This window comes from Bufo gargarizans, chromosome 6 (assembly GCF_014858855.1).
Source record: "Bufo gargarizans isolate SCDJY-AF-19 chromosome 6, ASM1485885v1, whole genome shotgun sequence".
NCBI classification, from domain to species: Eukaryota; Metazoa; Chordata; class Amphibia; order Anura; family Bufonidae; genus Bufo; species Bufo gargarizans.
In genome coordinates, this window is record NC_058085.1 from 111,316,682 (window position 1) to 111,388,770 (window position 72,089).

A 72,089-nucleotide genomic window follows, 5' to 3' on the forward strand; every position below is an offset into this window, starting at 1 on the left:
CATAAATGACCCCATTGTAGAAACTACACCGCTCAGGTTACTCAAAGCTGATTTTACAAACTTTGTTAAACCTGTGGTGCTCCACAAGAATTAAAGTAAAATGGAGATGAAATGTCTAAATTTCACTTTTTGGGCAGATTTTCCATTTTAATAATTTTTTTTCTTTAACACATTGAGGGTTAACAGCCAAACAAAACTCAATATTTATTACCCTGATTCTACGGTTTACAGAAACACCCCTCATAGGGCTGTAAACTGATGTAAGGGCACAAGGCAGGGCGCAGAAGAAAAGGAAGGCAGGTTTTGCTGGACTGGTTTTTAGATGCCATGTCCCATTTTAAGCCCCCCTGATGCACCCTTACAGTAGAAACTCCCCAAAAGTGACCCAATTTTGGAAACTAGGGGATAAGGTGCCAGTTTTATTGGTACTATTTTGGGGTACATATGATTTTTAATTGCTCTATATTACGTTTTTTGTGACGCAAGGTAACCCAAAAAATGGCTGTTTTGGCACAGTTTTTATTTTTTACAAGATTCATCTGACAGGGTAGATCATATGTAGAGATGTCCTGAACTATTCGCCGGCGAACAGTTCCTGGCGAACATAGCTTGTTCGCGTTCGCCGCGGCGGGCAAACATATGCGATGTTCGGTCTGCCCCCTATACATTATCATTGAATAAACTTTGACCCTGTACCTCACAGTCAGCAGACACATTCCAGCCAATCAGCAGCAGACCCTCCCTCCGAGACCCTCCCACCTCCTGGACAGCATCCATTTTAGATTCATTCGGAAGCTGCATTCTTAGTGAGAGGAGGGACAGTGTAGCTGCTGCTGATTTAATAGGGAAATCGATAGCTAGGCAAGTGTATTCAGTGTCCACTACAGTCCTGAAAGACTCATCTGATCTCTGCTGTAAGGACAGCGCCCCAAGAAGCCCTTTTTAGGACCAGAACATCAGTCTGCTTTTTTTTTTTTTTTCTGTGTAATCTAATTGCAGTTGCCTGCCAGCGTACGTGTTTTTCAGGCTCTGCAAGTGCATAGTGTCACCAGCGCAACTCATATCTGGTGTCATCACAGTATATTACATAAAAAAAACAAAAAACTATTTTGACTGTAATAGATTGAATAGCAGTTATTTGTCTGCAAGCATTTGTGTCAGGCCTACAGCGTCTATTCTGCCAACTTCTGCCAGTGCACAGTGCCACTCATATCTGGTGTCACAGTAGCTTGCACACATAGTACAACTAAACTAATCTAAAAAATATGACAGGCAGAGGCAGGCCACCCCACAGGAGCAGTCATGGTCGTGGTGCTGTGATTCCCTTTGGCCCTATAATAATGCCCAGTGTTCAGAGGCCACGTACCCTGAACTCGAAAAGTTCTGAGGACATAGTTGACTGGCTAACACAGGACACCCAATCTTCTTTCTACAGCTTCCGCTCGGAACCTTGACGCACCATCCTCCTCCAGCTCAGCTTCGGGCACCTCTCAAGTTACCACTCGCCCGCCTGCCGCCACCACCAACACTAGCACCACAGCTGCTTCACTTGATCTGTCAGAGGAGTTATTTACACATCAGTTGGAAGAAATGAGTGATGCACAACCATTATTGCCAGAGGATGTAGATAACAGGGATATGTCTCAGTCAGGCAGCATTACACACATGGACGTACGGTGTGATGATAATGAAGTTGTACCCGCTGCTGCTTCCTTTTCTGAGTTGTCAGATTCAAGTCGCAAGGAGCTAGTGGCAAAGTCAGACAGCATGTATTGGCACCCGGGGTCAGCCAGATGGCACGCCAATCAACGCATGCTGTTGCCACCACCAGAATGCCGTCATTGCAAAGCTCAGCAGTGTGGCATTTTTTGTGTGTGTCTGCCTCTGATAACAGCGATGCCATTTGCAACCTGTGCCAAAAGAAATTGAGTCATGGGAAGTCCAACACCCACCTAGGTACAACTGCTTTGCGAAGGCACATGATCTCACATCACAAACGCCTATGGTATCAACACATGATGACAAGTACAAGCAGCACACAAACTCAAAGCCACCATCCTCCTCCTGGTCCAGCATCTTCAGCCACGTCAACCACTGCTGTCCTCCTTGCCCCCTCTTAACCACCCGCCACTACGCCTCTCGCCTTGAGCAGTTCCTGCTCAACTGCCCACAGTCAGGTGTCTGTCAAGGACATGTTTGAGCGTAAGAAGCCAATGTCACGGAGTCACCCCCTTGCCCGGCGTACAGCTTCTTTGTCGGAACTCTTAGCCCGCCAGCTTTTACCATACAAGCTGGTGGAGTCTGAGGCCTTCAATAAATTTGTAGCTATTGGGACACCGCAGTGGAAGGTACCCGGACGAAATTTATTTTCACAAAAGGCAATCCCCAACCTGTACTCTATTGTGCAAAATGAAGTCATGGCATGTCTGGCACACAGTGTTGGGGCAAGGGTCTATCTGAACACTGATACCTGGTCTGCAAAGCACGGTCAGGGCAGGTATATCACGTACACTGCGCATTGGGTAAACCTGCTGACGGCTGCCATGCATGGAATGCGTGGCTCTGCAGAGGAGTTGGTGACACCGCCACGACTTGCAGGCAGGCCTGCTGCCACCTCCTCTACTCCTCCTACTCCATCTTCTTTGATAACCTCATCGGCTGAGTCCTCTTCTGCTGCTGCGTATTGCTCCACATCAACTGCACCCCCCAGCTCCCCAGGGGCTATTCCACATCCAGGATACGACAGTGTCACGCCGTCTTGGGGTTGACTTGCCTGAAAGCAGAGAGTCACACCGGACCAGTACTCCTGTCCGCCCTGAACGCACAGGTGGATCAGTGGCTGACTCCGCACCAACTGGAGATCGGCAAAGTGGTGTGTGACAACGGAAGCAATTTGTTGGCGGCATTGAATTTGGGCAAGTTGACACATGTGCTGTGCATGGCACATGTGTGTAATCTGATCGTACAATGCTTTGTGCATAAGTACCCAGGCTTACAGGACGTCCTCAAGCAGGCCAGGAAGGTGTGTGGCCATTTCAGGCGTTAATACACGGCGATGGCGCACTTTTCAGACATTCAGTGGCGAAACAACATGCCAGTGAGGCGCTTGATTTGCGACAGCCCGACGCGTTGGAATTCAACACTCCTAATATTCGACCGCCTGCTCCAACAACAAAAAGCCGTCAACGAGTATTTGTATGACCGGGGTGCTAGGACAGCCTCTGCAGAGCTGGGTATTTTTTTGCCACGTTACTGGACGCTCATGCGCAATGCCTGTAGGCTCTTGCGTCCTTTTGAGGAGGTGACAAACCTAGTCAGTCGCACCGAAGGAACCATCAGCGACATCATCCCATTTGTTTTCTTCCTGGAGCGTGCCCTGCGAAGAGTGCTGGATCAGGCTGTAGATGAGCGTAAAGAGGAAGAGGAAGAGCTTTGGTCACCATCACCACCAGAAACAGCCTTGTCATCATCGCTGGCAGGACCTGCGGCAACGCTGCAAGAGGAGTATGAAGACATGGATCCAGAGATCTTCCCATTCTCTGCTTTTATTGTTCCTCATTCTTTTCAGCCTGGCAGCTCAATGGGGCATGTCCTTTCTGCTGCAGCTCTCTCCCTGTAACTGCCACAGCTTCTAACTGAACTTATGGCAGGTTGCAGTTGGAGATTTAAACTGAGCATGTGCGACCAGCTCAGTGAGACGGACAAAAAAAATAAGGAAAAGAACAAACAGCAGGTGGCGCTATACAGATACATTTTATTGAATAACTCACTGGCTATATTACATTTTTAATTACATGCAACTACAAAACTATTCAGATCCAGGTGCTGGTTTAAAAAATGTAGAATATGTTTTGTGACACAACCCCTTTAAATAGTATAGGACTCAAAGTTCAAAGCGATTGCGCTGTGTTCATGTTTCATCTCCTTATTGTGTAAAGCTTTTATACTAATCTATTTTTTTATTAAAAGATTTTTATTTTTTTGCAAAAAATTATAAATTGTCATTCTTTAAAGTGAAGGTTATCTGATCTTATACGATATATCAGTATAAATAAGCAGTCTGTCAGGCCTTTAGTGTGATTGCACTGTAGATATGGAGAACTTACAGTGTATTCATTCCAGACAGGAAGCATTCATGATATGTAGGTTCCCCCTGTAACAGGGAGAAGTCTGTCAATCAGGAATACATTCCTGTTGCTGGCATTGGCCTGAAACAAGTAAACTGTATGTTTTCATATATGCAAATGAGCCCCTAGGAGCAACAGGGGCGTTTCTGTTACACCTAGAGCCTCAGTTCTCTCTGCAACTGCCGCGCCCTCTGCACTTTGATTGACAGGAGAAGGCAGAAGGGTCGTTGATCCAAGGAGTTATTGTGATTGCCTGGAGCCGGGAAGGAATTTTTACCCCTAAAAGCAGGAAAATTGGTTTCTACTTCATGGAATTTTTTTGCCTTCCTTTGGATCAACTTAGAGGATAACAGGCTGAGCTGGATGGACGGATGTGTTTTTTTCAGCCTTATTAATGTATGGGGGTAATACTGATCTTCCTACAGTGGTCTGTTAGTAACAGTACGGTGGTAATATTCAGTCACTATTTAGCTGCATTACTAGTAGTCATGGTGCGGCATTATCTGGATTGGGGGCCACTCAGGTGACGGGTGCTGACCCCCTATCTACTATGCCCCGCAGTCATGCCACTGATTATGACACTCAGACTCTCTAGCTGATTACATCACAGATAGTGTTTCTAAGGAAACAAGAAGCATTATCGTGCCAGGATTCTAATGGTGACATCACAAAATGTGTTACCATGCTAGGATTATAATGATGACATCACAAAGGGAGGCTTAGCATCAGAGCGGCCATCTTGAATGTACTTTATTAACCTACCCTTAATGGAGATATCACTAGTGGATGGAGTATTACCTGGGGGATCATTTATTTGAGACTTGTGCTAGTTTTCCGGCTTTATTACGTTTTTAAATATTGGTAACGCGCCCCTTCAGGATCCAGCTCTGAGCTTATTTACTATACCCTTAGGATACCCATAGAAAATAGCGGCTGAGTACGATTTGTGCAATTTGATAATTAAGAGAAATAAAACACAATTTTTAAAAACAAAAAACACAATGTTTATTTATAAAAGGTTTTGAATGAATTTTCTGCAGCTTTGGCTCCGTCTTCAGGATTGGCTGGATTCAGGTCCGCTAACTTGTAGAGAGGAGGTCGGGGGTCGCACCTCTGGCAGATTTTCAGGGACAGAATTTTGTCACCAGAGGTTCCTGATGTTATTTTGTAGTCGGATCCTAGAAGAGAAAATACCTAAATAAAAAAACTGTTTACAAAAACACAAGGAGAAGACGGAGGGAAGCGGCCAAACTTACCGGACTTGGTGGTGCTCTGCTCGTCTTCACTGGAATTTCAGATGGTTTGGATGGTAAAACCATCTATAGATGGTAAGTGGGCCCCAAGGGGTAGATGGTAAGTGGGCCCCAAGGGGTAGATGGTAAGTGGGCCCCAAGGGGTAGATGGTAAGTGGGCCCAAAGAGGTAGATGGTAAATTGCCCCAAGCTGCAGATGGTAAATGGCCCCAAGCCGCAGATGGTAAATGGCCCCAGGCGGCAGATGGTAAGTGGGGCCAAGCAGCAGATGTTATATGGTGGCCAAGGGGCAGATGGTATAGTAAGGGCCTATCGGCAGATGTTACAGCCGGCGGCAGATGATACAGCTTGGCCGCTTTCTCTTCCGGGTACTTAAGGCCCTGATGTTAGTGGTGTTCCCCGGAAGGTCCTCCATCTCCACATCCTCCGGATACTGGCGAGGGCCAACATCCATTTTGTCATCATCACCGTGATCAGACCTCATGTCAACATCATCGGGATACTGTCGAGGGCCGACATCCATTTTCTCTACAGCATTCACCTTAGGAATCGTCTTTGGCACCAACCTCCTCTTCTTCCAGGACTTCCCCATGGTGAGAGCCAGCTAGAGATACTGACACTGCTGTCAGGGCGTGACCCCAATTTATCGGATTAGACCACACCCCCTGATTATTATGTCATAAGTAAATGAGTCATGCCCCATTATGACATCACAAGTAAAAAGGTCATGCCAGAGGAGGGGGGGCCAGGGGGACAAGCATCTATTGATGACATCACAAGAAGTGCCTTAGCATGAGAGCGGCCATATTGGATGTTTTGGACTCACGTTTTTAATACCACATCATGTACATACATGTTCTTGCCTGAAATTTTCTTCATGTTTGTTCATTCTCTTCACATAGATTTTGGGATGAGGGGTGGGATATATGACCCCAGAGGACTTTGGTTCCTATAGAAGCCAATCACATCGCAGCTTTCAGTTCGTATTTGGCTCTTTGAAAATAAAAGCTGCGCTGTGATTGGTCGCTATGGGCAACAAAGACAGTTTTACTGTTAATCTGACCCAATGTGTTAGATGATGGGAGTGATATAATGTGTAAGAGATGGTGGGAGTGATAAGTTATGTATAAGATGATGGGAGATATGCATTGTGTGTGACATGATAGGAATAAAACATTGGTTGTATGATGGTGGGGGTGATAAACTGTGTATGAGAGGATGGGAGTGATACATTGTGTGTGAAATGATTAGAGTGCTTACAGATATTTATCTATAATGTAACATTCTCACAATAAAAAAATATTTTAAAGATATTTCTAATACTTTACAGTGGATTATTGTGTAATATACAGGACTATACATGGGGGCAGTATAATATACAGGACTATACATGGGGTACAGTATAATATACAGGACTATACATGGGGGGCAGTATAATATACAGGACTATACATGGGGGGCAGTATAATATACAGGACTATACATGGGGTGTAGTGTAATATACAGGATTATACATGGGGCAGTACAATATACAGGACTATACATGGGGGCAGTATAATACACAGGACTATACATGTGGTGCAGTATAATATACAGGACTATACATGGGGTGCAGTATAATATACAGGACTATACATTGGGTGCAGTATAATATACAGGACTATACATGGGATGCAGTATAATATACAGGACTGTACATGGGGCGCAGTGTAATATACAGGACTATACATGGGATGCAGTATAATATACAGGACTATACATGGGGTGCAGTGTAATATACAGGACTATACATGAGGGGCAGTGTAATATACAGGACTGTACATGGGGTGCAGTATAATATACAGGACTATACATGGGGTGCAGTGTAATATACAGGACTATACATGAGGGGCAGTGTAATATACAGGACTGTACATGGGGTGCAGTATAATATACAGGACTAAACATGGGGTGCAGTGTAATATACAGGACTATACAAGGGGTGCAGTGTAATATACAGGACTGTACATGGGGTGCAGTATAATATACAGGACTATACATGGGGTGCAGTGTAATATACAGGACTATACATGGGGTGCAGTGTAATATACAGGACTATACATGGGGTGCAGTGTAATATACAGGACTATACATGGGGTGCAGTGTGATATATAGGACTATACATGGGGGCAGTATAATATACAGGACTATACATGAGGTGCAGTGTAATATACAGGACTATACATGGGGTGCAGTGTAATATACAGGACTATACATGGGGTGCAGTGTAATATACAGGACTATACATGGGGCGCAGTGTGATATACAGGACTATACATGGGGCGCAGTGTAATATACAGGACTATACATGGGGTGCAGTGTGATATACAGGACTATACATGGGGGCAGTATAATATACAGGACTATACATGGGGTGCAGTGTAATATACAGGACTATACATGGGGTGCAGTGTAATATACAGGACTATACATGGGGTGCAGTGTAATATACAGGACTATACATGGGGGGCAGTATAATATACAGGACTATACATGAGGTGCAGTATAATATACAGGACTATACATGGGGTGCATATAATATACAGGACTATACATGGGGAGCAGTGTAATATAAACGACTATACATGGGGTGCAGTGTAATATACAGGACTATACATGGGGGTGCAGTACAATATACAGGACTATACATGGGGTGCAGTGTAATATACAGGACTATACATGGGGTGCAGTGTAATATACAGGACTATACATGGGGCGCAGTGTGATATACAGGACTATACATGGGGCGCAGTGTAATATACATGACTATACATGGGGTGCAGTGTGATATACAGGACTATACATGGGGGCAGTATAATATACAGGACTATACATGAGGTGCAGTATAATATACAGGACTATACATGGGGTGCAGTATAATATACAGGAGTATACATGGGGGGCAGTATAATATACAGGACTATACATGGGGTGCAGTGTAATATACAGGACTATACATGGAGTGCAGTGTAATATACAGGACTATACATGGGGAGCAGTGTAATATACAGGACTATACGTGGGGCGCAGTGTAATATACAGGACTATACATGGGGTGCAGTGTGATATACAGGACTATACATGGGGGCAGTATAATATACAGGACTATACGTGAGGTGCAGTATAATATACAGGACTATACATGGGGTGCAGTATAATATACAGGACTATACATGGGGTGCAGTGTAATATACAGGACTATACATGGGGGGCAGTATAATATACAGGACTATACATGAGGTGCAGTATAATATACAGGACTATACATGGGGTGCATATAATATACAGGACTATACATGGGGAGCAGTGTAATATAAACGACTATACATGGGGTGCAGTGTAATATACAGGACTATACATGGGGGTGCAGTACAATATACAGGACTATACATGGGGTGCAGTGTAATATACAGGACTATACATGGGGCAGTATAATATATAGGACTATACATGGGGTGCAGTACAATATACAGGACTATACATGGGGGCAGTATAATATACAGGACTATACATGGGGTGCAGTGTAATATACAGGACTATACATGGGGTGCAGTGTAATATACAGGACTATACATGGGGTGCAGTGTAATATACAGGACTATACATGGGGTGCAGTATAATATACAGGACTATACATGGGGGTGCAGTACAATATACAGGACTATACATGGGGGCAGTATAATATAAAGGACTATACATGGGGTGCAGTGTAATATACAGGACTATACATGGGGAGCAGTGTAATTAATATACAGGACTATACATGGGGTGCAGTACAATATACAGGACTATACATGGGGGCAGTATAATATACAGGACTATACATGGGGAGCAGTGTAATATACAGGACTATACATGGGGGTGCAGTACAATATACAGGACTATACATGGGGGCAGTATAATATACAGGACTATACATGGGGAGCAGTGTAATATACAGGACTATACATGGGGTGCAGTATAATATACAGGACTGTACATGAGGTGCAGTGTAATATACAGGACTATACATGGGGTTCAGTGTAATATACAGGACTATACATGGGGTGCAGTATAATATACAGGACTATACATGAGGTGCAGTATAATATACAGGACTATACATGAGGTGCAGTGTAATATACAGGACTATACATGGGGTGCAGTACAATATACAGGACTATACATGGAGTGCAGTATAATATACAGGACTATACATGGGGTGCAGTATAATATACAGGACTATACATGAGGTGCAGTATAATATACAGGACTATACATGGGGTGCAGTATATTATACAGGACTATACATGGGGTGCAGTGTAATATACAGGACTATACCTGGGGGGCAGTATAATATACAGGACTATACATGGGGTGCAGTATAATATACAGGACTATACATGGGGTGCAGTATAATATACAGGACTATACATGAGGTGCAGTGCAATATACAGGACTATACATGGGGTGCAGTGTAATATACAGGACTATACATGGGGTGCAGTATAATATACAGGACTATACATGAGGTGCAGTGCAATATACAGGACTATACATGGGGTGCAGTATAATATACAGGACTATACATGAGTTGAAGTGTAATATACAGGACTATACATTAGTGATGTCCCGAACTATTCGCCGGCGAATAGTTCCCGTCGAACATAGCTTGTTCGTGTTCCCCGAGGTGGGTGAACATATGCGATGTTCGGTCTGCCCCCTATACATCATCATTGAGTAAACTTTGACCCTGTACCTCACAGTGAGCAGACACATTCCAGCCAATCAGCAGCAGACCCTCCCTCCCAGACCCTCCCACCTCATGGACAGCATCCATTTTAGATTCATTCAGAAGCTGCATTCACAGTGAGAGGAGGGAGAGTGTAGCTGCTGCTGATTCAATAGGGAAAGCGTTAGCTAGGCCAGTGTTCTGTGTCCACAGACTCATCGGCTGTAAGGACAGCGTCCAGACAGCACCCCAAAAAGCCCTTTTCAGGGCTGGTTCATCAGTGTGCTTTTTTTTTATTTATTTCATATATATATATATATATGTATATTGCAGTTGCCTGGCTGCCCGTGTGTGAGAGGCTGCAGGCTCAGTCACAGACAGTACTGTGTGCACAGTGCACACCATTCATACAGGGTGTGAAAAAAAATACCTTGCAGATAAAAAAAAGATTCTATTTCATATTTTTCTGTGATATAATCACATTTGGAAGCCCGTGTGTGTCAGGCGCCCACACATACTGTATTGTGGCCACTGGCTAGTGGCTAGGCCTCCTCTCATAACCGTTACAGGGTGTCACTCACTCAAATATCCCGTTACAGGGTGTCATTCACTCAAATACCTTGCAGATAAAAAAAATTCTATTTAATATTTTTCTGTGATATAATCCCAGTTGCAAGCCTGTGTGTGTCAGCCAGGCCCACACAGACTGTACTGTGCCCACTGCCCACCACTTATATAGGGTGGCACAGTACCTTGCACGCATAGTACCACTTATCTAAAAAAAAAATGACAGGCAGAGGCAGGCCACCCCGCAGGGGCCGTCGTGGTCATGGTGCTGTGATTTCCACTGGCCCTGGAATAATGCCCAGTGTTCAGAGGCCACGTACCCTGAACCCAAAAAATTCGGAGAAAATAGTTGACTGGCTTACACAGGACACCCAATCTTCAACAGCTTCCGCTAAGAACCTTAACGCACCATCCTCCTCCAGCTCAGCTTTGGTCACCTGCTCTCAAGTTACCACTCCCCCGCCCGCCACCACTACCACCACAGCCGCTTCACTTGATCCCTCAGAGGAGTTATTTACGCATCAGTTGGAAGAAATGAGTGATGCACAACATTATTGCCAGGGGATGTAGATAACAGGGATATGTCTCAGTCAGGCAGCATTACACACATGGACGTACAGTGTGATGATGATGTTGTACCCGCTGCTGCTTCCTTTGCTGAGGTGTCAGATACAAGTGAAGTGGTTGATGATGACGATGTGTCCGTGGATGCCACGTGGGTGCCTGCTCGAAGAGAAGAAGAAGAGGGGGAAAGTTCAGAAGGGGAGACAGAGAGAAGGAGGAGACGAGTTGGAAGCAGCCAGACAGCACGCCAATCAACGCATGCTGTTGCCACCACCAGAATGCCGTCATTGCAAAGCTCAGCAGTGTGGCATTTTTTGTGTGTGTCTGCCTCTGATAACAGCGATGCCATTTGCAACCTGTGCCAAAAGAAACTGAGTCGTGGGAAATCCAATACCCACCTAGGTACAACTGCTTTGCGAAGGCACATGATCGCACATCACAAACGCCTATGGGATCAATACATGATGACGAGTAGAAGCAGCACACAAGCTCAAAGCCACCATCCTCCTCCTGGTCCAGCATCTTCAGCCACGTCAACCACTGCTGTCCTCCTTGCCCCCTCTCAACCACCCGCCACTCCGCCTCTCACCTTCAGCAGTTCCATCTCATCTGCCCACAGTCAGGTGTCTGTAAAGGAAATGTTTTAGCGTAAGAAGCCAATGTCACAGAGTCACCCCCTTGCCCGGCGTCTGACAGCTGGCTTGACGGAACTCTTAGCCCGCCAGCTTTTACTATACCAGCTGGTGGAGTTGGAGGCCTTCAAAAAATTTGTAGCTATCGGGACACCACAGTGGAAGGTACCTGGACGAATTTTTTTTTTTTCAAAAAAGGCAATCCCCAACCTCTACTCAGTGATTGAAAAGGAAGTCATGGCATCTCTGGCATACAGTGTTGGGGCAAGGGTCCATCTGACCACTGATATCTGGTCTGCAAAGCACGGTCAGGGCAGGTATATCACCTACACTGCGCATTGGGTCAACCTGCTGACGGCTGCCAAGCATGGAATGCGTGGCTCTGCAGCGGAGTTGGTGACACCGCCACGACTTGCAGGCAGGCCTACAGCCACCTCCTCTACTCCTCCTACTCCATCCTCTTCCATAACCTCCTCGGCTGAGTCCTCTTCTGCTGCGGCGTCTGGCTGCACATCAACTGAATCCCCCAGCTCCCCAGGGGCTATTCCACATCCCGGATATAACAGTGTCACGCTGTCTTGGGGTTGACTTGCCTGAAAGCAGAGAGCCACACCGGACCAGCACTCCTGTCCGCCCTGAACGCACAGGTGTATCAGTGGCTGACCCCGCACCAACTGGACATCGGCAAAGTGGTGTGTGACAATGGAAGCAATTTGTTGGCGGCATTGAATTTGGGCAAGTTGTCACATGTATGGCACATGTGTTGAATCTCATCGTACAACGCTTTGTGTCTAAGTACCCAGGCTTACAGGACATCCTCAAGCAGGCCAGGAAAGTGTGTGTCCATTTCAGGCGTTCCTACACGGCCATGGCGCACTTTTCAGACATTCAGCGCCGAAACAACATGCCAGTGAGGCGCTTGATTTGCGACAGCCCGACACGTTGGAATTCAACACTCCTAATGTTCGACCGCCTGCTCCAACAAGAAAAAGCTGTCAACGAGTATTTGTATGACCGGGGTGCTAGGACAGCCTCTGCGGAGCTAGGAATTTTTTTGCCACGTTACTGGACGCTCATGCGTCCTTTTGAGGAGGTGACAAACCTAGTCAGTCGCACCGAAGGCACCATCAGCGACATCATCCCATTTGTTTTCTTCCTGGAGCGTGCCCTGCAAAGAGTGCTGGATCAGGCTGTAGATGAGCGTGAAGAGGAAGAGTTGTGGTCACCATCACCACCAGAAACAGCCTTGTCATCATCGCTTGCCGGACCTGCGGCAACGCTGGAAGAGGAGTATAAGGAAGAGGAGTCAGAGGAGGAATGTGGCTTTGAGGAGGAGGAAGACCATCCACAGCAGGCATCCCAGGGTGCTTGTTGTTGTCACCTATCTGGGACCCGTAGTGTTGTACGTGGCTGGGGGAAGAACAGACCGTCAATGACATCAGTGAGGACGAGGAACGGGAAATGAGTAGCGCTCAGCATCCAACCTTGTGCAAATGGGGTCTTTCATGCTGTCATGTCTGTTGAGGGACCCTTGTATAAAAAGGATGAAGGAGAACGACCTGTACTGGGTGGCCACGCTACTAGACCCCCGGTATAAGCAGAAAGTGGCGGAAATGTTACCAAATTACGGGAAGTCAGAAAGGATACAGCTGTTCAAAACCAGACTAAAAAATATGCTTTACACAGCTTATAAGGGGGATGTCACAGCACAACGGGAATCTAACTGGGGAAGAGGTGAAAGTAATCCTCCTCCTACCACGACCACGGCGGCAAGGACAGGACGCTTTACAGATGTGTTGTTGATGGAGGACATGTGGAGCTTTTTCAGTCCTACACATCGCCACAGCCCTTCGGGATCCAGCCTTAGAGAACGACTCGACTGACAGGTAGCAGACTACCTCGCCTTAACTGCAGATATCGACACTCTGAGGAGCGATGAACCCCTTGACTACTGGGTGTGCAGGCTTGACCTGTGGCCTGAACTATCCCAGTTTGCGATAGAACTTCTGGCCTGCCCCGCTTCAAGTGTCCTGTCAGAAAGGACCTTCAGTGCAGCAGGAGGCATTGTCACTGAGAAGAGAAGTCGCCTCGGTCAAAAAAGTGTTGATTACCTCACCTTTATTAAGATGAATGAGGCATGGATCCCGAAGGGACTGACAGTGGGGAATACTTTTGACTAACAAAAGGCCTGATGACATGCCTTGGCCTCAAAATGGTCCCCACGCTGCTGTATTTAATGTCTGCATACCGGATGACTTTCGTGAATTCTCCGCCACCAAGTAGGGTTCAAGCCGCAATGTTTTAGTCACCTTTCTGCCTGGAAAACATAAATTTTTCCGCCCGCTGCTACAGCAGCGGCTGCAACAATAACATTGTTTTTCAGGTATGTGTACATGCCTAATTTTTCTGGCCTCTAGTGCTGCACTGTGGCTGCAAAAACAAAACAAAAAAAGGCACATACATGTGTCAATTCCCCTTCGTGATCGGTACCTTGTTGTGGTGAAGGGGCTTGCGTATCACAATGAAACGATCATCACCTCTATGAGTGTGTTGGCAATGTTGCCACACTCCAGATAAGGCCGTTGCTTCATTATGATCAGACTAAAAGTGATCGGCTGGATAATTTTTCATACAAAAAACATTATATTTTTTTTTTTTAAGTTGTATGGGTTTTTAATACATAAAATAAAAAAAATCATAATAAAGTCTCTTAATAGTTTATTAGAAATAATGCAGACAATTTAAAAAAATCCCCATCAATTCCAATACAAAGCAAGTACAGAGCTCAGAACAAAATTATTTCAGGATGTCGTTAATTCGACAATGATTAATCAATTCGACACACGTCCCCGGATAGGGGACGTAACAGGGATTAAACTGATAAGAATAGTACTAGTTAAGGCACCACTCATATAGGGTGTCACAGCACATTGCTCCATGCACGCGCAGTGCCCTAACTTGGGAGTAAGAGGACCGACCAAGCTGCTTTTTCCATCTCCTGGTTCCTAAAATCAATTCAGTTTGGTGTATCAGAGTTTGGTCTGTCAGTGTGAAGGCAGTCGAAGGTACTCGGCCCAAATTTTTTTTCACAAAAGGCAATCCCTGATATGGGACGTAACAGGGATTAAACTGATGAGAATAGTACTACAGAAAATACCACTCATATCGGGTGTGACAGTAAATTGCACGGCGCAGACGCAGTCACCGTGGCATGGATTCAAACAAAGGGGAGGGAGCAAGCGTTTTTTTAACCATCTCCCCGTTCGAAAAATCTATTCACTTTACCTTTCGGGGACCCTTGGTGTTGTATGTGGCTGGGTGAAGGAAGAAACCTTCAATGACATCAATGGGACATGGCTAGCTTGGTATCTAACCTTGTGCAAATGGGAAGTTTGCGGTTGCATTAAAAGGGGAGTTTGGTCTGTCAATGTCTGTGAAGCGGGCGTAACCCTTACACTACCTGATCGATACAACATCATACCTGATCGTATACACACACTGGATGTTTTAAACCACGTTGTTCCAAAAAATTTAGGATTGTTAGGTAATTTATGCCCTTTATGGATTAAAATCCAACTCTGCATCAACTATGTAATTTTCCATGGGAGTTTTGCCATGGATCCCCCTCTGGCATGCCACAGTCCAGGTGTTAGTCCCCTTGAAACAACTTTTACATCACTACTGTGGCTAGAAAGAGTCCCTGTGGGCTTTAAAATTCGCCTGCCTATTGAAGTCAATGGCGGTTCGCCCGATTTGCCCGTTCGCGAACATTTGCAAAAATTTGCGTTTGCCGTTCGCGAACTGAAAATTTTATGTTCGCGACATCTCTAGTCAGCAGCGCTCTGTCTCAAACCGGAAGTGACCTTGGTGGGAGGCGTTCAGTTGCTATGGGGATCTAACACCGCGTCCCCGGCAGGTCCTTGCAGGGCAAATGTACATACACTGGATACATGCGTTCACAGAAGCGATCAAAGCGATCAACAATTGAAATTTCTCATTAAGTGGGGTCTGCAGAGTGCACACAAGCACCTATTCGCAGAACCTTCATCCGAGTATTCCAGAATGGGCACCCTCGGCTTCATAGGATTTGGACCATATGAGATTTAAGGTCCTTGCAGGTCACAAATTCCTTTTGGATACAGGTTACTTTCTAAATTAACTATGAAATAGGGTATTGGACCGATGAACTACCCTGTCAAGTGGGCAATATAGTGCCACAGTTTAGATGGCACATGTAGGTTACAGTCCTTACGGGGGCAACCTTAGATCGCATTTCTACCCTCAATATACCCTAATATAGCAAAAAAGGGGCATTTAAAGGGATCCAGGCGCATCCTGTCAGAAAGAAATAAGCAATTATGGCTGATGTTTATAGAAATGGCTTATAGGAAAAAAATTCATTCAAAGCTTGCGGTGTCACAGAATTTAGTCTATATGTCCATTTTGTTTCAGCTCGTAGGATCATCTTATCCCAGTCGCCACCTCTCTTTGGTATGGGAACATGTTGTATTACAATAAATTTGAGGCAGTTGATATTTGTGCGACACAGAAAAGGTGAACGGATGGACTCTACATGCCTGGTTCCCACCGTGAAGCATGGAGGAGGAGGTGTGATGGTGTGGGGGTGCTTTGCTGGTGACACTGTTGGGGATTTATTCAAAATTGAAGGCATACTGAACCAGCATGGCTACCACAGCATCTTGCAGCGGCATGATATTCCATCCGGTTTGCATTTAGTTGGACCATCATTTATTTTTCAACAGGACAATGACCCCAAACACACCTCCAGGCTGTTAAAGGGCTATTTTACCATGAAGGAGACTGATGGGGTGCTGCGCCAGATGACCTGGCCTCCACAGTCTCCAGACCTGAACCCAATCGAGATGGTTTGGGGTGAGCTGGACCGCAGAGTGAAGGCAAAAGGGCCAACAAGTGATAAGCATCTCTGGGAACTCCTTCAAGACTGTTGGAAGACCATTTCAGGTGACAAACTACTGAAGCTCATCAAGAGAATGCCAAGAGTGTGCAAAGCAGTAATCAAAGCAAAAGGTGGCTACTTTGAAGAACCTAGAATATGACATATTTTCAGTTGTTTCACACTTTTTTGTTATGTATATAATTCCACATGTGTTAATTCATAGTTTTGATGCCTTCAGTGTGAATCTACAATTTTCATAGTCATGAAAATAAAGAAAACTCTTTGAATGCGAAGGTGTGTCCAAACTTTTGGTCTGTACTGTATACCAGGCCTTTTATCAAACACCATAGAACTTAGAAAGGGAACTAGACAAGGTTGCCCGTTATCTCCCCTTTTGTTCAATTTGGCTGTGGAACCCCTGGCCCAACTTTTAATACAGACAAATATATATGACAGGATTCCAGTAGGGAGGAAGGAGATAAAACTATCCTGTTTTGCAGACGATCTAGTGATCTACATGAAATCCCCAGAGGCCCATCTAAAACTGATTTTAGACACTTTTCTTTATTATGGCTCAGTAACAGATTACAAGATAAATGTGTCAAAAAGCCAAATTTAATTTTTAAGCCCGGGAAGAAAGAAGACAGGGCAGCAATATGCAGTGGAGATAAGGCGAGATTATATTACCTATTTGGGTATTTGGGTAAGATTGGATGATCCGCGCCCACACTCTATTCCCTTAATTACCCTCCACTGATTCAAAAGATAGAGAGGAAACTGGAAAGGTGGAAAGAGCTGCCGTTATCCTTGTGTGGGAGAGCGCATCTTTTAAAAATGGTCAGTTTTTCGAAGCTATTATATCTCTTACAAACAATTCCATTATTATTAAAACACAGAGATATAAAGAGAATACAATCAGCCTTTGTCTCTTTCTTATGGAAAAAGAAAAGGGCCCATATAGCCTATGAGAAGCTGACGATGTTGAAATGGGAAGGGGGACTTCAACTGCCGAACATACGACATTATAATTTGGCGGCTCTGTTTAGACATGCCAGAGACTGGATTTAGGAAACCTCTTATTTCTCAGCGGGCCGACTAGAGCAAGATCTGGCAGATCTGCTGCTGTCCTCAGCTCTATACACAAAATCCAGGTGACAGGTTCCCTTTAAGTCCACCTGGGAGGTAGAAGTAGCACTTAATCCACAACAGTGCATCTTTCAGTTTATACCTAAAGATCAAACAATGGAAGGGGGAGAAGGGTGCTCATGTCGGTCAAGAAATCAATCTTAAGGCACTGGTTAAATAATGAGATCCCTAATTGGGAGGAAGTCTTGGGAACCACGAAACAAGTGCTCTAAATGGAGAGACTGGAAATAGAAAAGAATAAAGAAAATACAATAGGCACATTTGTTAAAAAAAATTGAGAACATTTTTTGAATCAGCATTGACAAAAGACGAGATGCGAGAATTAATGTCTCCATTTTCACAAATTAAGTGGTACCTAGTTGCTCAAATTGGAGATAAATTTGGTAAACTGGCAGTATAGCAGGTAATAACTCTCCGTAAGAGAGAAGGCGAGGAGAGAATAGAATCCTTCAGCATGGAACTAAGGGAATAAGTTCTGAGTTGGTTTCAATTAAGGGGTAGGGAGGGAAGGGGAAAATTGATTTATTAGTAACAAAAAGATCAGGATGTGTCATTGTTTAACATAACATAATTTTTAGAACAAAATAATTTTTTTATTTGAATTTTCAAAGAAATTTCAATATAACATAATTTTGATGTGGGTAATTTTCGGTTACAATTGTACTGATTACATTTTGTACTGTATTTTCTGATTAAAATAAAAATAAATAAATAGAAAAAAGATAGAGCATGTTCTATTCTTGACCGCCATCGCAGACAAGAACAGGCATTTTATATCATAGGGCTGGCCGTGTGTGTTCCACAAAATGCGGAACGCACAAGGCCAGTATCCATGTTTTGCGAATCCACAATTTGCCGACCACAAAACACATACGGTCGTGTGAAAGTAGCCTTAGGGTTAGATGTCAGTATTAAGGTTAGGGGTCAGTATAGTGTGGTATTGGCACCTGGGGGCAGTATTAGAGTTAGGGACAATATTACGGGTCAGGATTCGGGTAAGGAGTCAGTGGTGTTAGGTGTCAGTATTAGGGACAGTATAAGGGTCAGAGCCCAGTATTATGGGTTAGTACTAGGGGCAGGGGCCAGTATAAAGGGTTAGGGCATATGGAGAGAATAGGGGAGGACTGCGTTTATACTCACCTGTCTTGGCGCGGTCCCACAATGCAGACCCGGCCTCTTTTGGCGGGTCTGCTCCTGAAGAACATAGCAGGTGTCATGTCTATGCACTGCAGTGGTTCCCTTGTCCTGCCGGTGCTGCTGCAGGCTCAATTGTATCTGCGTTCAGGGGCTGCAGTGGCCCTGAACATCTACTGGCCCAGGGGCATGTGCCCCCTGTTGGGGCATGTACCATATACAGTATTGTGTATTAATATCACTTGACCAGTAGATGGCGCTGTACATTAAGGTAACCAGTTGTGTATATCTGTAAAACTTGTTGGTTTCTCTTTTTATACCAAGATGGCTGCTGTTATAGTTTGCTGAAATGTCTTTTATGTTTGGAACTTAATCCACACAAGTAAACCAAGTTCTGCTTGATTACAAGCTACTAATGTCTTCTCTAATCCACAACCAACAGGTTATGGGCCAAGCTCTAGACACTAGAAAAAGGAAAACTCCAAGCAAGTAAGTGCTGCATCTACGATCCTACCAAATCCTGTGTGAGGAAACAAGAGCTGCATCCAATTCACTGAAAGATGGCAAGTGCTTCATATATGAAGTTTACAATCGCAAAGCTCAACAATACCAACTACCAGCTATGGAAGTTTAGGCTTGAAATGTTATCCAAATATGACTTGTGGCAGGTACTAGATACACACAGACCCAATGACAACCCGGAAGAATGGGACAGAAAAAACAGGCAACCAAAAGCAGTCATCAGCCTGTTAGTGGAGGATGATCAACTCATTCATATAAGGAAAGAAAACACAGCTAAAAGGTATGTGGACTGCATTACAAAAACTGCATGAATGTGCAAGCCTAAACAATAAACTATACCTGCTGTGCAAACTGTATAAGATGAGGCTGGAAAAGGGCAGGAAATGGGTGAACATGTAAAGGCTATGCTAGAGATTGTGGAGCATCTGGGTGCAATAGGTGAAGAAATGAAAGACAATCATGTAGTAGCATTACTGCTATGCAGCCTTCCAGAATCATACAGTGCCCTTATAAATGCTCTAGAACCTAGACCAGGAACTGAACTGACGCCAGAATATGTTAAGAGAAAATGAATTGATGAATACAGCAGAAGAAAGGAAAATCTGCATAGTGACGAGAACGTGAGACCAGAGACAGCTCTGAAGGTGCGTGAAGGCATAAGACAAAGCAAAGAAACCAGGGTATGTTTTCGCTGCAAAAAGGCTGGTCATCTGAAAAAGAACTGTTCAATCTGGAAAGCTGAGCAGCGAAAGCGGGAGCTACCCACCAGAGAAAGCGCTAAAGTGGTCATGAAAGAAAATGAAAGTGCATCATGGAGTGGTACTGACTCAGAATAGAACCTCACATGGATAGTACATTGATTCAGGGGCAACAGGTCACATGACAAGCGACGAGACATTCTTCATAGAAATTGATTTTAGTATAAAAGACAGTCTTCCTGGTAAATGGGAAAAATATTACATCGGAAGGTAAGGGTCAGGGGTTTCTGAACTGCAAAACGCCATCTGGGGGCAAGCAGAGCATCCTTGTAAAGAATGTTCTGTATGTTCCAAGCCTAGAAGGAAGCCTCCTATCAGTTTAAACCCTTGCAAGCAATGGACTTACTGTGCAGTTCAGAGGTAATGAATGCACAATTCAAAATGGAAAGCAAATTCTAGCAAGAGGAAGGTTCAATGAACTCGTCATTGAAAGTGAGAAGGCTAAAGCGGCAACTCATAACCCACATAACAAGTGAATCCACCTGTGGCATAGAAGATTGGGGCATCGAAACCCAGAAGCTATAAAGGACTTTGCAAAGAGAGGTCTATCAGAAGACATGAAAATATTGCCTTGCCACACACTCAGCAAGTGCACGTGCTGCATCAAAGCAAAGGCCACCCGAACCTCTCTTCCACAGACCAGTCAGAGAAAAACCACTAAACCGATGGAACCGATACACAGTGATGTGTGCGGACCAATGAAAACCACCACACCCGGCGGGAACAGATATTTACTGACTTTCATCGACGATTATTCTAGGTACACAATAACGTATCTAATGAAGCACAAAAGTGAGACATTAGAAAAACTTCAAGAGTTTGTAGCTATGACAAGCAACAAGTTTCAAAGGAAACCTGGAATAATACGCACTGACAATGGAGGGGAATATAGGCGTACAGAGATGGAATCATACCTAAAGAAAGAAGGTGTTATACACCAAACAACTGCACCATACACTCCTGAGCAAAACGGCGTAGCAGAAAGAATCGCACTCTTGTAGAAATGACCAGATGTATGATTTCAGAAACTGCATTACCTAACAAATACTGGGGAGAAGCGATAATGACTGCAACATACCTACAAAACAGGCTCCCATCAAACGCTATTGAGAGTACACCATATGAAATGTGGAATGGATCAAAACCTAACGTAGGGCACATCAGAGTGTTTGGCCGTAAAGCATATGCCTACATTCCAAGTGATAAACGCTCCAAGTTGGAGAAAAAAGCCATAGAAGGCATGACGAGGGTATTGGCTATTCCCGTTCGCCAACACCATTCACATTACTAGCCCCCCTTAACCACCCCTTTTCCCACCATTACACTTCCCCACCATTGCTTCCCATGACCAATAAAACACGGACCACCAGCTGGAAATGTAATGGCCACAGCAGCCGTTTATTAAATAACAAATACAACGTAACATACATAATACTGTAAAACCCCCCAATGGGGGGAGGTCCTTGAAGCCCCAAACATCTAGCTGCCGAACCAGGGTGAGCCATTCTTGCCTCCAGCCGTAACGCCCAGCTCAAAGGCACCACCGAATGACCCCCCCTCAATTCACCACAACCTCTCGGTCCACCTGGGAGTCCAGCCCCAACCGTGGGGCCCCCCCAATTGTCCTCAGCTTCCACCATGACCAACTCCAAGGACCCCCCACCGCCACCAGCCACTGTGACATGCCCCTCCTCATAAAACCCTACCATATCACTGAACCCCGATCCCTGAAGAACACCAACCAAAAAAGGGGGCGGGTGGGCGGGAGCTTCTTCTCCTAACCAAAATGGCGCCCTCCCTACCTCCTCTCACCCTATTTAACCCCTCTAACTCCACCCCCCAGCTCAAACTAACCTATCCTGTCCTCCCACCCTAATTGCACCCTCCCACTACCCTAATCCCCCCCCCCCCCTACACCTCTAGCTCACTAAACCCAAACCCTCGTCATGGAGGCCTCCCCTAAAGGGGGCTCCGCCCCCCCCTCAGTCCGGCCATTGCTTTCTGGTGGACTACAACGAGCAGAGTAAGGGATATAGAATCCTTTGTCCAAAGACCAACAAGGTCACAGTAAGCAACAGTGTTTTGACAGTTAATACAATTCTTGAAAAATGTAGAGAGGATTTGCGTGCCGAATCAGCAAGAAACGCTGACCCATGCGAAGCAGGACAAGAGCCAGAACAAGAAGTGGAACTTACAATCAACGAGCCAGTAGAACCCACTGAACAACAAGAAATCAGAAGAGCCTCTCGGATGACAAAAGGGATACCACCCCGCAGGTTATCATATGCTGCTAAAACACATCCAACACAGGAGCCAACATCCTGGAAAGACATAGAAACTTTGCCAAGGGAACGTCATTGTTTTCTACAAAAGAGACTGAATGTTGTATAATTGTGCATATGCCGTTGAGAAGGGGTGTTGGGGATGCAACAGCATGTACTATATACAGTATTGTGTATTATTATCACTTGACCAGTAGATGGCGCTGTACATTAAGGTTACCAGTTGTGTATATCTGTAAAACTTGTTGGTTTCTCTTTCTCTCTCTTTATACCAAGATGGCTGCTGTTATAGTTTGCTGAAATGTCTTGTATGTTTGGAACTTAATCCACACAAGTAAACCAAGTTCTGCCTCATCACAAACTACTAGTGTCCTCTCTAATCCACAACCACTCCCTGCCTAGCAGCAACTACAGGCAACCCATGAAAGTGCAGACTAAATATTGTCCTAATCCATTTCATAATAAAAGCAGGATTTGGGGGGTACTATCATTTCTTGGGGAGAGAGCGCTTTAGTCGGCGTGAGGAGCCTTTTAGCTGTGGTAAAACTACAACTCCCAAGATGTACACTTGCTTGGCTGCTCTCAGAACTCCACAGAAATGAATGGATCATGCTGGGAGTCGTTGTTTTACCACAGCTGGAGTCCTGGAGGTTAGCCATCACTGCTATAAGTCAATTTTTCGACCCTTTAGATAGGCCCTAACACATGAGTCGGATATTAAATAAGCCAGCACCTCATCTGCAGACAGTTGTTTTGGGATGATTGCCCCTCATCAGTGCAGAGCAGAGAGTACTGGCTTAACTGGCTGAGAGGCCTAGGTCAGGATTTGGGGGGTACTATCTCTCCTTGGGGAGAGAGCGCCTTAATCTGGGTGAGGAAACTTATAGTCCAGTCATGCTCCTCTGGAATTCTGGGAAGAAAGGGAAGCAAATGAGCTCTTAATAAGCTCTGCCTCTAATGCCACCAAATGTAATAATATAGCCGCCTTACATCTGGTGGCATTAGCGGCAGAGCTTACGTGAGCTCCTACAGTCCCGGTCACCAAAGAGCCCGCCACTTTTTCTTATAGTGTGCAAGCACGACCACCACTGATGGATTGCAAGGTGGTTGTAACCATGGAAACAAGCAGTGTATAATGTGATAGAAAAGTGAATCAAAGGAGCAAATGAAGCAATATGGACAATCACAATACATTAGTAAGTGCCCTTACATGGTAAGTGACTTATATTAGTAAGTTCTCTACATGATAAATGCCACTTGTTAAAGTGACAAAACCCCTTTAAGACCGTCCCCGGGCATCTATCAGTGACTGACACACTTAGGCCTCATGCGCACAAACGTTTTTTTCAGTTTGCATTTTTTACGGATCAAATGCAGACCCATTCATCTCTATAACAGCACACGAATGTTATATGTGTGCTGCCCGCATCCATGTGGCAAATTATATAACATCCTATTCTTGTCCTGAAAATAGAGGATGGCAGGCACTCATTATTTGTAACCACCCGCAGACTACAGGTGGAAAATATTTTATTAAGTATATATAAAGGTAAAATCAATATAAAATCAATGGAAAATAAATAAAAAATAAATAAATGAAAAATCTATAAAAAAAAAATCAATAAGATACCGATCCAAAAAATGCAAGGAGGATGACAGAGTGGATAAAAAAGTAGAAAGAAATAATATGGAACAGAGATGGATATTAATATATATATGTTAATATATATATGAAAAGATACATAATATGCATCTCTGTTCCATATTTTTTCTTTCTACTTTTTTATCCACTCTGTCATCCTCCTTGCATTTTTTGGATCAGTATCTTATTGATTTTTCATTGATTTATTTTTTATTGATTTTTAATTGATTTTATATTGATTTAACCTTTATATATACGTAATAAAATATTACGGAATATGGTTACAGATAATGAGTGCCTGCCATCCTCTATTTTCAATTTTAACCACTTTCTATTGATTGGGTGCAATTAATCAGGTCAAGTGCACCATACCCATATTAACGGACGGGTGAGCCTCTATATTGCTATCTAATCTACACTATTCTTGTCCTCATTTCTACAATGGGGCCCGTGAAGCTCCCTATGCACACGGACTGCATCTGTATTTTGCGGACCGCAAAACATACGCGGTCATTTGCAGGAGGCCTAACACAGGAAGTGCTATCAATCACTAATAACACCTCTGTGAACACCTGAAATAAAAAAGAGCAGAGATTTAAAGGGAGTCTGTCACGTCATTTTCACCTATAACTAACAATATTGCCCCAATAAAGATTGCAAACATACCTGTGTGCACTTTGTACATTTATTCCACGTCCAGAAAAAGTGCTTTTAATCTGCTGGAACACAGCTCCCAAGTGCCCGGCTGGGCAGGGTTCGCTGTTCCCTGTGCCTAAAGCAAACCAGACTTAAAGGGATTGTCTCACTTCAGCAAGTGGCATTTATCATGTAGAGAAAGCACTTACTAATGTAATGTTATTACCCATATGGCTTCGTTTGCTGGCTTGGTTCATTTTTCTATCACATTATACACTGCTTGTTTCCATGGTTACGACCACCCCGCTATCCATCAGTGGTGGTCGTGCTTGGACACTATAGGAAAAAGTGAGAGCCTCTCTGGTGACCGGGACTGTGGGAGCACACGTAGGCTGGTGTTTTTTATATCCGAACAATCCCACTCACTGTTGTATAATCTTATCTAACCTGTAGACATTGTTATAATATAATAATCATTTGTAATCCAGCTGTATTACAACTAAGTTCCGTAGGAGGGAGGAGGCAGGCAGGAGGCAGGCCGGGCGGGCGGCTCGTCACTCACTACGTCATGCACCCGCCCACTTTATGAATGAAGCAGGCGACGCGGGCGCGTGATGTAGTGAGTGACGCGTCGCCCGCCCGTCCTCCCGGCCTGCCTCCTCCCTCCTCTCTGCTACGGAACTTGTTGTAAGTAATACAGCTGGATTACAAATGATTATTATATTTTAACAATGCCTACAGGTTAGATAAGATTATACAACAGTGAGTCGGGCCGGTGCAATAGAATACAGGGACTACCCCGGTCCCCACTGTCATTCCTAATCCAGATGCCGGCCCCCAGCCCCTGTATTGGGGGTCATTCACACTGCAGGGACACAGTTATGGGGGGATCTGTGAATGGAACATAGTATAAGATGCTAAATATGTGTCATCCACAGATCCCCTCATCACAGTGCCATCCAGAGATCCCCATAACAGTGCCATCCAGAGATCCCCCATAACAGTGCCATCCACTGATCCCCCATAACAGTGCCATCCACAGATCCCCATAACAGTGCCATCCACAGATCCCCCCATAACAGTGCCATCCACAGATCCCCCCCATAACTGTGCCATCCACAGATCCCCCCCATAACAGTGCCATCCACAGATCCCCACAGATCTCCCCATAACAGTGCCATCCACAGATCCCCCCCATAACAGTGCCATCCACAGATCCCCCCATAACAGTGCCATCCACAGATCCCTCCATAACAGTGCCATCCACAGATCCCCCCATAACAGTGCCATCCACAGATCCCCCCCATAACAGTGCCATCCACAGATCCCCCCCATAACAGTTCTATCCACAGATTCCCCCCCATAACAGTGCCATCCACAGATTCCCCCCCCCCCCCCCATAAGTGTTTGGATCACTTTGTTTCTTATACCGTTCACACAATTCTCATGTACAAGATTCGTAGGATTCGAGAACCTTTTTCGGATTCAAAAAAAATTGGATTCGTCCCACCTCTAGGAAGCTGTAATATCTCCATGCACTAAGCTCCCTCTAGTGGTGGCTGAAGGAAAATGCCATGAATCTATACCTGGAAAGTTCTGCACAGGGTCCCCTCTCACCACAGGCCCCATAGCAGAGGCGCAATCTGCCACTGGGTGTCACTAGAAATTGCATCAGCCCTGGCATCTAAGGAATGAAATGGGCAGGATCACAGTTTTCCAAAGAGGAGCACATACAGCAAGCATACTGCCCACTTCAGTGTTAGCTGATGTCTATTAGGGCACCTTACTATGAATAGAAATGTATGATAACCCCTCCACGCTTCTTTTTTGTTCTTTGCTTTAATACCAACAATGGTTAGGGTATGTACATGCGCTGAAATCAAAGGTTCAAAAAAAGAACACTTTAAGGCCTCATGCACACGACCGTTTTTTTTTAAGGTCCGCAAAAACAGGGTCCGTAGGTCCGTGATCCGTGACCGTTTTTTCGTCCGTGGGTCTTCCTTGTTTTTTGGAGGATCCACGGACATGAAAAATGAAAAAAAAATCTAAGTCAAGTTTGCCATTGAAATGATAGGAAAAAACGGACACGGATCACGGACAGGGATGCCAATCTTGTGTGCATCCGTGATTTTTCACGGACCCATTGACTTGAATGGGTCCGTGAACCGTTGGCCGTGAAAAAAATAGGACAGGTCATATTTTTTTCACGGCCAGGAAAAACGGATCACGGATGCGGCTGCCAAACGGTGCAGTTTCCGATTTTTCCACGGACCCATTGAAAGTCAATGGGTCCGCGAAAAAAAACGGAAAACGGCACAACGGCCACGGATGCACACAACGGTCGTGTGCATGAGGCCTAACTCCTTAAGGACACAGCCTTATTTCACCTTAAAGGAGTTATTCCATCATAGACAATGGGGGCCCATCGCTAGGATATGCCCCCATTGTCTGATAGGTGCGGGTCCCACCGCTGGGACCCAAACCTACAAGCAGAACAGAGTAGAGAAACTTGAGGAGGGTGCACTGTGCCTGCGCAGCCGCCCTTCATTCATTTCTATGGAGCCGCCAAAAATAGAAATGAATGGGACTGGTGGCCGTGCATGTGCGGTGTGCGCTCCCTTTCACTTCAATGGGAGAGGCGGGGAGCTGCGCCTGGTGGTGGACGGACCCCGGGAAACCCGGGGTCCTCCAGCCACAATTCTCCTCGTCTCCGTTCTCCTTGTAGGTGCGGGTTCCAGAGATGGGACCCGCACCTATCAGACAATAGGGGCATATCCTAGTGATATGCCCCCATTGTCTAAGATGGGATAACCCCTTTAAGATCCAGGCCATTTTTTTGCAAATCTGACCAGTGTCACTTTAAGTGGTGATAACTTTAAAACGCTTTGACTTATCCAGGCCATTCTGAGATTGTTTTTTCATCACATGTTGTACTTTATGACACTGGTAAAATGGAGTAAAAAAAAAAAAGTTTTAATTTCTCTACTTCTATAATACATAGTAATACCTAAAAAAATTGTTATTACTTTAAATTCTCCATATGTCTACTTCATGTTAGGATCATTTTGGGAATGACATTTTATTTTTGGGGGGATGTTACAAGGCTTAGAAGTTTAAAAGTAAATCTTGAAATTTTTTAGAAATTTTCAAAAACCCACTACGTCATGTTGTCCTGGTACTTAAAGGGACACTGACAGGCCCAATAACCATAATTAGCGGTACATATCCATGTACAGGTCTTCTAATGTGCATTAAAAACATATAAGTATCCCCCCTGTCCACATTATGAATACAGTAAACTCACGTTTTATAACCTGAAGTAATCGCCGTTCTTTCTGCCCAAGGGGCGGGGTTTCAGCTCCACTTGCGCCCAGCCAGCATCAGCCCAACCGCCGATTTGAAGCGCCGCCCAGCTCATCAATATTCACTTAGCTGGGCAGCTTCTGCTGTCCCCGACCTTCCCAGATCCGGCGCATGCCCAATAGAAAGCTATGGGTGCCGGGCGCATGCGCAGAAGCTGAAAGCGAGTCCGATGCCCATTGCTTTCTATTGGGCATGCGCCGGATCTCGGAAGGTCGGGGACAGCAGAAGCCGCCCAGCGAAGTGAATATTGATGAGCTGGGCAGCGCTTCAAAACGGCGGTTGGGCTGATGCTGGCTGGGCGCAAGTGGAGCTGAAACCCCGCCCCTTGGGCAGAAAGAACAGCGATTACTTCAGGTTATGGAAGTATTACTTTACTGAGAGAGTAGTGGATGCATGGAATAGCCTTCCTGCAGAAGTGGTAGCGGCAAATACAGTGAAGGAGTTTAAGCATGCATGGGATAGGCATAAGGCCATCCTTCATATAAGATAGGGCCAGGGGCTATTCATAGTATTCAGTATATTGGGCAGACTAGATGGGCCAAATGGTTCTTATCTGCCGACACATTCTAGGTTTCTATGTTTCTATGTTATAAAACGTGAGTTTACTGTATTCATAATGTGGACAGGGGGGACACTTATATGTTTTTAATGCACATTAGAAGACCTGTGCATGGATATGTACAGCTAATTATGGTTATTGGGCCTGTCAGTGTCCCTTTAAGGACACATGACATACCGGTACGTCATGTATGGTTCCGATCGCCACCGCCCAGCGGGCGGTGATCGGAACCCGGTGACTACTCAAATCATTGAGCAGGCACCTTGGCTAGATGCGACGGGGGGTCCTGTGACCCCCCCATGTCGGTGATCGCAGCAAACCGCAGGTTAATTCAGACCTGCGGTTTTCTGCGTTTCCGGGTTATTCGGGTCTCTGGGGACCCGATAAGCCGGAACAGGATGGTGTTCGGTGGTGTGATTTTACCCCACCAATCACCATCCTGCAATCGCCTCTGATTGGTTGGTGGGCGGGCCGGCGGGAGATTGAAATGTTGCCAGCGCTCCTCACCTGTCGTCGTCGATCTGAGCCAGCATCACTCCATCTGTGCCCCTTGCCCACCAGGACCCGATCTGTGCCCCAGCACCCCCCATCTAATTAGCAGGTAATTAGGGAAAGTATAGGGAAAGGTTGGGCTAGGCAGGGATAATAAACGGAAAGTTAGTATGAAAAAAACTTTTATTGCATCACCCTAAGTAGGGTGTCTGGGGTCCACAGCACAGCTGTGTGACCCTAGACTCCCCAGGGGTGCTGCCGCTTGCCCCCCCCCCCAAATTTTTTGGGGTGCAGGATATTATTATTTTTTTGTGTGTGTACGCTGACTGTGGCCGACATGCTTAGCGTCCGGCCACTGTTAGCGCATCGCACACTCCACGGCTGATCAACTTCGGATGGTTGATCAGCGGTTTTGAATATTTTTTTTCTTATTTTTTGCCCTTTTTTTTGGTTAGTCTTTTTTTTTTTTTTAGGGTGAGTTCGCGAACACCCGTGCCCCCACACACACGCACAACAAATAAAGATTTACACACACGCACATACACACGCAGACACAAACTCCCCTGTGGCCCGCCGGATGTTCTCGGCTGAGGAGGCATACGCCCAGCTTGCCTCTGAGTCCGAGAGTCCCAGTGAGGAAGAGGATGACCCCACTTTCCTGTTGTCATCCGCGTCCTCCTCATCATCTAGCGATGATGATGAGCCCCCAAGGCACCGCAAAATACAGATACAAACGTAAAAACACAAAATGCAATCACACACTGCAAGGCGACCTTGACGTGGTGAGTGGCTTATTACGCTTTGGCCAAAATGTACACCAATGCCTTATTCAACATCCGGCATAGAGGCAGGGCAGAGTGCTGGTTGCAGAGTGCGATTGCATTTTGTGTTTTTACGTTTGTATCTGTATTTCGCCATAGCAATCTGCACCTGCTAGGGGTTGTGCGGGCTGAATCTTCCATAATTATATACAATCATTAATTACTAAAAGGTGCCTTAGATGTATTCAATTACTGGTGTGACAGATGGTTACCTCATAATATACACACAAAGATGCCGCATGCTAATGAGCTGATATGAGTCCAGCGTGATGTCATTGAGTCCAGCGTATATTTAATTAACAGCTATAGCCACTCCCCTGCCCACCTGCTGCTGATTCATACAAGATGTTGGCAGATTGACTGGGTCAATTAAAGAAAGTGACCCAGTATTTTGTAAGGGAATCAGTCACTTATTTATGTTGCCCTTAGTTAGGACACCATAAAACTGGTGACAGGTTCCCTTTTACGGACCAGGCCATTTTTTGCAAATCTGACATGTGTCACTTTATGTGGTGATAACTTTAAAACGCTTATCCAGGCCATTCTGAGATTGTTTTCTCGTCACGTATTGTACTTCATGACAGTGGTATAATTTTATTTATCAAAAAATTCAAAATTTACAAAAAATTTGGAAAAATTAGCTAATTTCAATTTCTCTACTTTTATAATAGATAGTAATACCTCAAAAAATAGTTACTTTACATTCCCCATATGTGTACTTCATGTTTGGATCATTTTGTGAATGCCATTTTATTTTTTGGGGACGTTAGAAGGCTTTGAAGTTTAGAAGCAAATCTTGAAATTTTTCAGAAAATTTTTATAAACCCACTTTTTCAGGACCAGTTCAGGTCTGAAGTCACTTTGTGAGGCTTACATAATAGAAACCACCCAAAAATGACCACATTTTACAAACTACACCCCTCAAGGTATTCAAAACCGATTTTACTAACTTTGTTAACCCTTTAGGTGTTCCACAAGAATTAATGGAAAATAGAGATACAATTTCAAAATTTCACTTTTTTGGCAGAATTTTCATTTGAATCCATTTTTTCCAGTTACAAAGCAAGGGTTAACAGCCAAACAAAACTCAATATTTATGGCCCTGATTCTGTAGTTTACAGAAACACCCCATATGTGGTCGTAAACTGCTGTACGGGCACACGGCAGAGCGCAGAAGGAAAGGCCATACGGTTTTTGGAAGGCAGATTTTGCTGGACTGGTTTTTTGACACCATGTCCCATTTGAAGCCCCCCTGATGCACCCCTAGAGTAGAAACTCCAAAAAAAGTGACCCCATTATAGAAACTACGGGATAGGGTGGCAGTTTTGTTGGTACTATTTTTGGGTACATATGATTTTTGGTTGCTCTATATTACACTTTTTGTGAGGCAAGGTAACAAGAAATAGCTGTTTTGGCACTTTTTTTTGTTATTTACAACATTCATCTGACAGGTTAGATCATATGGTATTTTTATATAGCAGGTTGTCACGGACGCGACAATACCAAATATGGGCGACTGTCTTGTGTAGGGGTTCATTTTTTTCGGGATGAGATGACGGTTTGATTGGCACTATTTTGGGGTGCATATGACTTTTTGATCGCTTGCTATTACACTTTTTGTGATGTAAGGTGACAAAAAATTGCTTTTTTTTTTTTTTTTTTACGGTATTCACCTGAGGGGTTAGGTCATGTTGGCAGGTTATTATGGACGCGGCGATACCTAATATGTATACTTTTTTTTATTTATGTAAGTTTTACATAATGATTTACTTTTTGAAACAAAAAGTGTCTCCATAGTCTGAGAGCCATAGTTTTTTCAGTTTTTGGGCGATCATCTTAGGTAGGGTCTAATTTTTTGCGGGATGAGATAACGATTTGATTCCACTATTTTGGGGTACATATGACTTTTTGATCGCTTGCTATTACACTTTTTGTGATGTAAGGTGACAAAAAATTGCTTTTCTTACACCGTTTTTATTACATTTTTTTACAGTGTTCATCTGAGTGGTTAGGTCATGTGATATTTTTTATAGAGCTGGTCGATACGGATGTGGCGATACCTAATATGTCTACTTTTCTTTTTTCCCTATTTTTTTTTACATTTTTCTTAACTTTATTTGAGGAAAACAACGTATTTAGTTTTTTTTTACTTGAAACTTTTAATTTTTAGGGGGAAAAACTTTATTTTTTCTACTTTTTTTCACTTTATTTTTTGTCCACTTTGGGGCTTCAACTTTTGGGGGTCTGAACCCCTATACAATGCATTCCAATACTTCTGTATTGGAATGTATTGGCTATATGAGTAATACAGTGTGTATTACTCATACTGCTTCCTGCCTGTGAGATCCAGGGGGCTGGATCTCACAGGCTCTTCACCCGAAGGCAGCCCCGATTCCTAAGGATGGCAGCGCCAATCCTCGCCGGAATCACCTGTAAACGCTTTAAACCGGAGGTCTGTATTTGCCTGTATTGGCAGAAATCGCCAATACAGGGGGTGGGTCACAGGACCCCCCTCGGCATTGTCGCAGAGTGCCTGCCGAATGATTTCAGCAGGCACTCTGTTCCAATCACTGTCCGCCGCGCGGCGGTGATCGGACATACACAGGGCGTACCTGTACGCCCCGTGTCCTTAAATACCGGGACATCAGGGCATACAGGTATGCCCTGTGTCCCCAAGAGGTTAAACACTTTATTGTTTAATTTTTTTATTTTTTTTATTTTACACTTTGCGTCCCCATAAGGTCATACAAGACCTCTGGGGGACATTTAACGTAAATTTTTTTTTTTTTTTTCCACCATGGATTTCTCCTGTAATTAGGGCTGACATAGTAGCCCCAGTTACAGGGGAAATACACACCACAGAGAGGCTGTAGAGCAGAATACTGTGCTGTACGCCTCAGTGCAGGGCTGATCGAGGTCTGTGGAAGACCCGACAGCTCCTGCCCTCTCCCGGCGGTCACAAGACCACCGGGCTGGGACAGGAAGCGGCATAGCGCTTCTTGATCTGTATACACAGTGCATGTTGAGCACTGTGTATACAGCGAGCTAAAAAGCAGGGTCTCTGCGTTCCCCCCTGCTCCCTGCTAGGCTTGCCCCCAGCGTGCAGCTGCCATCTCTAGATGGACGTTCCAGAACGTCCATTCAGAGATAAACATCCACGCATAGAACGTTTATATCCTGTGGGTGGATGTGAAGTGGTTAACAAACAGACACATTACTTTCTTACTTTTCCATCATCCTCCCACCTTCTCAACACCCTATCCTGCCACCCCCAATACTGTGTCCACTGTGCTCCCCAATACTATCCTGAAGAAAGTCCCCCTAAAAATACTGGTACCACACAGATAGTGCATCAGTACAAAAACACCCCTTTATATTGTGCGCTAGTAATTTTTAAAAAAACGACCTTCCTTTCAGATCAGACCCCCCCATATAAAACCATAAATGAGATCCCCCAATCTCATACCAAACCCCCTTTAGACCTCTATGTCAGACCCCATATAAGACCCTAGTTTTAAAACTCAGGTCAGACCCCCATTAGACCTCCAGACCCCCAACCAGACCCCCATTAGACCTCCAGACCCCCAAGTCAGACTTCCAGACCCCCATTAGACTTCTAGACCCCCCAATCAGACCCCCATTAGACCTCTAGACCCCCAGTCAGACCTCCAGACCCCAAATCAGACCCCCCCACCCAACGGGTGGTTTTTCTACACAGGTGACAGGAGAGGAGGAGCAGGAGCAGGCAGAGGAGCTACAGGGCGATGAGGAAGACGAGGCAGAGGACCCAGACACACCGTGGCAGTATGCAGTGGAGATGGAGGCAGGGAGTCCCTCCGAGTCACTTGCACAAATGGCCCGATGCATGCTCACTTGCTTTGTAGTGACAGCCGAATTGTCACCATTCAGCAGACGGAGGATTTCTGGCTCTCCACCTTGTTGGACCCTCGCTACCGGTCCAAAATGGCCTTTTTTACACTGAGAGGGAGGACAAACTGAACTACTATAGACATCATATTTGCACCATCGTCCATCCTCTTGCAGGGGGGGGGGGGCCCTCTGCCCTCATGTTCCACTGCCATGGCTGCTGGGGAGGGGTGAGGTGGCAGGAGCAGTACCAGCTCCATCAGCAGCAGCCTGAGTCTAGTTGCTGATGAGCAGCTTTCTTCACCCACATAGTGAAGAAACTACTCACCAGCAGCTAGACATAGAGCAGAACTTGAACCAGCAGGTGGTGGCATACTTGGAGTGCACCCTGCCAGCTTTCATTGAAGATCCGCTGGACTACTGGGCAGCCAAACTAGATTTGTGGCCACAACTGGGCGAGTTTGCCCTGGAAAAGCTGTCCTGCTCGGCCAGTAGCATGGCATCAGAGCGGGTGTTTAGTGCGGCGGGGGCCATAGTTACCCCAAGAAGAACTCGCCTGTCCACCCAAAATGTGGAGAGACTTACCTTTGTCAAGATTAATTAGGCGTGGATCAGCCAGGATTTCCACCCACCAATGCCTGATGCAGACTCGATCATGCATTGTGCCACACCAACACTTTGACAAAAGAGACCGGTTTCTTCTGGCTACCTGCCTCAGCTATTATTCTGATGCTGCCACCCGCCTGATGCCAAGTGCTTCTTCTTTCACCCACCATCCTCAGCTGGTACTGCCACCCACCTCCCACTCTGTCCCTGGGTCACTCTGTGGTCTCCTGATGCTGCTGCCACCTCCACACTATGTCACCTTTGCCACTCTGTGGCCTCCTAATGCTGCCGCCACCTCCACACTGTCATTGTGCCACTCTGTGGCCTCCTGATGCTGCTGCCACCTCCACACTATGTCACCCTGCCACTCTGTGGTCTCTTCATGCTGCTGCCACCTCCACACTATGTCACCTTGCCACTCTGTGGTCTTCTGATGCTGCTGCCACCTCCACACTATGTCACCGGGTCACTCTATGGTCTAATGATGCTGCCGCCACCTCCAGAGTCTGTCATTGGGCCACTCTGGGGTCTCCTCATGCTGCTTCCACCTCACCACTATGTCATAGGGAAACTCTGCGGACTTTTCATGCTGTTCCCACCCTCCGCACTTCATGACTGGGCCATATTTTGCCTTTCTGCCTGGCTGACATAATTTATTTGACCCTTCTTCTGATCGGTCAGAAGGAAGGAAAAATGAGACGCACAACGGATCCTGTCTGTGTATCACCTGTAAGGCCTGTATGGTCCCATCAGAATTGGCTTGTGATTTGTTAGCCAAAAGCAGGCGTGGGTACAAAACACAGAAGACATGCAAATATTCCATTCAAGTTTTGGATCCACTCCTGTTTTTTTGGGCATTAGCAATACTGATGGGTTAATGACTATATGCTGACCGAGTGAAGGCGGATGCTCCACACACAGGATCCGTTTTTTGGGATCATAGGAAGGGCAAAATAATCAATGACATCAACACAAACTTACTGCTGACATTATTATGGTATGTGTGGTGGCTCTCATGATATCTGGATTTTAAGGTGTTGTGTTATAAAAAGCTATACCCAAAGCATTGAATGTATATATTGAAGATAAATTAACATGCACTTATAACATTCGGAGCTGCACAAAAAACAGTATTTTACTTAAATATAAACTTTGATCCAAAAGCTATAAATGTGAAAATGTATGTACCATCAATAAATCATCACCTCTAATACTTCATCAAACAACATCACTTCCAATGCATACTTCCTTTCATATAATACTCATATAAAAAGAAAAATAGAATATGAATAGTTCAATTTCCCAATTGATATTTTGTTCTATTGTCCCATGATTTTAACTGAAACAGTTGAAGTTTATAAATCACAAAATCCATTGATCATTATCAATGCCCAAAAAGTCCTAAGATAGTCCAGAAAGTCCAAAAATATATAGTGTTAGTGATAAATAGTGAATAAAATATTTTAAAAAATGGCTTGGTAATGATGGTTTTAATTGATCCTTAGTAAACCATGATTTATATTTTTGATCATATTTGATAATTCTTAATTCTGCTGTCTCCTCTGTTTGTGGCTATATGTCTCGATTTATTTTATTAGAAGATCTTCCTTGATTACATTTCATCCATTCCCAGATACGTTTCGGAGCCTGCGTGCTCCTTCATCAGTGGTACATAACACCCTCTCCTTACTGTCGGGGGGTTCTACTTGTATAAGCATTTAATAGGGAAGACATCTGTAGACATCTCTGCGGAATCAGCTGACGAAGGTGTAAAAGGAGTGCGCTTCTTCTTGGCGCTAACATCGACCTGTAAGGCTGAGTTCATACTTGAGTTATTTGGTCAGTTTTGGCCCCGTCACTGCCCAAATAAGTGAAGTGTGCAGTGATTCTAAGAGCGACGCCTGTCATCTGCATGTCATACGGACTCACAGTATTATTTCACTACCCCAGCAGACTCCTTATGCGTGTTACTCCAAGGCACAGTGTTCTACACCACTATACAGGCTCTCTGCAGCCAGGAAAAGGCATTTTTTAACGCGATTAGCCACAAATAAATTTGAATCAAATTTTTTAAAAATTTGCTCATCTTTACTGATGACCTATCCCCATTGTACAGCGGCTGTGCTTGGTACTGCGCTCAGCCCCTTTCCCTTCTATGGGACTCAGCTGCACCTAAGCCATGTGACCAAGGAACACGTCCTCGCACGGCCTTGGAAAAGCTGGAGAAGGCCAAAGCTCCACTGCAAACACTGCTGCCTTTTCAAACAGTTGATCAGTGGAGGTCCCAGTGACAGACCCCCAGCGATCAGATACCGATAACCTATCTAGCGGTAAACCTCTTTAAAGTGACCCTGTAAAAAAAACTAAAAGTGGGCCTCATCTTGTAGGCAAATCCAAATTCACACAACGTAGGACAACACAAGTAGGCAGCAAAAAAATACCCCCCAGCCGGTGCTGCAGTATTCAAGTGTAACACTCTCCTGAGGATAACTATACAGTTAAATTCAGGGGGGCACCTGCAGCTGCTGGCCAGGTGTGTAAGTACCCAATGCTCCTGAGAGCATCAGATCGTTATGTACCCAGCCTACAGCCATGAGGAGGGCTCAGCGAGGTCCCTTGGCATCTGCTATAGCCAGTCTGCCCCAGTTAAACCCAACCTGTATAGACCCAAGTACCTCTAGCTAAGGCTCTGTGCACATTGGGGCAGATTTGCTAATAGTGTACTTTGCACTGTCTAAGAATTCGAATCACAGTCTTAATATTGGACAAATTCACTATTCTGGGACATGGACCTTTATAAATTTAAAGTATTGTAAATCCTGTGCCAGATTTATATAGACCTCTCCGTATATAGCCCATTTATTATCATTTCCTGAACCTGATCCTCCACCAAACTCTCCACCGCACCCCATGCACCCAGAAGCACTACAGATATCGGCTGGTGACTGCAGCTTTATGTCTACTCCCCTATTAATCCCAAGACGGCAGGACCATGCACAAAACAAGCACTTTTAGCTTTTGTGTCACCCCTTTCCCCTCATAGATTGTAAGCTCTTGCAAGCAGGGTCCTCATTCCTCTTGTAATTCTTGACTTGTCTGTTGCTATGGTATTTATCACTGTTTGTACATGAACCCCTGAACTGTAAAGCGCTGCGGTATATGTTGGTGCTATATAAATAAAGATTATTATTATTTATGTTAGAATTCTGTCCATGCCCGAAAAATTCTCTTTGTGTACCAAAATGACTGTCCATGAACCAAAATTTGTCCATGATACAAACAAATGTGTCATTGCGCCCAAAAAAAGATTCTTGTCTAAGTTGACACCACCTATAAGATGGCGACGTTTAGACCACGCCCCCTTTCAGGCAACTATATTCTCCTTTCCTAAAAGGCCACTCTCCTTGTTGGAAAAGGCGTAAAAAGTTTAGAAAAGTGTATAAATCGGTAAATGTGATGAAAAGCATGAATGTTCGTTTTTTTGGCGCAAATGCACATAAAAACGGACTCATTTTGAATAGTTAACCTACCCTATTATGTTTTGTCTTCCCATTGAAGGTATACACTGTGAGAGTTCCACCTTTTTTGTGGCGGCGCTCTGCTATGATTTCTTATACTTAATGTATACCACCTAAATGAAGACCAATAAGACACTCTATTCTCCTCCGCAGCATAAATGGAGCCCTATGAATACAGTTGATGTATACCCCAAGAACTTTTCCTGGCCTCTATCTATGCCAGATTTGAGCCTTCATTAGGGACAGTCCTGTGATCTTATCTGCATACTACTGTCAAATGACTTGAAGGAATGAGAAGAATGACACAAGATCTCAGAAATACATATGGAAAAGTGAATATTTCATCACCGTGATTTATTCCTAGTGTTTAAATAAATGGCAACGAGTTCTGCATGGTTCAGTCTGCAGGTGTAGTCCTCCTGAGTCCCGGCAGACTGTGCCACATGGTGATATGGGAATGTGCCCACAATGACGCTCCTCTCCACTTCATACATTGTCCTCTGGAAAACAAAGAACATCAACATAGTCATCGTCTTCTAGGAAAAGGTCAGAATCCAAAAGCCAAAAAAAGACGCATCTACTGCTCCTCTGCATAATTGTCAAGAGGAACATTGGGTGGAATATTTGAAGTCAGTTTTGCTTGAGTCTGGGTTGTCGTACTTTATGCCACATTTGCCAAATGTTCCATATTTGATAAATTTCTTATCTCTAAACCTAACACTTCTGTCTAGAAAAGCTACTCCAGTTTTCCTACTCCACCCTCCTCCTGGAGTGAGATTGAGACTTTAAAAAAAAGTTTCAGTGCTAAATCTAGAGTGAAACTCATTACGTAGCTAAACATGCCCACTTTCCTGCCCATATGACTGGAGTGAGTGGTGTAAAAATCCATAAAAGTTCCATTCTGTAAATTTTTTAAGCCAAAACTCTGATGTGAAGGTGTGATAAATCAGGGCAAAGGACCTCACTATGTATTAAAAATCATCCACATGTTTGGCCGCAATACAATTTTTTTTTAAATGACCGCCCGAATCCCGCCCAAAACTACTGGTATCCAGGGGTGTATACCACTGGAGGGAGGTGCACCAACTATAATGGGAGCCTATGGTTAGGATAAAGGTGCAAGCTAAATGCAATGTGAAAGTAGCTTTACTGTTCTTTGATACTTTATCGGTTGTCTAGAGTGTTACTTTAAGCTTTTTATTACCAGCCCAGTATCGGTCACCTACCAACTGGGTCATCTTCTGTCTCACTGTCTTCCGATTTATTCTCCTCTGTTGAATCTCTTTTTGCATCTTCAAGGGCCTTGGAAAGTACAAGAATGACAGAATTGTCTTTTAGTTTATTATTAGATTGTAAGACGTTGGATAAGAATAATGACATAATAGTAGTACAGTAAAAAAAAATAAACACCAATAGAAGTCCATTTATTTTAGGGGATAATACAGATGCCCTGCAGCCAGCGTTTTACATGCCTCAGCAGTACCTTACCTCCTATTGAGGCAGACCATAGAGCAGCAGGGAGGCCGAGCACTAAGCTGCTTTTACTGCTTTCTAACAGGAGGAAGTTGTTTTCCTGTAGCCACCACTAGGGGGAGCTCATAGTGATTTATACAACATCTACCGAGTACTATTGTAGCTGCATAAATTCATATGTACTGAGCTCCCCCTAGTGGTGGTTGAATTTTTTTTATTTACAATTAGAAGGAAAGTGGAGAATTTGTAGGTCACCAGGGGAAGATTAATCAGTGCATGTATGCCAGCTTCATGGTATAAATACATTGAAAAATATGTTCCGGTCATGCTTAAAGGGACTGTCTCCCATCAGCAAATGACATTTATCATGTAGAGAAAGTTAATACAAGGCACTTACTAATTTATGGCGTTTGTCCATATTGCCTCCTTTGCTGACTTTTTTCCACCTTTGCTCATTTTGCCATCACATTATACACTGCTTGTTTCCATGGTTATGACCACCATGCAACCCAGCAGTGGTGGTCACGCTTGCACAATATAGAAAAAAGTGCTGGATTATGCGCACTCCCGTGGTCCCAGCCACAAGAGAGGCCAGAGATTTTTCCTATATTTTGCAAGAACGGCCACCGCTGCTGGATTACAGGGTGGTCGTAACCATGGAAACATGCAGTGTATAATGTGAGAGAAAAATGAATCCAGCTAGCAAAGGAAGCCATATGGATAATAACAATACATTAGTAAGTGGCTTGTATTAACTTTCTCTACATGATAAACGCCATTTGCTGAAGTGAGACAACCCGTTTAACAGTGTTTTTTCATTTTTTTCCCCCAAAAATAGCTACAGCCAGGTATTATCTGAAAGCCTCCAGTGAAATCTAACACACACTACAAACTTTGCCTTTTTTGTTTTTTATTACTTTTGGCCATAAAAAGTGCGAAGGAAGCTTTAGAAATATGACAGAAAACAACGCCAGATCCAACTTTTCCACATCAGGAGACCTTAGGTTTGGCGTGGGGCCATCTTAAATCTGCTATGGGGCTCTATGATTTCTGTGTATGCCCATATCTTGTTTAGAAGGCAGGAGGGACGATATCACAGAAGGTCCATCACAATGACTGCCAGGGACATGAGGGAAGAGATGATAGGGAGCATGCTGAAGTAATCAGGCGTCAAATGTGCAATGGACTGCAACCCCATGAGATATCAATTCCTGGTCTCCAATAAAAAGGCAGGTTAGAGGAAAAACAGATGAACTTTGGGGAAAAAAATCCACGCACTTAGGAAATATGTAGATTCTGGAGCAGTTTTAGATTTTTGGTTGGAGGGCCTCTTTAATATGGCACTGACCAGGCAGGAGAAGCAGCTTTAGAAGTTTATTAGCATGTGACACTGGCTTCATATCATTTAATCCCCTTGTCTAAGGAATCCTAATTTTTTACCACTGGGAAGATCAGAGTGTTGAACTATACCAGACAATAAGGGGTTCAGGGGGGTTTCTGGTAACGTAAGTCTTTCCCTATACAGTGCATAACTTCTTATCGGTGGGGTCTAACCACTCTCGAGAACTGGGGCCCTATAACCCATGGGGACCCCTAAAATGGATGGAGTGGCAGGTCGAGCATGTACACTGAATAGCTAGGTTGGTAGATAACTGTTAGATAGGTGGGGGTCTAACCTATCTCCTATACAGTGAAGTGCTGTTCTCTGTTATGTTTGGCGGTCCCAAAGACTGTGTATGCTCGATATTCCCTCTATTTACACAGGAACTCCGTTCTTCAGATAGTGGGGATCCCAGTGGTTGGGCCCCCACCAATATAACAGTGGAGTGCTGTACTCCGTTACCTCTGGCAGGGACATACCCTTTGAATGGAGTGGTGGTATGCATGCTCGACCACTGACCCATTCCAGTGGATATAGGAAAACGTCTTGTGACTGGACTCCTTTCAGTATACTCACAGTAATGATTGCCTGCTCTGCATCTTTATTGTCTACAGTTCTTGCTTTCTCTAAGGCTTTTTCAAAGTTGATCACGGCAGACTGATAATCCTTTAATTTTACTAAATTAAAAGAGAAAAACAATTATAGAAGGTCAATAAAGTACCCATGTAGAGCTCATGTGCAGCACTTCAGAGAACCACAGGCCTGACCGAATATTTCAGGCCATTCTTCCCTCTGTGACTGCTCCACTCACAAGACGACATTGGTTTTCTAGTAGATATTTCTTTGCCCACATTTGTCGGCCTACTGCTACACAGCAGATTTTCTTAAAGGGGTATTCCGGTGATTTCAAGTTATCCCTTTTCCACAGAATAGGCGATAACTATTAGATCGGTGGGAGACCTACCACTGGAACCCCCACGATCATGAAAACGGGGCCCCCATACCCCACAGACCCACTCGAAAAGAACAGAGCGGTAGGCTGGGCATGTGCACTGCCTCTTCTTTCATCTATAAGGAACTGCCGAAGTAGCAGAGCCATGTGTTTGGCTATTTCCGTAGGGGCCCAATATAGATGAGTGGAGAAGCAATGTACGTGCTCAAAGTGCCACCCCATTCACTTTAAGGGCCCTGCATGGTACACAACCCCCGTTCTCATTATCAGTGGGGACCCTGATCTAATAAATATTACTTGGAATGCCCCTTTAAAGTGGTTTTATACATTTAATGTGTTCACATGTTGCAATGTTAAAATGTAGTAGAAGGGGAATACAGGCGGTGGTGGGGCAGTACGGTTTGCACATGCCCGTCCATAGGCACAGTATGAATAAACAAGTCTACCTGAAGAATTTAAAGAAAAATTGCACTATACATTACCCGATTAAAGGGGTTGTCTCCTAAAAACACCCTCTTTTTAAATGGCAGCCGATATGTATGTCAGCTATGAGGGTCCAGCTTTTTCTATTATTTCCAGGGAGGCCCGTTCTGGCCAGAGTTTTGTGGCATGGCCACCAAACAAATAGCTGCAAATACAGTGCTGCAAATACAGTGAAGGAGTTTAAGCATGCATGGGATAGGCATAAGGCTATCCTTCATATAAGATAGGGCCAGGGGCTATCCATAGTATTCAGTATATTGGGCAGACTAGATGGGCCAAATGGTTCTTATCTGCCGACACATTCTATGTTTCTATGTAAGAAAAAAATAATTTCCTTGCAATGCATGAATGGACAGGTCTGCTAGATTTACTGATATATGGGGGACCCAAGTGGGAGACCCCCTAAATGATGTCCTGTCCTGTCAGTGGCCTGTAGGCACAAAATACTCTCCTGCTCTCTCAGGCACGAGAGATGGTGGTGCACACTGGTTAGAGAAGTTGGACCTGCTTCAAACAGAGAAGTTAGGTGACCACTGCCTCACCTCAGACGGCATGAACTTAAATCCATTCCTAACCCTCAGGATGAGATGCTGCCTACTGCAGGGTTGCACACCCAAATCGCAAAGCGAGTAAACGCTTTGAGAAAGCGACCGCGAAACACGTGTTGGGATCCAGGACTGTTTGGTCTGTATTCACTTTTACTGCATGTTTTTCCCCTATGTCATTTTAGCGTTGAGGCACTATGCACTTTATATATACTGACTGAGGGCTGTGATTGATTACCTTTTCTCACAGTCTGGGAATTTTTATTGCAGATTAATTAATTTTAAGTGATGTGTAATATAATGTAACAGACCTGTAGAGATCATCCTGTGTGATTTAATGCTGCTTACATATACGGATTTCTATGTTTTATACAAGTGTATGTCCAATAAAAGATTTAGTATTTCTATAATTTATGCTGTTTTGGGTAACTACTGCAGGGTTGCCCACAGACATTAGGCCAACTGAATGGACAATCTAACCCCAACAATTTTTACCCTAACAAAATGGTAACTTAAACTTCCTTTTCCTGCAATGAATCCTTAATTTTTACATAGTATAAAAGGGTTTACCTTGGGCCTGTGCCACTAGGACACTGGCATTGAGCTGCCACTCAACATCCTCAGCCTCTTCTGCTTCTTGTTGAGATCTCGCACCATAGTCTCTTGCTTCTTCAAACAATTCAAGCTCCAGATAGCATCTACCGATTTCATGGAACAGCCAAGTCTTATCTAAGCTTGAAGATGCCAAAGGGATCTTCTCCTCCCATCTACAGTCAGAGGGATAGGAGGCAAAATAAATAATCTCCTGACTTCAGGACGACCTGCCCAGCAAATCCAGGACAGCAGTTTTCCATACTAAGACAATGTTTGCACCATATATAAGAGACTAAGAGACATACTTACACTTTTACTGCTTCTTGAAACTTTCCAATCCGTGCATAAACCCTTCCTATGTTGTCCAGAGCACGGGATTTTGATTCTGGTAAATCGCTGAAAAACAACAATGAATTTAATGATCAACCATAGCTGCAAGAAACGGGAACTGGTTAAACTGAAATAAAGATGGTGGTAGAATTAATGGAGACAGACACACGTAGACATAAGATCATCTGTCACGGCTGAGGATGGGGAAAACCCTCAGCCGTGCGATGCCAGAAGATGTTAAGCGCTGCTTGGCCAGGACGACAGAATTAGGGAGCAGGTCACCTCCTATCGCGTCCCTAACCTGACTCTGACTCCTAACCATATGAGCCAACCCTGAAGGTGGGATGGCTCATACACCGGATGCCTTGGGGTCCCTACTAGCCCTCAGGATTGCCCTGGAACAAGGAGCAGGGTAAGACGGCCTGTTCCTTCTGGACACGGAGGAACAGGGGTCTCACTGGCCAAGCTGCAGGGAAAGGAACATAAACAGCCTATGTATATGGCAGGAGGCTGAAAAGCACTTCCACACCTACCTGCCACAGACACTCAGACTGGATCCCGTGCAAGACAGCAAGTGTCCACACCCAAACACAAATGGACACAGCACACACACAAACACACAGGAACCCAGATCCATAGGGCATTGCGTAACAAAGGAAAACATCAAATGAACATCAACATAAACCCAAGAGTCACAGTTTGTTTTGTTTATGACCACAAGGGTGGCCCTTACTAGCAGATGGTATTCACAGGAGGCTGCTCCAGCTGAGCATGGCTGAAGCAACCCACTGAGACATGCCAAACACAGAGGCTTTATAGGCCTAAGTGGCCACACCCACACAGACACACCCAGTGTCTCACACACACAGAAAGGGAGTTAACCCTTCCGCCACCAGGGAAGGGAAAACACCACTTAAAGGGGAAGTGCACACAATACATAAAACCAAGTGCACACATACACACACAACCGCATGCCCAACATAGCAAGCTGCCTTGACACAGCTCAGAATGCTATGCTGCCACATACATGCTGTTGCCAGCGGCAACCACAGGTGAGGCAAATACCACAGCCCTCACCAGTGATTGACAACCAACCCAAAGACCGCTGACAACCGCATGCGGTTCAGGAGTCACGACCATAACTATGGCCGTGACATCATCACTGATAAAAGGCTTACCTTTCATTTGCTATTTGGAGGTCCTTCTTGTGACTCTGTAGTGCCTCTTCCATCTGTCCCATGTCCATATGAGCGTTGCCGATGCAGCTATAAAGGTAACCTATCAATTCCTGTTTATTTGGGTCATCTCTCCAAGTCTGAATGTTCTTTAACACTTGGCGGGCTTTCTTGTAACTCCCTTCTGCATTTCCATTGGAGAGTACTAGAACAGTCAGAAAACACCCCAGTGGTGGTTAGCCAAAACAACAAGGCTAGGGCACCACAGCAAAACCAGCAATTTGTGGTAAAACGCAGCCATGACCACAACCCTTCATGAGAAGCCTGGCGATCATCACAAAAAATAAAAAATAAGTTCTGAAACAGTGAAAACTCAACCTTTCTGGGAATTAAAAATAATGGCCTATTTTTATTTGGTGAGATCCCGACTCCCGACACCCCTGCTGGACAGATGAATGAGGGAGCGCTGTGTCCCTTGTATTGTTTACCCTTAGCGCCTCTTGCTGTGTCCCCTACTGCAACTCAGGTTATCAATATTAAATGGGGTATTCCAAAATTTGGATAATTTCAGCAACCAAACCCATAATAGTATATGTATTATATTTTGTATGTTTATTTGAAAGGATTGTGATTGGGAGTTCCTGTTACTACAAGTCATCCCCATACAGAATCGTTGTTTGCCGGCAGCAGAGGCCGTTTAGAAAGCATGATCTGCTGCCGGCAAAAAATGATTTAGGTGACCGCACCAACCATCTATTACCCCATAAAAGAGCGTTTTGTTTGTTAATCAAGTAATAAACAACACCTTTATACCAGCAGATTATTGCTAACGAACGCTCATTACCTAATCTGCCCCCGAAGATCGGGCAGTCTAAAGGGGTCTTAAGTGTCCCATCTACTTCAAAGTTGATAAACATCTATTCTCGCAAGTGTAACCATCTCATTATCAATAGATTAGTACATACACATCTCAATCTTTTCCATGTTCTCGAAAATGTACTGATTGCGATCAGGAGGTTTACTACGTTCCCGGTTCCACTTTTGTTGCAAAATTCTGCGGTCCCTTTCCCGGGCGTAGATAGGCTTCTGCTGCCTCCAGAACTCAGTGCGTGTGTCCAGATAGGTGATTGCACTCAAGATCAGGTCCTGCAGTTTTAACCCACTTCTCTTGTTTCCTTTCACTAACCCTGTATCCATGTAAAGTAAAACAATTTACAGATCTGCATATATTAATATTAATATACATAACCTGCAACACAAATTGTGAATGCACCAGCTTAGCAGATGGTGACAAAACAGGTTCCAGTTTACCCCTTGGACTCACTGTTATGTCTTGGAAGTATTTCAAACACACATCTATAAGACGTGAAAAACAGCAGAAAAAATAAAATACGTCCAAAGTCTTAGAAGCAGGGACGGACTGGGAACTTACAGTGGCCCTGAGGAAAAAAAACTAAAAGTAGTCCCATGTTGTAGGCGGGTCCAAACTGAAAGAAGGTGGGGCAACACAAGTAGGTCGGGCAGCAATACCGTAGTGCAGCACAAAGTACCGCCCCAGCAGAACCAAATACCACAGTGCAGCACAAAGTACCGCCCCAGCAGAACCAAATACCACAGTGCAGCACAAAGTACTGCTGTCCCCGTTGCAGTATACAACTGGATCTCTAATGTGGACTTGAATTGAGTAGGGCACCTGCGGCCGCCAGCCAGGTAGATAAGTTATTTTAGCATTAATTAATCAGATCATTATGTACCTGGCCGGCAGTGTGAGGAGGGCTTGGGCAGCCCCCTGGGTATTGGCCAGGAAATTTCCCTGTAGGGTTTATGGCCAGTCTGCCCCTGCTTGGAAGATCCAAATTCTGTAAAAAGTAAATATCATCAACATACTAGGAGAGTGCTGAGGTTTTTAGATCTGCAGTATGTCCATTTATGCTGGGGATTTCAGCAGCATATTTCACCTTTTGAAATGAACAGACTGCTTATTATGATATGTGGCCTGATTTAAAAACCTATTCTAAATGTGGTAAAAAAAACTTCTTGTAATATACAGTACTTGAATTTTCAATATTTTTTACTTTTCCTTGCAAAATAGGCACATTACTGATGCGCCATACCAGGCTTTAGCGGAGCGAGGGCAGGCAGGAGCAGAGATGTGCTATGCAAGTTCTTGTCCCACTCCACTAAAAGCCTTGCATGGGTACAGACAGGGGGCAGCGATGTGAGCTCCTGCCTGTACAGCACTTAACGTGGCCCCAGCGGAATCTGTACAGCTGACATGTTAGCGGTGTATGAGTCTATAGATTCAAAAGCGCGATAGCCACCTGAAGTTCAGGTAACTATTTCTCAAGGAATAGAATAGATTTTAATACAGTTTGCTTGAATGTTTAGGTACATTTTAAGAACTTTAAGCTAACCACCCACCTTCATCCTTTAACAGTGTCTCCAGATACTCCATGTCATTGTAGAGCTCTCCCAGCAGCTGGCGGGCAGTCTTTTGGCTTTTCAAAGGGTCTGCCTTCTTCTGCTGCTTTGGGTCTTTTTTGGGTACCTTTGCTGGTGCTTTTTGTTTCGCCTTTTTACTCTATTATCAACGTCAAGAGAAAACATACAGATGCTATTAATCCTTTTGCTGCAGTGAAAATGTACACATTGTCCATATGCACCCATCTTCACATATTCCCCAGAAATAAACATACAAAAACTACATAATGATCCAGATATTCTGACTAAGTGCAGGGGGTAAACTGCTCTGAACACCTAAGGCCTCCTGCTGTCCGTTGCCATATTGCGGATCCGAAATACATGGGCACCGTTCTGTGGGCATTCCGCATCACGGATGCGGACCCATTCACTTGAATGGGTCCGCAAATCCAGAGATGCGGAACGGAAGCACGGAACGGAACCCTACGGAAGCCTTACTGAATGCTTCCGTGGGGTTTCGTCACGTACTTCCGTTCCGCAAAAAGATAGAACATGTCCTATCTTTTTGCGGAACGGTCGGATTGCGGACCCATTAAAGTGAATGGGTCCGCGATCCACTGTGGCTGCCCCACGGTCGGTGTTCGTGCATTGCGGCCCGCATTTTGTGGGCAGCAGCACGGGGCGCACATGTTCGTGTGCAGGGGGCCTAAATGTGATTACATGTCCTCTCTGATTGGTAAGAGGGGAGATAACATGGATTATGTGAAGGGAATTTTCTCTATCCTCCCCCCATTCCCCGTGTCCCTGACTATCTCACTTGTTGCCAGTGCTGACCGCTGGAAGCTCCTGGTGGAAGGAGAGGAACACTGGCAGGTCCAAGTAGCTGAAACTGTGCCCACAGGAGGGAGTAGAGCAGTGGTAGGCGCGGGCCGCCACCATATTCAAACATCTAGGAGCTGCATCTTGGTGGAATAATACCTTGTTACTCACCTCTTCTTGCTTGCTAAGAAACGCCATGCCCTTCTTGTTCTCTAACTTTACAGAGGCTGGAGCTAAATCAAGCAAATTAAGAGATCTTTATTTACCAAATCTTCATCATTTACATGTGCTTTATTAAGTCTATTATACCACTGGGTTATATTAAAGAGGTTACCCCATGATTAAAGGCTATGGACATCTTCTGGGCAATTTTTTATGATTGCATTTTAGTCTTTTTTTTATTTTCAGCAGTTTTTGTGAAACAGGGGTTACATTTCAGTCTATTTGCAGTGTATTTGCAGTGATTTTTTTTGCTTACAGTGAGTCCCATCTGGTGATGGCTCATGTGTAGCTCTATTCTCTAATCTCCTGACCTCAAACACTCATTGTAACTAGATTCCTATCGAACTGGTAAGAATTCACAGATAAGGCTTCTATCTGACCGGACTCACTGTAATAAGAAAGCCTCCTGGTCTGCAGATCTGACATCTGTACAGAGAGAAGGGCTGAAAAGTTAATAAAGACCAACTGAAAATATGATTTGTAGCCCAAAATGAGTAGAATGCAATAATTTAAAAAAAAATTACCACCCAAAGCATTTAATGTATAAAATAAAAAAAACATACGTCATCTAGTACATGACAATCTCATTCTAAGAAAGCTAGAACCAGCCCCTCAGGGGATGTGTACTTTCTGCTGCAGCTCTCTTCCTATAACTGTCCCAGCTTCTAACAGTAAATACAGCTGGTGGCAGTTAAAGGATGGAATTGAACATGTGCGACCACCTCAGCAAGGTGGACAGAGAAGGAATAGAAGAAACAGCAGGTATTGCTATACAGATACATTTCAGTGGCTATACTAACTCTTGTCAGGCCAGAGATGGTGTGGATTTAATAGTGATTTCATAGACCACTTGAACTTGTCATCTGTGTAGTACAGCACGAGTGGAGCCTTGACTATAAAGCACTTGGGTAATCAAAACAACCAAGATTTGACTCATCCAGCCAAGGTCTATTTTTCAGAATGGATCTGCCTCATGATTTTTCATTAAATCTTTGTAAGTCTTTCCAGTAGAGCGTTCCGAATCTCCTACATACACAGCGCTAGAGAGCACATAGGAGCTCACTGTATACACCGCATGCACTGCCTCTAGTGGTCATGGCAGGCAGCTAAAATGTACTCATTCAAAGCGACCCCTCTGGTTCAATAAAAAAAATAACATTAACTGGGGAACGAACAGAGCACTTACCTGGCGCCTTCCTTGACCTCATTTCAGGACAGCTTCACCAATTCCCACCCTCGTCTTCTGCCATCCAAGATGGCCACACCACTTCTCAAGACTACCTGATGCATTTGGTTGTCCATAACATTTAATGCTTGTCCACCCCTGACCTCAGATTGGCCAGCACTGTTCACATGAGCAGTATGCAGCAGGCAGTCTGAGAAGTGGTGCGATCATCCTGAATGGCAGAAGAGGAGCATAGGAATTGGCGGGTCTGCACCTGAAAAGATGAAAAAGAGATCACCAGGTAAATGTTCTGTCCGTTCCCCAGTTAAAGGGAATCTGCCAGCAGATTTGTACCTATGACACTGGCTGACCTGTTGTACGTGCGTTTGGCAGCTGAAGGCATCTGTGTTGGCCCCATGTTCTTATGATGTTTTGATATATGCAAATGTGTCTCTAGGAGCATTGTGGGATGTTGTTATTACACCTAGAGGCTCTGCTCTCTCTGCTACTGCCACGTCCTCTGCACTTTGGCATTAGATGAAGTCAGGGCCAAGCATGGTGGTGTTTTCACTGCCTGGCCCTGTCAATCAAAATGCAGAGGGCGTAGCAGTTGCAGAGAGAGCAGAGCCTCTAGGAATAACGGCAACACCCCCGTTGCTCCCAGAGGCTTATTTGCATATATTAAAACATCATTTTTCTCAGCAATGCAGGCACATATGAACATGGGACCAAAACCGATGCCTTCAGCTGCCAAGCGCACATGTAACAGGTCAGCCAGTTTCATAGGTGCAATCCTGCTGACAGATGCCCTTTAAAGGGGTAAAATATTGATGCGCTTTCCTCAGGGTAAGTCATCAATATCTGATCGGTGGAGGTCCAGCTCCTGGCACCCCCATCAATATGCTGTTTAATTTGTGTTTTGTATTTCCTGTAAGGCATTTACAATAAAAAATAATCACTTAAAGGCTACTTCACATATGCCACCAGCAATACTTACTCCCAACAGAGTTCTCAATAGCTTCCTGAGCTTTCTGGATTCCTAAACGAAACTCCTGGAGTTCAGGGCGTAGCTTGTACCCTCTGTGATAGAACACAAGGGCAAATTCAAAGTCGCCCATGGCATAGAGAGCCTCTGCTTTCTGGTAAAGACCCTGTAAGGAGAAGAAAGGAGCATCTGAAGATACTGATTGGCCCTTGGCAGTGCAACACAATTCATGGGCCCTAGTTCAAGAGTTCAGCTTGAGCCCCCTTCCCTCAGGACTTTGTGGCCAGGGGCAGGGAAGCACATAGCCTTTTTGATGCCTGAGGTAAAAATTGAACCGGCAACCCCCCTATGCCAAATTCTTGACCTGTCCTAACCCCTTCCCTCCAGCCAGAGGTGTAACCTGACCATCAAGCACTTTCTATAATACCAGTGTCTTTTTATGCCCTTAGGGCCGACCAACCCTACAGGCCCCCAAACTTATATCACCAACCAGGGCCGTTTCTAGGACCGGGCGGGCCGGGCGACCGCCCGGGGCGCTGTCAGAAGGGGGGCGCCGGCAGGGGCGCCCTCTTGTTGTCGTTCTTCTGTTATTACATTTACTCTCGTGCGCCCTGGTCCCCCCTCTGAGATCTCTCCTGCCGAGTGCCGAGTCTCTTACAGTGTCTCCTCCAGTTCGTGCGGACGGCGCTCACATCTGACATCATGCGCCTGCTCCTCCCACTAGGCGGCGCAGGCGCGTGACGTACAGTAAGTGAGTGAGCGCCGGCGCCGCACTGCCTGCCAGCCTATGTTACCGCCCTGAACAGTGCTGAAAAGAAGCACTGCTGTGAGAGACTGGAGTGACAGTCCAGAGGCATTCAATGTCATTGGTCAGGTTACAACACAAATTCTATAATGGGGACAGTATGGGGACACTGTGGTCTGTGGTCTGTGGGTGGGTGGGTGGGTGGGCATTAATTACAATGGGGGGCGCTGGCCACTGTGGGAGATATCTGATTTCTGAAAATGGGGGCCACTGTGGGGGACATTAAGTTTAATAAAGTAGGATCACTATTGACATTAGAATGCTGCTGTGGGTGTCATTACTGTATAATGTCTGATAGGCCTAGTCCTGAGCTGAGTTATATTACCCTGCCCATGCCCTGTATAATAATGTACCCATCCCTGATACCCCGTCCCTTTAGTTATATTACCCCTCTGGGGTAATATAACTAAGGGGTATCAGGGTGCATTATTATACAGGGCAGGGTAATATAACTCAGGACAAATTATAGATAATATTCAATAACGGGATTCGTTGTCAACGAATCCCGTTATCGAATAATCGGCCGATTCGTTGCTATGCGGGCGGGAGCGGGCGGTCAGGCGCTATGCCTGCGGGTCCTTGAACTTTAGATCACTGCATCTTTATTACCTTACAATGAAGCTTTAGTAAAAGGCACTTACTCACGTGACGCGCATGCTCGCCTGCTTCATTTATAAAGTAGGTGGAGCAGGCACGTCACGTGAGTAAGTGACGTTACGCCGCCGCCTGCTCTGCCGGTACCGGAGCTTCATTGTAAGGTAAAAGCAGAAGTAAAGTAAAAGTAAAGTAAAGTAAAAGTTACTGCCGGTTAAGGAATACTGCTGTGAGCGGCGGGGCCAGGGCTGTTATGGGAAGGGGGATCTGTGCATGCCACTGTTATGGGGAGATCTGTGGATGACAATGTTATGGGGAGGGGGATCTGTGGATGACACATATAGCATAAGATGCTATATAGTGTCATCCATAGATCCCCCCATAGCATAGTCATCCACAGGTCCCTCTCCCCATAACATTGTCATCCACAGGTCCCCCTCCCCATAACAGTGCCATCCACAGATCCTCCATAACAGTGGCATTCACAATTTGTTTTAATAATTTTTCAAGTAAGATTATATAAACCCCTTTTTTGTCATTTTTTGTTTTTTCCTGATTAATCGATGAAATTATCGACAACTAATCGATTATTCAAATAATCGTTAGCTGCAGCCCTAGTGTCATTATAACTGTATGATGTCTGATAGGCCTAGTCCTGAGTTATTACCCTGCCCTGTATAATAATGTACTCTGATACCCCTTAGTTATATTACCCCTTGTTACCTCATGTACAGAGTCTGAAGAGGAAGAACCAAAAAAACATACTGCCCAGTGGACGGCATGTTCTTAGACGTTGCCCCCCAGCCGAAGTGGTGTCCGAGATCCCCAAGGTCCAAGCCAAGTAACTGTAAGTTTTCATGTGGAGTATGTTTATGTTATACACATAGCATACACCGTGCCACACAATATACAGTATACCGCTACACTGTGTAGGGGTTATACTGTTTATTGTACAGCATGGCACAGAGGTTATATTGTTCGGCATGGTGTAACCTCCATACATTTTATGTACAGTTTACAGTAATCCTTGCACTATGCCATACAATATACAGTATAATTCATACACCATGCTATACAATGTACATATAATCCATACACCATGCCAATATACAGCATAGTTCATACACCATGCTGTACAGCATATATTATAATCCTGTACATCCTGTATATACTGTACAGCATGGTGTATCAATAAAATAAATAAATGAATAAAAAGGTATCTCTGCACATTATTGTTTTGCACATTATTGATGATTGTATTTCATGACTACTGTTCTAAGGGCATTGCCTTGCTTTATACTGCAGTTCTTCTCTATTACTCTGCCTAGGACTTTTAGCAGTTTAAGCAGTAATTTATGATTTTCTTTTGCTCTAAATAAATCTTGTGTGCTCTAAAAAAATAAATATATGGTGAGACGGTTGCAAGTACTCTTCTGATATGATTTCATTGAGCAGTTTTGATGGGGGGAGGGGGGGGGGAGAGAAATTTTACCTAGAAACTGCACTGTCACCAACCCTACAGTTCCTCACCCTTATATACATATAACACCAACTCATTCTCTAGTTCCTCTCTGACCCCTCCTGAACAATCTTCTAAGACAATTGATGCCCAAATGAAAGTTCAACTTTGATTTAGTTGTAAATCAAGAGACGTCAAAGATGGATTGGAGATTCGGGCTGTTGGATATTGCATATTGTTCTCTACTGTATAGAATTTATCTTTCAGTGGATGTCAGTAGACTCATATGAGAGTACAGCTGGTACATGGACTTACCCTGAAGAAGTCTTTCTCTTCCTGTAGAGAGGCCTCTGCATCCCTTAAAGCAGATTCTGGGTCTCCAAGCTTCAGGAAACATTTAGACCGGGCCACCAGGCAGTGTTTCTCTGTTGGCTGTGTGTCGAGAGCCTACAAAAGAGATTAATAAAATACATAAGAAATGTACAAAGATGTCCCAGTGTCAGGCAGGACACTGAAAACTTCTCATCTGCCAAAATGAAGCTCAATTTTCACCTCAATTGTGTCTTTTCAACACTCCTTGGATCATCTATGCCAGCCTTACGCCTCATGCACACGGCAGTATCTGTGAGGTACGCACCTGAAATATGGCACCCATAGAATTCTATAGGCCCACACCAGACCTCAGCGTGCCTCCAGTTTAATATAGTTACATGTCTCATGGACTTGTCTCCAGCACATGTTGTATTATGGATAAATTCCATATGTTGCCTCGTATGTGTCCGTTAACCCTTCTAATGCTGCAGTAGAGCACACAGAGGCACAGTATGGGCCCACAGCAGGTTACGGTCCCTGTATTACAGATCCTCAAAGGGGTTGTTCAGCTTTGAAACACTTTTGGGCAGCCACTAGGGTGACCAGACGTCTGGCTTTTGGCCGGACAGACCGGTTTCCTGGCTCCTTGCCTTCCTTCCGGCGCAGGGCCTGGACGGACACTGGGAGCCCTCCTTTCTGTGGCTCCACGCTCTGAGAATGTGGTAACTGGCTGAGTCCTTCTCTCACCCCCATTCAATCCCTAGAGCCGGCTGACATGTCACTGTGTGACTGACTGAGGGTGAGAGAAGGACTCGGGGCCGGCCAGCAGCTCACCCTAAAGTAGCCCTCCCACTAAAATGTTTATTCTCTGATCTGTTAGAAAGGTACTTGATGTAAACTGTAGTGAAGGTAATTTTCTTACCAGTGCCTGTATTTCTGAGTTATCCCCTTCCTTCTGAACCTCAGCTGTGTCATGTGACCAGCACTCTGCCTCTAAATAACACATCATCGCATGTGTGGACAGGAAGTCAGTTTCTCTATGTATTCCTATGGAAGCCTCAATGTCAGTCTCATAGGAATGAATAGAGAAGTAACTGACTTCCTCTCCTGTGTCAGTTGGAGATCAGAGTGCTGGTCACATGACACAGCTGAGGATCAGTCACTGGGGAGAAGATTACTTTCACTGCAGTTTACATCATGTACCTTTCTAACAGGTCAGAAAATACTAAATTTTGTGGGAGTGCTAAGGTCTCCCCCTCTTTTTTTTCTTCTTGCCCAGCTGTTAGTGGAAGGGAGGGGGGGGGGGGGGGTGGTGGCTTAGTGAAGTTGTGAGTGCGATCTCGGTGTCTTCCTTTTTGGGGTTCAGCAAGTGGCCACCCTATAAGTCCCACCTGCCCCCTCCCCTTTCCCCCTACTGCCTGACGGACCTATGCAGAGAAGCATACCTACTACTCTACTCCACCGTGCTCGTGAGCTACTGGAGTGAATGGGGGTCACATGTGCCCCTGCAGCCAAAAAACTGTCAGCAGTGGTGAAGTGTCCCTCCGGCGGCATGTGACCCAATGATGTGCTGCTTGGATGTCACCTCAACAATGACACATATCACCCCCTTCTACTCTGGAAGTTGACAAGCAGGGAACCAGAGCGTGGTGGACTGAAGAAGTCAGAACTGGGAGCAGGTACATATGCCTTCCTCCGGAGGTCTGGAGGGTGGGGGCTGCCCAGTGGACATCATAGATCATAAATGTCTGATTACTAGGGGCCCCACAGTCACCAGAATGGGCCCCTGTTGCACAACTGCAGTGAGGAGGCCTTTGAATGGAGAGGCGATCAGTCATGCATGGTGCTACTCCATTTGAAGTCTATGAGGCTGACATAGACAGTAGAGTGCTCCACTGCTTCATCCCATAGACAGACTCTCTAGAGATCAGGGAGCATGCTCGACCACCGCTCCAGTCAACCTCCTAGGGTCATATAGTGAGGCGGATCGGGGGCCTCAATCCCAGTGATCAATGGGATCCCAGCAGCTGGGGGTCAGCATGTGGGAATTCCCCCTTCAGTCCAGCAGTGTGAATGAAGCCTTATAGTGTTACACCCAGCACTGCCATTAGAATGCCAGCAGCCTGTATAGTGAGAATGGGCAGTGCCTGCTCAGCCAGCACTATGAAGGTCATCAATGCTGCATATTGGGGAATTGCTCTTTATGCAATTCTCTGATACTTCCCTCTAGCCCAGCACTCTGCCTGCGCCCGACCCTTACATTACTGAAGCTTTCCCTGGCTTTGTCGTACTCCCCCTTCTGGTAGAGCTGCTCCCCCTCGGCCATGTAGGTGGTGAAGCTGCTGCGCGGGGGTCCCTGCTCTCCGTCCGCCTCTTCTGCCATGATGCGGCCGCTCGGATCTGCGCAGCGCTGCTGTTATTCCTCAGTGTTGCTAGAAGCGTACGCTGTTACCTGGCAACCGGGAAACACGCGTCACGTGGTCAATGAACTCCTCGCAGCCGCTCAAAAACAGAAGTGAGGAGGGGCGTGGCTAGCATTCCCTGTAATTCAAGGGAGCGGCCACGGGGCGGCAGTCGTGTACCATGTGCGTGCGCCCTCCCATCAGCTTGTACTCTGAGAGGCTGTGTAATGGCTGAAGGTGATCCTTAGCTGAGGGGGTCAATAAATTGTAAAAGACATGGCAGAGTATAAAAAAAAACGAATAGCTGGTTGAGTGAGTATAACTTTTTATTATTATTTTAAATCCTCCCCTGCACTTTACAAACAAGTCAGACAATTCCTTTAAGGGGTTCCTTCACCTTCCAGGGCCTTTAAGGTAGACCTGTGGAGTAAATCCTACTTACCTAATCCCGCCGCTGGGTTCTGGCTCCTTCGCTCCCCTGATCTCCCTGCGTCAACATCCGATTTGACAGTCGTCACGTGGCCGCTGAAGTCAATGACTCCCCACAGCTGTGATGGGTCCCCAGGAGTCACTAGGTCATGCGACGCAATGCAGACGTGGTTAAAAGCCAGGACCACGCCAAGAAGGGATGTGTCCATTTTGGGTCATTGTGTGTGGTCAGCTGCCGTGACTGTCCGCTTGTGGCTCAGCGCCATTGAATGGCCCACGGCATCTGAATTGAACAACGGTGGTAGAAACGATATACGCGCCAAATTTTTACAGCTTCAAAATCTGCCGTGTGAATAGACCCTTAGGGAGAAATGGATCAAGGATGCTGCACCAGAAGTGGAGTCATTTTGGCTGTTTTGTCGGTTAAGTAGGAATTTGTGTTAGATTTATCATGTATATGCAAGGGTTTGCCCTGTGCCCGGCGAACTGCTTTCACTAAGGGCTCATTCACACGACCGCGCCGTGCACACGGATGCCGCCTCTGTGCATTCAGCAATTTGTGGAACGCACGTCCTATTATAGAGTATATGCTTTAAAGGGAACCTGTCACCGGGATTTTGTGTATAGAGCTGAGGACATGGGTTGCTAGATGGCTGCTGGCACATCCGCAATACCCAGTCCCCATAGCTCTGTGTGCTTTTATTATGTAGAAAAAAACGATTTGATACATATGCAAATTACCCTGAGATGAGTCCTGTCTCTGAGATGAGTCCATCAAGAAGGAGACCAGCACCGCCCCGCATCCTCAGAATCTCCTCCTTGCTCCCCGACGTCAGAAAGCCAGAGCTCCGTAATCTCGCGATGCGGGAGCTAGCGCATGCGCAGTTCGTTCCCTGAGGCTGAGGCCAGCACAAGTAAGGAACACTATGACGTCACTGCGCATGCACTGGCACGCGCTTTGCCAGATTACGCCGCTCTCGCTTTCTGACCTTGGGGAGCAAGGAGGAGGTTCTGAGGATGCGGGGCGGTGCTGGGCTCCTTCACGATGGACTCATCTCAGGGACAGGACTCACCTCAGGTTAGTTTGCACATGGACCAAATCGTTTTTTTTACACAATAAAAGCACACAGAGCTATGGGGACTGGGTATTGCAGATGTGCTAGCGGCCATCTAGCAACCCATGTCCTCAGCTCTATACACTAAATCCCGGTGACAGGTTCCCTTTAAACGTCCATGTTACGCAAACAAAAACGTATGCTATTTTTTTGTATCCGTTAAATAAAATAAAATATCAGTTTTTAAAAACAATGTTCATTTCAATAAAAAATATTACAACATGTATAAATAAAGTCATCTTTAAAAAAAAATAAAGTATACAGACGTTTCTGGAGGACCCTTTTGGGACTAGATATGTTTGTGGGTTTGAGCTCTCTGAAGTGATATATATTTATATAGTCACTGATGCTAATTTCATTGATTCAGAAAATGAAATAAATAGTTTTTCAGAGAAGACTGAAAAAGAAAATGAAACACCGTTACTAGGTGCAACTAGTAAATCATCTGTGTGAAAAATATGCGGCCTTAGGGTACTTTCATACTAACTGCAGGATGGATCCAACAGGCTGTTCACCCCGTCGGATCTGTCCTGCCGCTATTTCACCATGCCGCCAGACCGCCGCTCCGTCCCCATTGACTATAATGGGGACAGGGGTAGAGCTCCGGCGCAGCACGGCAGTGCAGGGCGAGAGGCCGTCGGACTAAAAAGTCGGACATGTCATAGTTTTAGTCCGGTGGCCTTTTGCCATGCTGCGCCGGAGCTCTGCCCCTGTCCCCATTATAGTCACGCAAAACGCAAAAACACAAATGCAATCGCACTCTGCAAACCAGCACTCTGCCCTGCCTTTATGCTGGATGTTCAATAAGGCATTGGTGTACATTTTGGCCAAAGCGTAATAAGCCACTCACCACGTCAAGGTCGCCTTCATGAGTGGTCCCTAACACTAGTTCCTACCTGGCTTATTACACTTTGGCCAAAATGTACACCAATGCCTTATTCAACATCCAGCATTAAGGCAGGGCAGAGTGCTGGTTGCATTGTGCGATTGCATTTGTGTTTTTGCGTTTGTATCTGTATTTCGCCATAGCAATCTGCACCTGCATAGGGTTGTGCGGGCTGAATCCCCCATATTTTTTTATTTGTAGTATATATTGGAGGCGTGGCGATCTCCAAGCAGCCATGCACATCTGACCAGTTAGTATGCCCTGGAGGCTGGTTTTAAAGTCAGTATAAGGCCTCATGCACACGACAGTATTTTTTCACGGTCCGCAAAAACGGGTTCCGTAGGTCCGTGATCCGTGATAGTTTTTTTCGTCCGTGGGTCTTCCTTGATTTTTGGAGGATCCACGGACATGAAAAAAAAGTAGTTTTGGTGTCCGCCTGGCCGTGCGGAGCCAAATGGATCCGTCCTGAATTACAATGCAAGTCAATGGGGACGGATCTTTGACATTGACACAATATGGTGCCATTTCAAACGGATCCGTCCCCATTGACTTTCAATGTAAAGTCTGGAGTTCTTTTATACCATCGGATTGGAGTTTTCTCCAATCCGATGGTATATTTTAAATTGAAGCGTCCCCATCACCATGGGAACGCCTCTGTGTTAGAATATACTGTCGGATATGAGTTTTCACGAAGTGAAAACTTAGATCTGAAAAAGCTTTTATGCAGACGGATCTTCGGATCCGTCTGTATGAAAGCAACCTACGGCCACGGATCACGGACACGGATGCCAATCTTGTGTGCATCCGTGTTCTTTCATGGACCCATTGACTTGAATGGGTCCGTGAACCGTTGTCCGTCAAAAAAATAGGACAGGTCATATTTTTTTGACGGACAGGATACACGGATCACGGCCTCGGCTGCAAAACGGTGCATTTTCCGATTTTTCCACGGACCCATTGAAAGTCAATGGGTCCGCGAAAAAAAACGGAAAACGGCACAACGGCCACGGATGCACACAACAGTCGTGTGCATGAGGCCTAAAACTGAGTCTGCTCACATAGCACCTACCAGGAGAAGTGTATAGTGGGCTCAGCATGCATGTTGGTACTTGCATCCCTGGATCCGATGAAAGCTGTAATGGCACCGGACGAGGTTAAAAGCAGAGTGTGCTTGGCGTGCATGCTGTACCTACACTCCCTGGACTTTGTGTGGCTGTCATGGCCCATAACAGGTAGGAACTAGTGTTAGGGACCACTCATGAAGGCGACCTTGACGTGGTGAGTGGCTTATTATGCTTTGGCAAAAATGTACACCAATGCCTTACTCAACATCCAGCATAAAGGCAGGGCAGAGTGCTGGTTGCAGAGTGCGATTGCATTTTGTGTTTTTGCGTTTGTATCTATATTTTGCCATAGCAATGAGCACCTGCATAGGGTTGTGCGGGCTGAATCCCCCATATTTTAGGTGGGGACTACTATAGAAAGAATTCAACACCCAAAGGACAAGTTATTATGGGTCACATCAAGCCTGTAGTACTTAAAAAAGGTCATAGGATTAGCCCAAGCCGCCGCTTTGCAGATCTGTTCAATTGATATAGCGGAGTTTACTGCCCAAGAGGCTGATATAGTCGAGTGGGCCTTGAGTCCTGCTGAGGAAATAAGGTTCTTGTTGGTGTAGGCTTCCTGGCTGCTAGACCCTTATTAGGACCCTGGAACTGAATAAAGAGGTGGTCTGACTGTCTGATCTGCTTTGTTCTCTCTAGATCAGGCATGTCCAAACTGCGGCCCTCCAGCTGTTCCAAAACTACAACTCCCAGCATGCCTGGATAGCTTACAGCTATTAGAGCATGCTGGGAGTTGTAGTTTTGCAACAGCTGGAGGGCCGCAGTTTGGACATGCCTGCTCTAGATACTGTAACATAGTAGGCAACGTTTTACATCCAGATTGTGGAACTTCCGCTATTGGTCCGTAGTAGGAGAGTCACAGAAGGACAGCAAAACAACTTCCAGATTACAATGGGATTTTGAAACTACTTTTGGAAGGAACACTGGGCAATGTTTAAGGATTATACGGTCATCTAAAATTTTAAGATACGGTGCACGACAAGAGACATGCCTGGATCTCACCCACCCTTCTAGCGGTTGTTATGGCTAGAAGCAAGGTGGTCTTAAGTGATAAAAGCTTCATGGAGATACCATCAATGGGTTCGAATGGCGTCTCCATTAAAACTGTAAGAACTAAATATAAGTCCCATATTGGAATGGTAGAGCGTACGGTTGGTGAGATTCTGACTGTACCTTTAAAATATTGCTTGATTAAAGGTTGTTTTGCCAATTTTGTATCCAGAAAAATACTCAAGGCCGATATCTGCACCTTGAGGCTAGAGGGTTTGAAATCCTTGTTTAACCCCGACTGTAGGAATTCCAAAATAATGGGAACATTCAGAAGGGAATTTTGACAGTTTCTGCTCTTCGTAAAGGCCTTCCAGGTCCTAAGATAAATTTTCGATGTCACGGCTTTCCTACCTTTTAGTATAGTGGAGATTACTGGATCTGAGAGGCCCTTTCCTTTTAAAGCTAGATGTTCAATTTCCAAGCCGTCAATCTGAGTTCAAAGACTCTGGGGTGGTGAATCGGACCCTGGAATAAAAGATCTGGAAGTGCTGGGAGAGTCCAGTATTCTTGACAGATTGAGAAGCAGAGGAAACCAGGCTCTTCTTGGCCAATAAGGAGCGATCATAATTACCTGCGCCTGTTCTTCCGCCACTTTCATTGGGGTTCTCGGAATTAAACTGAAAGGGGGGGGACGCATATAGCAGCCCCTTTGGCCATCGATGAGATAGGGAATCTAGAATCTGTGGCTGGTCCTGTGGGGACAGAGAACAAAATCTCTGTACCTTCCTGTTGCCCAGATCTGCAAATAAGTCCAGGATTGGAACACCCCATTTTGCTGTGATCAGTTGGAACACGTCGGGACTCAGGGTCCAATCTCCTTCCTTTATTGTCTGCCTGCTTAAGAAATCGAAAACTTGTTCCGATTGCCCCACTGTCTGTTTATGTATGCAACCATGGTTGTGTTGTTGGATAAGATTTTTACATGGCGTAGAGCAGGGGTCCTCAAACTTTTTAAACGGGGCCAGTTCACAGTCCCTCAGACCGTTGGAGGGCCGGACTATAGTTTAAAGGGGTATTCCCATCTTGGACAATGGGGGCATATCGTTAGGTGCGGGTCCCACTGCTGTGGAGAGAACCTATATAGAGCACCTATATAGAGAACGGAGCCCCTCAATTCATTTCTATGAGGCCGACGGAAATAGCCGAGCCAGCGCTCGGCTATTTTTGGCAGCCCCATAGAAATGAATTGAGGGCAGCTGCGCATGCGTAGTGCACCCTCCTTCACTTTCGGGGCTCCGTTCTCTATATAGCGATATGCCCTCATTGTCCAAGATGGGAAAACCCCTTTAACTATGAACAAATTCCTATGCACACTGCACATATCTTATTTTGAAGTGAAAAAACACATTTCCCTACGCCTGAACGTCTCCTTCTCCTTTCTTCTTCTCCGGACTTCCTGTGACGCAGCTGCACATAAGGGTTCACAGGTCTGGAAGGAGGTGTGCCTGCGCAGCAAGACGAATAGAACCAGTGGCGGATCCAGAGCTCCCCAATACTACAGGGAGTGCAGAATTATTAGGCAAGTTGTATTTTTGAGGATTAATTTTATTATTGAACAACAACCATGTTCTCAATGAACCCAAAAAACTCATTAATATCAAAGCTGAATATTTTTGGAAGTAGTTTTTAGTTTGTTTTTAGTTTTAGCTATTTTAGGGGGATATCTGTGTGTGCAGGTGACTATTACTGTACATAATTATTAGGCAACTTAACAAAAAACAAATATATACCCATTTTAATTATTTATTTTTACCAGTGAAACCAATATAACATCTCAACATTCACAAATATACATTTCTGACATTCAAAAACAAAACAAAAACAAATCAGTGACCAATATAGCCATATAGCCACCTTTCTTTGCAAGGACACTCAAAAGCCTGCCATCCATGGATTCTGTCAGTGTTTTGATCTGTTCACCATGAACATTGCGTGCAGCAGCAACCACAGCCTCCCAGACACTGTTCAGAGAGGTGTACTGTTTTCCCTCCTTGTAAATCTCACATTTGATGATGGACCACAGGTTCTCAATGGGGTTCAGATCAGGTGAACAAGGAGGCCATGTCATTAGATTTTCTTCTTTTATATCCTTTCTTGCCAGCCACGTTGTGGAGTACTTGGACACGTGTGATGGAGCATTGTCCTGCATGAAAATCATGTTTTTCTTACCTTGCAGACTTCTTCCTGTACCACTGCTTGAAGAAGGTGTCTTCCAGAAACTGGCAGTAGGACTGGGAGTTGAGCTTGACTCCATCCTCAACCCAAAAAGGCCCCACAAGCTCATCTTTGATGATACCAGCCCAAACCAGTACTCCACCTCCACCTTGCTGGCGTCTGAGTCGGACTGGAGCTCTCTGCCCTTTACCAATCCAGCCACCTGGCCCATCAAGACTCACTCTCATTTCATCAGTCCATAAAACCTTCGAAAAAGCAGTCTTGAGATATTTCTTGGCCCAGTCTTGACGTTTCAGCTTGTGTGTCTTGTTCAGTGGTGGTCGTCTTTCAGCCTTTCTTACCTTGGCCATGTCTCTGAGTATTGCACACCTTGTGCTTTTGGGCACTCCAGTGATGTTGCAGCTCTGAAATATGGCCAAACTGGTGGCAAGTGGCATCTTGGCAGCTGCACGCTTGACTTTTCTCAGTTCATGGGCAGTTATTTTGCGCCTTGGTTTTTCCACACGCTTCTTGCGACCCTGTTGACTATTTTGAATGAAACGCTTGATTGTTCGATGATCACGCTTCAGAAGCTTTGCAATTTTAAGAGTGCTGCATCCCTCTGCAAGATATCTCACTATTTTTGACTTTTCTGAGCCTGTCAAGTCCTTCTTTTGACCCATTTTGCCAAAGAAAAGGAAGTTGCCTAATAATTATGCACACCTGATATAGGGTGTTGATGTCATTAGACCACACCCCTTCTCATTACAGAGATGCACATCACCTAATATGCTTAATTGGTAGTAGGCTTTCGAGCCTATACAGCTTGGAGTAAGACAACATGCATAAAGAGGATGATGTGGTCAAAATACTCATTTGCCTAATAATTCTGCACGTAGTGTATACTGCAGAAACAGATAATACCACTGGTAATATTAGTGCCACACAGAGCCCCCCATATAAAATACCCCTTCTTTGTGGCCTCAGTAAATGTCCTTATAGTGCCCCCCAATAATGTGCCAGTAAGAGGTGCTCTCATAGATGCCCCCCAATCATGTGCTAGTGAAAAGTGCCTCTCCCCCCCACTCATGTACCAGTAATAAGTGCCACTCTCCTCTCCCCCCCCCCCCACTCATGTGCCAGTCTGCTCTCTGCTGCCAATCCCCCCATGTGCCAGTAATAAGTGCCAATTCTCCCCCCCATCATGTGCCAGTCTCCTCTCTGCTGCCACCCCCATGTGCCAGTAATAAGTGCCAATTCTCCCCCATCATGTGCCAGTCTCCTCTCTGCTGCCACCACCCATGTGCCAGTAATACGTGCCAATTCTCCCCCCCCCATCATGTGCCAGTCTCCTCTTTGCTGCCACCCCCCCATGTGCCAGTAATAAGTGTGGCAGAAAAATTGGCCGATTTAATAAAATAAAAAAAACACTCATACTTACCTCCTGCGATGCGGTGCGATGCAGGCCTCTTCTGGCCTGTGTCCTGCTTTGTACTGCTCAGGCGGCGCGATGACGTCACTGGCCGCCTCCACTGGCCTCTGATAGGCTGCGGGCCTTGTGCCGGCAGCCTATCAGAGGAACAGGGAAGGGAGACGAATCTCCCTCCCCTGCCACAGCACAGCAATCTGTATCGCTGTCCTGAGGACGGCGATACAGATCACTATGGAGATGAGCGCAATGGAAGCGCAGCGCTCATCTCCTGCTGTGCCCTGCAGCCGCCACCGCTGCCTACAGAACTGCTGAAACGGCCAAAACACCCGGCGGGCCGGATCAGTGCCCTCAGCGGGCCGCATGTGGCCAGCGGGCCGTAGTTTGAGGACCCCTGGCGTAGAGGCATCTTTGAATGGAGTGCTAGAAGAACCTCAAAAACTGCCGAAGGTTATTTTTGATTTGATGAGGCAGTTGCCATGGAGTTGTTCCAAACTCCTTAAAACATCAGGTCTGCTGCATGACCGCCCCAGCCTCTGTTGCTAGCATCTGTTGTGACTACTAGCAGATTTTTATGATGCCAGCAGACTCCTGTCTGCAAATTTTTTCTTATTTTCCACCAGGCTAGGGACTGTAATACTCTTGATGGAAGGCCCATCCCGATCGTCTCCTAGCAACAGTGTGTGAAAATCGCACTGCATCCACACTTGCTTGCGATTTTCACGCAGCCCCATTCACTATGTGGCCTGCATTGCGTGAAAAACTCACAAAATAGAGCTTGCTGCGATTTTCACGCAACGCACACGTGATGCGTGAAAATCACAGCTCATATGCAAACCCCCATAGAAATGAACGGGTCCGGATTTAGTGCGGGTGCAATGCGTTCACCTCACGCATTGCACCCACGCGGAAATCTCGCCCGTGTGAAAGAGGCCTAAGAAGATTTTTTGTTGACTTGGGATGAAATCCAATTTTTTGTGATTTATAATCCATCCTAAAGAAAGGAAGACTCTTTACTTAGTCTAGATGAAGTAGCAGCTCGTGTTCTGTTTTAGCTGCAATTAGGAAGTCGTCTAGACAGGGTATTATAAGAATACCCTGTAGATGGAGGTAACTTGTCACCTCAGATATTATTTTTGAGAAGATCCTCGAAACAGAGGATAGCCCAAAGGGAAGGGCCTGGAATTGAAAATGACACAGGGGGGTTCCTATATGAACAGCAATTCTCAGGTATTTCTGGTGATTTCTGAGGATTGGCATGTGATAATAGGCATCTTGTAAATCCATAGTTATCATATAGCAACTCTGAGGAAGGAGGTTTATTGTCAACTTGATGGTGTCCATTTTGAATTTTTTGTAAGTTAAAAATCTGTTCAACTTCCTGAGTCTGAATTAACCCTCCGTTTCTTTTATCAGAAATACTGGATAGTAGAATCCCCCTTTTATGTGGTGATCTGAAACCCAAATCAATACTTGCTTCTGGAGAAGAACAGATATCTCTGCCTCCAGGGATAGTTGTTTCTCCCTCTGAGGCAGTGGTTTGTTGATTACATAGTAATCTTCTGGACCGGTCTTGAACTCTAGGCTAAACCCTCTTTGGATGGAATTTAGAATCCAAGGGGAGGTTCCTATTTTTTCCCGCACTGAAGCAAAAGTTTTTAACCTTGCTCCAACCGGGCATCTGGCCTCATTGAGTGGATTTTGCCGGCTTGTCTGGATTAAAGAGGAATCCTCTCACTCTTGAGGATTGCCAATTCCCTTAATAATCCTTTCTCTTCTGATCCGTCTGTTCCTCTGGTTCCGAAAGGACCGCCTCTGCTGAAAAAAATCTACTCTCTGTAGGGAACCCTTTCTTCCTATCAGAGGCCTTTTCAAGAATATCGTCAAGGACTGACCCAAAAAGACGGTCTCCTTCCCAGGGGATAGAACATAAGCGATTTTTTTTTTAATGCCGTATCCCCTGACCAGGAACAGAGCTAGATGGCCCTTCTTGTTGCATTGGGGGCGGCGGCTGATCTAGTCGACAGTCTCACCAAATCAGCTGAAGCATCGGCTAAAATGTTTGTTGCTTGTTTCAACTTCGGTATAGATGCTAAGATATCCTCTCTACGAGTTCCAGCTGCCAGGTGATCTTCTAATTTACCCAGCCATGCCGAAAAGGACCTAGCCGCGCGGTGGAAGAAATACTGGGTCTAAACATCGCAGTATTGATCTCCCATGCTTTTTTGAGCAGGCTTTTGCATTTTTTGTCCATGGGGTCACGTAGTAAGCCCATATCCTCAAACGGAAGGAAGGGTTTCTTTGATATACGGGCTACCGGTGTGTAAATGTCCTTATAGTGCCCCCCAATAATGTGCCAGTAAGAGGTGCTCTCATAGATGCCCCCCAATCATGTGCTAGTGAAAAGTGCCTCTCCCCCCCACTCATGTACCAGTAATAAGTGCCACTCTCCTCTCCCCCCCCCCACTCATGTGCCAGTCTGCTCTCTGCTGCCAATCCCCCCATGTGCCAGTAATAAGTGCCAATTCTCCCCCCCATCATGTGCCAGTCTCCTCTCTGCTGCCACCCCCATGTGCCAGTAATAAGTGCCAATTCTCCCCCATCATGTGCCAGTCTCCTCTCTGCTGCCACCACCCATGTGCCAGTAATACGTGCCAATTCTCCCCCCCCATCATGTGCCAGTCTCCTCTTTGCTGCCACCCCCCCATGTGCCAGTAATAAGTGTGGCAGAAAAATTGGCCAATTTAATAAAATAAAAAAAACACTCATACTTGCCTCCTGCGATGCGGTGCGATGCAGGCCTCTTCTGGCCTGTGTCCTGCTTTGTACTGCTCAGGCGGCGCGATGACGTCACTGGCCGCCTCCACTGGCCTCTGATAGGCTGCGGGCCTTGTGCCGGCAGCCTATCAGAGGAACAGGGAAGGGAGACGAATCTCCCTCCCCTGCCACAGCACAGCAATCTGTATCGCTGTCCTGAGGACGGCGATACAGATCACTATGGAGATGAGCGCAATGGAAGCGCAGCGCTCATCTCCTGCTGTGCCCTGCAGCCGCCACCGCTGCCTACAGAACTGCTGAAACGGCCAAAACACCCGGCGGGCCGGATCAGTGCCCTCAGCGGGCCGCATGTGGCCAGCGGGCCGTAGTTTGAGGACCCCTGGCGTAGAGGCATCTTTGAATGGAGTGCTAGAAGAACCTCAAAAACTGCCGAAGGTTATTTTTGATTTGATGAGGCAGTTGCCATGGAGTTGTTCCAAACTCCTTAAAACATCAGGTCTGCTGCATGACCGCCCCAGCCTCTGTTGCTAGCATCTGTTGTGACTACTAGCAGATTTTTATGATGCCAGCAGACTCCTGTCTGCAAATTTTTTCTTATTTTCCACCAGGCTAGGGACTGTAATACTCTTGATGGAAGGCCCATCCCGATCGTCTCCTAGCAACAGTGTGTGAAAATCGCACTGCATCCACACTTGCTTGCGATTTTCACGCAGCCCCATTCACTATGTGGCCTGCATTGCGTGAAAAACTCACAAAATAGAGCTTGCTGCGATTTTCACGCAACGCACACGTGATGCGTGAAAATCACAGCTCATATGCAAACCCCCATAGAAATGAACGGGTCCGGATTTAGTGCGGGTGCAATGCGTTCACCTCACGCATTGCACCCACGCGGAAATCTCGCCCGTGTGAAAGAGGCCTAAGAAGATTTTTTGTTGACTTGGGATGAAATCCAATTTTTTGTGATTTATAATCCATCCTAAAGAAAGGAAGACTCTTTACTTAGTCTAGATGAAGTAGCAGCTCGTGTTCTGTTTTAGCTGCAATTAGGAAGTCGTCTAGACAGGGTATTATAAGAATACCCTGTAGATGGAGGTAACTTGTCACCTCAGATATTATTTTTGAGAAGATCCTCGAAACAGAGGATAGCCCAAAGGGAAGGGCCTGGAATTGAAAATGACACAGGGGGGTTCCTATATGAACAGCAATTCTCAGGTATTTCTGGTGATTTCTGAGGATTGGCATGTGATAATAGGCATCTTGTAAATCCATAGTTATCATATAGCAACTCTGAGGAAGGAGGTTTATTGTCAACTTGATGGTGTCCATTTTGAATTTTTTGTAAGTTAAAAATCTGTTCAACTTCCTGAGTCTGAATTAACCCTCCGTTTCTTTTATCAGAAATACTGGATAGTAGAATCCCCCTTTTATGTGGTGATCTGAAACCCAAATCAATACTTGCTTCTGGAGAAGAACAGATATCTCTGCCTCCAGGGATAGTTGTTTCTCCCTCTGAGGCAGTGGTTTGTTGATTACATAGTAATCTTCTGGACCGGTCTTGAACTCTAGGCTAAACCCTCTTTGGATGGAATTTAGAATCCAAGGGGAGGTTCCTATTTTTTCCCGCACTGAAGCAAAAGTTTTTAACCTTGCTCCAACCGGGCATCTGGCCTCATTGAGTGGATTTTGCCGGCTTGTCTGGATTAAAGAGGAATCCTCTCACTCTTGAGGATTGCCAATTCCCTTAATAATCCTTTCTCTTCTGATCCGTCTGTTCCTCTGGTTCCGAAAGGACCGCCTCTGCTGAAAAAAATCTACTCTCTGTAGGGAACCCTTTCTTCCTATCAGAGGCCTTTTCAAGAATATCGTCAAGGACTGACCCAAAAAGACGGTCTCCTTCCCAGGGGATAGAACATAAGCGATTTTTTTTTTTAATGCCGTATCCCCTGACCAGGAACAGAGCTAGATGGCCCTTCTTGTTGCATTGGGGGCGGCGGCTGATCTAGTCGACAGTCTCACCAAATCAGCTGAAGCATCGGCTAAAATGTTTGTTGCTTGTTTCAACTTCGGTATAGATGCTAAGATATCCTCTCTACGAGTTCCAGCTGCCAGGTGATCTTCTAATTTACCCAGCCATGCCGACAAGGACCTAGCCGCGCGGTGGAAGAAATACTGGGTCTAAACATCGCAGTATTGATCTCCCATGCTTTTTTGAGCAGGCTTTTGCATTTTTTGTCCATGGGGTCACGTAGTAAGCCCATATCCTCAAACGGAAGGAAGGGTTTCTTTGATATACGGGCTACCGGTGCGTCAATCTTAGGAGTTTTATTCCAAAGAGTCACATCAGGATCCGCAAAAGGATACTTCCTTTTAAAAGAGCTTGTAACTGGGGCTCTTTTTTCCAAATCTCTCCATTCCTTATAGATTAGATATTTAATACTATTGTCGGGAAGTAATTATTCAATCAAGAATTATTAATTATGGTCATAAAAATAATTAACCATAAAAAAATTTAATTTATAAAATTTATCATAGATTCTTAAAATCATGACCTGGTGAATTGTAGACAAACTAATCTATACAATTCACATCTAAGTCCGACTATTTCCTCAAATAAATAAGTTATTTTTTATGTGAGATGACGTTAATGATAAACATGTAGTTCTGCATTATACAATAATACACAGGGGTCTAAACATACATACCGTAAGTAAATAAACACAATGATACATGCAAATGAATATATATAGCGTTAATATAAAACATTACAAGCTTATGCAATGTGAGTGGAAATAACTTGTCACATTATAGCCAAGCTATTATTAGGTTAGGATATCAAAGTAGGAACATAAGTTACATACATCACTGCTGTTCAGAGAAAACCTCATGATATTAAGGTGGGCATGTCTGATCCTAGACATCAATATGGAATGCTAAATACATTCCGCCCCCTTCTAACCAACTACACATCACATGACTTCCAGAATGGGCAAATCCGTTTAAGGATATAACTTAGAAGAGATAACTGTATCCTTCCGCCCCATCCTGGACTATTTTCACACATATAACTTTGGTAAGAATATTAAGACAAATAACAGGGATCTAGGATCTTTGCTAGACCATATCTTCAATGGTGAAGGACTTGAAATAAGTCTTTCCTGTGGGAACCCATTATTTAGCGTGGCGAAGAATGTTCTATCAATATATATATTGTAGGAGAGTACCTGGGGTGGTAGTAGACGGCAGGTACGTGCCACCGGGGGTCCTGGCACCGGTGGAGTAAGAGCCAGAAAAGTGCATATTGCAGCGGTTATGCTGTTAACACAGCGGATCCGGGCCGGCTCTTATTGGGAGCAGGCAGATATGCGGGCGGGTGCCTGTCTCCCCACGGTCCAGGCCAGGTTTTGCAGGGAAGGGTTAAAACCTGACCAGCAACAAGGGTGTGGGGTGCAATGTGAAGCTTCTGTGTTCTCTGGCTGTGAGAGTGAGAAGTGGAGGTGAGCTGGGCTGTGTGCTGAGGCCTGTGGAGGACTGTGCAGGATCCTGCAGCTGAAACCAGGAGGGATCCGTGTCCTGTGGCTAGAAGCAAGACCCATGGACTTACTTCACCAAGGAGAAAAAGGTGACATTACTCCTGGCTTTAAATAGACTTTGCTTTATGTGACTGAAACAGGCCTCAAGTAGCCTGCAGCAGGGACTTGCTGTGTTTGAACTATTATTTTGCTGTTGTGTGTGACCACCCTCCCTATGAACTGCACAGTCTTTCACAAATATGCACCGTGTGAATAAACAAAGCATCGTGTTTTACACCAAGACCATTCTGTGTTGCCTCTATACTGCACTCGCTACCACTGCCTACCAGAGCGGATCCCCACAATTGGTGGCTTCAGCGGGCAAACGGCAGTGAGGCCGGAAATTGTGTTGTTTGGACTGTATGTCATATATTAAGCCGGCAAGTTTTGTGGCTCCAGATAAGATGGAGGAGGCCATTAGACACTTGGTGCAAAGTAATGAGGAGGCTACTCGGAGACATGAGGAAGCCCTGAGAGACCAGCGGCAGTTGAATAGTCTAGTGGCCCAGCAACTGGCGACTATGCAGGAGTCCATGCGTGTGTTACAACAACAAGCCATCCCGGGGGGGACCGCAGTCCTACCTGCTGCCCGGGATAAGGTGCGCTCAGCATTAAGAAAGATGGGCCCCGAAGAGGATATCGAGGCGTTCCTGATGGTCTTCGAACGCACTGCGGAACAGGAAAGGTTACCGGCAGAACAGTGGGCCGAAGTAGTGGCGCCATTTTTAGTGGGAGATGCCCAAAAGGCCTACTTCGACCTCAGTCAGGAGGAAGCCAAAAGCTATAAGAGGCTGAAGGGGGAGGTGTTGGCTCGTCTTGGGGTTAATACCTATGTGCGTGCACATCGAGTCTACCGGTGGGCCTTCTCCGAGTCCCGGCCTGCTCGGTCCCAGGCCTATGACCTGTTACACCTGGTAAGAAAATGGCTGCAGCCTGAGACATTGAGCCCCTCGCAGATGGTGGAACGGGTGGTGGTTGATCGTTTGGTGCGCACACTGCCAAGGGCCATACAGCGCTGGGTTGGTCAGGGAGACCCCGGCAACCTGGATCAGTTAGTAAGCCTTGTCGAGAGGTATGTGGCAACCCAGGACTTGGTGCGGGACTCAACGCAGGCGCAGGAATCCCGTCGGGCTCCCTCTCAGGCTAGGGATCCGGAAAAAGGGACCCAACCACAAAGGGGGGGGGGGGGGAGGCTAGTCCTACTCCAGGGAAGAGAGACCAGGGAGGGACCACGGGGATTCAATGTTGGCACTGCCACGGCCTGGGACATAGGGCAGC

The 72,089-nt window shown here is 45.3% G+C and overlaps 1 protein-coding gene across 2 annotated transcripts; it reads right to left on the reverse strand.

Moving 5' to 3' along the window:
* Positions 1-38,488: 38,488 nt before the first annotated feature.
* Positions 38,489-56,368, reverse strand: ODAD4 (outer dynein arm docking complex subunit 4). Of its 2 annotated transcripts, none has more exons than XM_044298391.1 (12): positions 56,325-56,368; positions 53,876-54,007; positions 50,715-50,868; positions 48,502-48,563; positions 47,512-47,671; positions 46,056-46,277; positions 45,094-45,295; positions 43,895-43,981; positions 43,562-43,758; positions 41,588-41,688; positions 39,384-39,459; positions 38,489-38,657 (listed from the first exon to the last, which is right to left on the reverse strand). In XM_044298391.1, the coding sequence occupies exons 3-12, from the start codon at positions 50,833-50,835 to the stop codon at positions 38,644-38,646; spliced, it is 1,242 nt and encodes a 413-aa protein (XP_044154326.1). In that variant the 5' UTR covers positions 50,836-50,868; positions 53,876-54,007; positions 56,325-56,368; the 3' UTR covers positions 38,489-38,643. The 2 variants fall into 2 exon arrangements, with proteins under 2 accessions (XP_044154326.1, XP_044154325.1); XM_044298390.1 differs by lacking the exon at positions 56,325-56,368 and adding an exon at positions 56,133-56,301.
* Between the last annotated feature and the right edge of the window lie 15,721 nt (positions 56,369-72,089).

What these genes read in the sequence shown, in the direction of transcription:
- ODAD4 (XM_044298390.1), bottom strand. Translation starts at nt 56,255, where the DNA reads ATGGCAGAAGAGGCGGACGGAGAGCAGGGACCCCCGCGCAGCAGCTTC. An exon ending in CATGGAAAAGATTGAGATGT is followed by an intron (nt 45,296 to 46,055) that starts GTATGTACTAAT and finishes TGACTGTTCTAG; the next exon opens with TACTCTCCAATGGAAATGCA. An exon ending in CAGAGCAGGCAATCATTACT is followed by an intron (nt 39,460 to 41,587) that starts GTGAGTATACTG and finishes GTACTTTCCAAG; the next exon opens with GCCCTTGAAGATGCAAAAAG.